Here is a 72,089-nt window from a genome sequence, read left to right on the forward strand (position 1 = left end):
AAAAATCAATATCCAAGTGTCAATCAATTTATATCAACAAACAAAGGTTGGATTATCTAATTGATTGAACTTACGCACAACCTGTAATATTTCAATTATATAACCAAATATAATGTAGAAAAGAAATAACACAGATAACAGAAAATTTGTTAACGAGGAAACCGGAAATTGCAAAAAAACCCTGGGACCTAGTCCAGATTTGAACACCACACTGTATTAAGCCGCTACAGACACTACCCTACTACCAGTTAACTTCGGACTGGAATGTAGTTGAGACCTAACCAATCTCACACTGATCAAGGTACAGTTGCGTTCCTTACGCCTCTTGAACCACGCCGGATTCTGCGCATTTGATTCCCTTAGTTGATCTTACCCACAACTAAGAGTTGCTACGACCCAAAGTTGAAGACTTGATAAACAAATCTGTATCACACAGAAAAGTCCATTGAATAGATAAATCTGTCTTCCACAGATATACCTACGAGTTTTGTTCAGTCTTTTGATAAATCAAGGTGAACAGGAACCAATTGATAAACCAGACTTATATTCCCGAAGAACAGCCTAGTATTATCAATCACCTCACAATAATCTTAATCGATTAACGAAACAAGATATTGTGGAATCACAAACGATGAAACGAAGATTTTTGTGCCTATCAGAGAATAAATCTCGAGCAAATTTTAAAGAAGATAGTACTCAATCACAATAGAAAACAACAAGATAAGAACATGCAACTACAGAGAAAATAATTGGGTCTGGCTTCACAATCCCAATGAAGTCTTCAAGTCGTTAACCTACAAGCTTTTGGAAAAACCTAAGGTTAAAGGAGAATCGACTCTAGTCGCAACTAGTATCACACATGAGGTATGGGGATTAGGTTTCCCAGTTGCTAGAATTCTCCTTTATATAGTCTCCAAATCAGGGGTTGCAATCAATGTTACCTTGGTAACAAAGCATTCAATATTCACCGTTAAATAAAAACCTGATTAGATTCAAGATAATATCTTTCAACCGTTAGATCGATTTTAGCTTGTTATACACAAATGAAATGTACGATCATTTAGATAAAGGTAACCGTACCTAAACGTGTACACTTAGTTGGTTCAACAATAGTTAACCAATGGTTATCCATATGAGCACTTTCATATCAACCGTATTCATCTTCATCACAACCAGTTCAAATGACTCAAATGAAACTAGTTAGAGAGTTGTTCAATTGTTTATATTCTCATAGAAGTATACAAGACACAATTAAAGCAAAATCGATTTTGATTCACTCGAATCATTTCATGAACATTATATCCATGGTTTGCAAAAGATTGCATTCCTTATTATATAAATGTATTAGTTCATGAACAAACCGATTATAGAACATAACATACTTAAGTATGCAAACGGGTACGCATACCTAAGTAACCGGACTGAGTTTGGTTACGCCAACCTCCATATAAGAGTAAACGCTATATAAGAATATTTGTATACGTCCCCATTGATATTCCAAAACAACGTTTTTACTGTAATATGCACCACTATTTGGAAAATTTTAAAGTACAGTCCTCAGCTGATTTTATACTTGATACTACCATATATTTCTTTCAATAGTTTGTCACGGAGCTATCATTTTCAGTTTGATTTTCATTTTCTAGTGTATTTTTTGGGTGAGGGTAGTAAGTGTTAGAGCACTGCTCAGTCGAACTCGTAAGCGTTTCTATCTCAAGCTTGTTTGTCAAGTTTAGGTGATCAAATCTATAAGTCTTGATTTCCAGTCTACTTATAGCTATGTCTCAGACTAGGATAGAATGTGTAGTCGAGCTTTAGACTTCACGGCGTTCATCGATTGAATACGAAGATCTACTAAGGAGAGCTTGGAGGAACTTCATCAACAAAAGGTATGTGAATACTAAAACTTATCTATCACTAAGAAGTTTATTTTATTCTATCTCCTATTGAGACCAAGTCGTATAACTATATAGACTTTTACATTATACACATTTGATATTTCGAGCTGAGTTTAACTCGCTTATATCTTTCTCAAAATATATGTTGGAAGATTTTTTCTTTACCTATGTTCATCATTATTCTTGACGAGTTTAGTTAGAAACAATTTATTTGTTGGAAACTAAATAATGAGTCAAAAGATGATCATGTGAAAATTACCTTAAAACATCTTACATGATTTGGGTGAGATAGTCATTTGATGTAAACTCGGAATGTTTCGTATTGATCATTCGATCACTTGAAAATTACTTATAAGCTAATAGATTGTGTGAGACAGCTATTGTCGTCTTCTAAGGATGTTTCAATGATTGAATTGGGAGTTTAGAACAATTAACTATTGTCTAGATATAGCACATTATGCATACCAGTATGCAAACTGTTGTGGTATGATTCAGGTCCGGAAACCAAGTTTGCATACTAGTATGCGAACGGTTTTAACTGTTAAAGTCCGGGAACCAAGTATGCATACCAGTATGCGAACGGTTCTACCTGAGTTAGGTTCGGGACGACAATATGCATGCCGGTTTGCGAACTGTCGGACAAGACCAAAGTACGGAACTTAAGTTTGCGTACCCGTTTGCAAACTAAGTTGGTTTAAGTTATAAAATAGGTTAAGTATGATTTCATACTCATGAAAAAATACATATATAAATTAAGGAATGCAATCTTTGCAACCGTGGCTTAGTGTTCATGAATTGATTCTGTTGAATCAATCCGATTTTGTTTCAATTATGTCTTGTATACTTCTATGATAATATAAACAATTGAACAACTCTATGAGTAACACAATTAGATTCATTTGATTATCATTTGATCTAGAAATGTTTGATGAATGTAATTAATAGAAAAATGTTTATATGGCTAACTTCGGTTAACTATTGTTGAGCCAACTTAATATACACGTTTAGGTACGGTTAACCATATCTAAATGAAAGTATATTTCATTTGTGTTTAACAAGATAAAACCATCTAACAGTGGAGAGATGTTGCTTTAGTTTTAAGCAAACTTAGCTTGAATCTTAAATCGGGTTTTCATCTAACAGTGAATATTGGATGCTTTGTTTCAAAGCTATCAAACTCTGATTTGAAGACTATATAAGGGGAACTTTAGCAACTGGGAAACCTAATCCCCACGCCTCCTTTGTGATACTAGTTGCGTACTAGTTTTGATTCTCCTTCAACCTAGATTTTTCCTAAAACCATTGTAGGTTAACGACTTAATGACTTCATTGGGATTCTGAAGCCAGGCCCAACTATTTTCTCTGTAGTTTCCTGTTCTGATCTTACTTGTTCTATCGTATTGAGTACTATCTTTTCAATGATTGGCTCGAGATTTATCTCCGATAGGTAAGATATAAAAAGTAATCACAAAGCTCTTCGTATTATTATTTGTGAATCCATATTAACTTGTTCTACTACCATATAGTTAAGTTATTGTGAGGTGATTTATATTTTTAGGTTATTCTTCAGGAATATAAGACCGGATTATCAATTAGTTTCATGTTCACCTTGATTTATCAAAAGACGGAACAAAAACTTCGTAGGTATTTCTGTGGGAGACAGATTTGTCTATCAGAATAGACTTTTCTGCGGGAGACAAATTTGTTTATAAAGTCTTAGACTTTGGGTCGTAGCAACTCTTAGTTTTGGGTGAAATCAGCTAAGGTAATCAAGTGTGTAGATTCCTGCTGGGATTCAGAGGCGTAAGTAACGCGACTTTACCTTAATCAGTGTGAGACTTGGTTAGGGCTCAACTACATTCCAGTACGAAGTTAATTTGTAGTAGCTAGTGTCTGTAGTGGCTTAATACAATGTGGTGTTCAAATATGTACTAGGTCCCGGGGTTTTTCTGCATTTGCGGTTTCCTCGTTAACAAAATTTCTGGTGTCTGTGTTATTTCTTTTCCGTATTATATTTGTTTATATAATTGAAATATCACAGGTTGTGCGTAGTTCAATCAATTGGTAAAATCCGATCTTTGGTTGTTGATTGAAATTGATTGACCCTTGAACATTGGTTTTTGATACCGTTCAAGTTATTTCTCATATCAATCATGCTCACAAATTTCTATATGTTCGATTGCAGATTGTATTGAGATATAACTCTTGGATATATTCAATTACAAGTAAATCGCGAAGAGGAAGAGCCATATACCGTAAACATACCCAATTTTTGTAAATGTAGTAGGGAAGGATGATGGTATAATCCGGAATCAATTCCGTCCATTTAATCTGATTTTCTTTTTCTTCAATAAGAGATACTCCTATAAGAAAGGAGTTATTTGCCCAAAATTTTGTAAATCCAAACGAACGCGGATGCGCTAAATCCTTTGGATTTAATATGGATTCTAAGAAATACCATGTTAGATTTTCGATGTTCTTGAATCGAGAATAGCAAGTCACGAACCAGCGATCAAGGTTTGAATAAATCGCCCTCAAAACGAAGAAAAAAATCGCCCCAAATGGCGAATAAAAATCGTTCCAAATAGCGAAAAAATATGTCAAATGACATCAAAAAACAAAAAAAAAAACTATTTTTATCCGATTAAAACTTAAAAAGAAAAGGAAATCTTGCTCAGATCTGGTCCAAAAAGGACCAAATCTGAGCAAAAGATTCATGGAGGCTAAGGGTTTTTTTAGAGAGAAGAGGAAAGGAGATGAGAGAGAGAGAAGAGGAGAAAAAAAATCTTTTTGGTTTTATATATTGCAAAAAATATTATGGGATATGTGTGTTTATGTCCGTGAACTATGATTATCTCATATATGTCAAAAGTTAAGTCTATTATGTCTTTCTGCAAATATTGATAAAGGATAGAATGAACTTTTGAATATTCAGCACTATTGATCTTTCCCTAATCCACTTCTATGTGAAAGTACTGTAGGGCTCCGTAAGTTTTCTTATGTTGAGCATTTCCAATTAAATTAATCATTAAGGTTCTCTTATGGTTAATTTATTTGAGTTTTCTGGATACAAATTCATGTTTCATGTGATTTGTTAATGTCCAAAGAAATTCTTATTTTCTCGTAAAAGTAAGGCCGCTCTTGTTGTTCTTTTGGGAATGACATTTTACGGGGGAGAGTTCTTAATTGAACTTGTGCTTAATTTCCAAATCTTTGTGGGGAATGCGGCTGTGGAATGTTGTAGTAGTTTTCTTATATCTTTATAAACTCCTTGATGAATACACTAAGTTTCAACTATGTGAAATCATCGAAACCAATTTGATATGTTCTCTTTTAGTCATGAAGTGTCTCTATGAGAATTTCATTATGATCCCGCTAGTTTTCGTACCTTAGACAATTTATATTGACAAAAAGGGGAGAATTATTTTGTAGTTCACACTACATACATATGGTTTATATATCATTATGTAAGGGGGACTGGTTTTCATTATGAGATGAAATATTGACTAAGGGGGAGTGATACATATCACCGTAGTATTATTGTCAAAGTTGTGATAAAATTGAACTTTGATGTTGTGTAATAATACCATGACACTTTATAAAATATCCGAGAACAACTGTTTTCGTATTGTTATAGCTACGGATCTTCAACTACAATGATGTTGAGTTGAACACATTCAAAATTACTGGAGTACTCGGAGTGACGAAGAATTCAAGGAATGTTGAAGAACCAAGGAAATCAAGCATGTTGGATGAGAAGCTACAAAGTTTATTTTATTTTGTAATCCGTATGTATTGATAGTTTTGTCGCTAAAATTGACAAAGAGGGAGATTGTTAGATCATTGCTCGGTCGAACTCGCAAGCGTTGCTATCTCAAGCTTGTTTATCAAGTTTAGGTGATCAAAACTATAATTCTTGATTTCTAGTCTACTTATAGCTATGTCTCGGACTAGGATAAAATGTGTAGTTGAGATTTAGACTTCACGGCGTTCATCGATTGAAGACGAAGATCTACTGAGGAGAGCTTGGAGGAACTTCATCAACAAAAGATATGTGGAGACTAAAACTTATCTATCACTCAGAAGTCTATTATATTCTATCTCCTATTGAGACTAAGTCATATAGCTATATAGACTTTTACATTATGCACATTTGATATTTCGAGTTGTGTTTAACTCGCTTATGTATTTCTCGAAATATGTGTTGGAAATTTTTTTCTTTAGCTACGTTCATAATTATTCTTGACGAGTTTAGTTGGAAATAATTTATTTGTTGGAAACTAAATAATGAGTGAAAGGATGATCATGTGAAAATTGCCTTGAAACATCTTACATGATTTAGGTGAGACAGTCATTTGATGTAGACTCGGAATATTTTGTATTGATCATTCGATCACTTGAAAATTACTTATAAACTAATAGTTTGTGTGAGACAGCTATTGTCGTCTTCTAAGGATGTTTCAATGATTGAAGTGGGAGTTTAGAACAATTAACCATTGTCTAAATATAGCACAGTATGCATACCAGTATGCAAACTGTTGTGGTATGATTCAGGTCCGGAAACCAAGTTTTCATACCAGTATGCGAATATTTTAACTGTTAAAGTCCGGGAACCAAGTATGCATACCAGTATGCGAACGGTTCTACCCAAGTTAGGTCCGGGACGACAGTATGCATACCGATTTGCGAACTATCGGACAAGACCAAAGTCCGAAAATTAAGTTTGCGTACCCGTTTGCAAACTAAGTTGGTTTAAGTTCTAAAATCGGTCAATTATGATTTCATACTCATGAAAACATATATAAATTAAGGAATGCAATCTTTGCAAACCATGGCTTAATGTTCATGAATTGATTCTCTTGAATCAATCCGATTTTGTTTCAATTATGTCTTGTATACTTCTATGATAATGTAAGCAATTGAACAACTATATGAGTAACACAATTAGATTCATTTGATTATCATTTAATAGAAAAGTGCTCATATGGATAACTTCGGTTAACTGTTGTTGAGCCAACTTAATATACACGTTTAGGTACGGTTACCTATATCTAAATGAAAGTATATTTCATTTGTGTCTAACAATCTAAGACGATATAACGGTGGATAGATATTGCTTTGGTTTTAAGCAAACTTAGCTTTAATCTTAAATTTGGTTTTCATCTAACGACGAATATTGATTGCTTTGTTTAAAAGCTATCAAACCTCGATTTAAAGACTATATAAGGGATAATTCTAGCAACTGGGAAACCTAATCCACCCACCTCTCGTGTGATACTAGTTGCATACTATAGTCGATTCTCCTTTAACCTGGGTTTTTCCTAAAACCATTATAGGTTAACGACTTAAAGACTTCATTGGGATTCTGAAGCCAGACCCAACTATTTTCTCCGTAGTTACGTGTTCTGATCTTACTTATTCTATCGTATTGAGAAATATCTTCTCTAAGATTGGCTCGAGATTTATCTCTGATAGGTTAGATATAAAAAGTAATCACAAAGCTCTATGTCTCATTCTTTGTGATTCCACAATAACTTGTTCTACTACTATATAGTTAAGTTATTGTGAGGTGATGATATTTCTAAGTTGTTCTTCGGGAATATAAGAACGGATTATCAATTGGTTCCTGTTCACCTTGATTTATCAAAATACGGAACAAAAACTTCGTAGGTATTTATGTGGGAGACAGATTTATCTATCAGAATAGACTTTTCCGTGGGAGACATTTTTTTATAGAGTCTTCGACTTTGGGTTCTAGCAACTCTTAGTTGGGGTGAGATCAGCTGAGGGGATCAAGTGCGTAGAGTCCTGCTGGGATTCATAGGAGTAAGAAACGCGACTGTACTTTAATCAATGTGAGACTTGGTTAGGGCTCAACTACATTTCAGTCCGAAGTTAACTTGTAGTAGGATAGTGTCTGTAGCGGCTTAATACAGTGTGGTGTTCAAATATGGACTAGGTCCTGGGTTTTTATGCATTTGCGGTTTCCTCGTTAACAAAACTTCCGGTGTCTGTGTTATTTCTTTTCCGCATTATATTTGTTTATATAATTGAAATATCACATATTGTGCGTTTTTGGTTGTTGATTGAAATTAACTGACCCTTGAACATTGGTTTTTGATACCGTTCAAGTTGTTTCACATATCAATCAGGCTCACAGATTTCTATCTCTTCGATTGCAGATTGTATTGAGAAATTGAAATATAACTCTTGGATATATTTCCTTGATTGAGTCTGACTGTTTAGTTGATTCTCACGGAATTATATTGGAGTTAGTCCACCCAGATTACCGAACGAAATACTGGGTGTGGTTGTTAGACACCCGCTTTGTCAGTAAATACAAGATGACAGTTGAATATTTCATATGTACGAATATTTTTTCTTCGAAAAGAATAGAATAGATTATAAATCATTTTTTTTTGCTAGTCGTAAAAACAAGGAAATTAAGAAGAGAAATGTTTTGTTATATTTTTTCCAAACACCAACAAAAATCATGCTAACATGAAAAATACGAGAGGTTTCTAACAACCAATCTGAACAATGATCAGGGAAAGTGAGCTTAGCAAGAGTGTGAGCTAAAGAATTGGTATCTCTCGTTGCCAGAAATGTTTGCAGGTTCTTTCACCACCATCTATGCATCACTTCTAATTTTTAATTTTTTATATAGTATCTCAAAACCTGCCCTGTCTGCAAAGGAAAGACATGCACCGTTGCATTATTTACTCAAGTTTAATTGGGTTGCATGTTGTATGAACTTGAATGTTACAACCACTAACTGAGAATTGTGATTTCTGAAATCTTCTGATGCAGTTATAAGAGGCACCTCTGAATTGGGATTATACTTCAGAACTTGGTAATGACAATTGTTTGTACCCTCTATATAATTTTTGGTACAAACAACAAGTTAAACCAATACAGTCGATTTGATAATATGTTGACAGATAAATTCTCGTTGTTACAGACTTCGTCAGTCTTTGCCTTTTAGAAAGCCATAATAGCATTTACTTAACTAAAAGAGTATCACCTTTTAAGACCAAAACTATTGACATTTGAGTATTTTCAAAGAAAACTATTGACCAATTAACTTCTAAGATAGTATACCAACTAGTTGGGATGTTATACACCAAACCATTGACCATTGAGTATTTTGACTATTTTCCTACTAATGTTATTTGAGATTCAATCTATAAAAGACATTAACAACTGCGTCCATTGGCATATCTGAAGCATTAATTCAATGGGTGTATATATTATTCTCGAGGATCATAACTAACAAACTAACAAAGATAAATATCAGGTATAGACTAGATGAAATATCCTAAATTTCATAAACTGAAAAACGTCAAGAAATTGTTTAAACCAAACACTAAAGGGTCAGAATCATGGGACGTCTCCTTTCGACAAAGGATTTTAACAAAACAGAACAACCACAGATCATGTAACTCAACCTTAATTTACAAAAAAGATGTTCTCCTATTATAAAAAAAGGATCAACTTTCATCCAAGGGTTATTAATTCAGTGCCACGAGCAACCTTTATCTAGTCAACTTATGGAAACTAAAAGTACAGAAATTAATTAAATTATTTATGAAGCGAGCTTTTTTTCCTGGCTAAACTGAGCTATACCTAATAAGATAAAATATGGTCATTTGGAAGTAAAATCCAAAACCCCTTAGCCATATATTTTTTAAAATAACGAAAATATTCTTGTTTAATTAATATTAATCAAACTTTTTAGTTTAATTAATTTTGTTGGATTAATTAGTTGAACTTAAAATTTTTAAAAAAAAAATTTGGTTAGATTGAACTTTTAGATTTTGTTGGAAGATTATTGAAGAATTTTTTAATTTTTTTTTTGACGGAAATGAAACCATACTGGGCAAACACTTCTAATAAAGGGATTGCACAGCTGTTTATGGTTTCATTCTCCAAATTACAAAAGAAATCAACACTTTCAGAAATCACAGTATGAAAAGTTGGTATGCTCGACTGAGAAAAAGCATGCCGACTAAGTACTTTCAGAACTCAGTCCATGAATAGTCGGCATGCTCCACCGAAACAAAGCATGCCGACCAAACATTATTTTTTTCGGATTTTTAGTCGTCATGATCGAAAATGTAACTCATTGACGACTGTTTGTCAGTCGTCATGTTATTTTTACAAAACCATGACGACTAATAACAAAAATGGAACACATGGAAACTTGTTTTCTGGGAGTCATTAATCGGCATGCTCGACTAAAACTAAGCATGCCGACGAAACATCATTTTTCCGCATTTATAGTCGTCTCCAAAATTTTGCACACTGACGACTGCTTATTAGTTGTCATGTTATTTTTACAAAATAATGACGACCAATAACAAAATTGGACACAGGAAAAATTGTTTTCTGGGAGTTGTTAGTCGTTATGGTTAAGCTTCTCAAACCTTAATGACTATTCGTACTACATCACTAGTCGTCAAGGTTTATGGATGAAGACCATGACATCCCTGGGAATGTTACTTTCAGAAAAAAAACTCTTTCAAAAGTCGTCAAGCTATTCATCCTACAACCTTGACCACTAAAAATAAATAAGAAAAGTCGTCATACTCGACCAAAAAAATACCATGACGACTGTGTTACTGTGTTGATACATGAAAATAATTAATCCTAAAAGGGGTATCCCCTTAGCCTACTAAGGGTTCCTCTTAAGAAGAAGGAACTTAGGGACTAGGTCCATCCCATAGGATAACGGATGGACCTAGCCCAAAAAGGAGAATCTTGAAATAGTTGGGTCTCATCCCTAACAAGATGGGCCTTTTTCCTAGTTCCTTGATAACTTGGAAAAGAGGAAAGTGGTAGTTTTGTAATATGTTAGCCTTATGAGTGTTTATTCATAAGGAGGAGAGGAAGGATTATTATAAAAAGGGAAGAAAGGATATTTAGAAGATCATTCTGAGCTGATCCATTCTCTCTCTTCACCTTTAATGAGGTAGGCTTGTTGTGACTTGGAATAGCTTCTCTTTCCCACTTTTATCCTATCAACATACTGCAATTCAACAATTTCAAAATTTTCGATCTAATTTGTCATTCAAATAACAAAACAAAGTCTACAAAGAGTTTGAAAGAATTAATCGACAATAAAGAAAGTATAATTGATGAATTCTTTTCATTTGAAAACGATGAAATATTGAGAAGGAGAAAGGAATTGATCATTAGATTGATGATGAAGGAGAAGAAAAAGAATAAGGTTTTGATCTAAAACCAAAAAGGGGTAGTTTTAGTTATTATTAGGCATACTCCTATGCACATGCCAAACACCAGATTTTGTCATATATGCACCCACTATGGGTATGCCCAAGTGCTAAACATATATGCTTATATGTAAATTATAACATACAGGCATACACGACAGACTTTCCAGCGAGCGATAGAGTGTCAATCGCTAGATGGTCATTCCAGCGCCAGCGCTAGTCATTACATCGCTCGCTGACCTGATCATCGCTCATCAGTTCCTCATCCAACGACTAAAATTTCCCCCCTCTATAAATACCCAATTTCAAACTCATTTCAACTCACACCAGAATTTCTAAACCTCTGTAGAATTTCTAAATCTCTCAATCTTCTTCAAATCTAAAACAATCACACCTTCTCCACAATTATTAATTTCTTGTAATATGGATTCACAAACTCAAAGCCAAGTCAACGGTAAATGTAAAAAACGTCAAAGTCCGGAGTGCAAAATACACCATGACGGAAGGTGAATGCATTTGTCGTAATTATGTTTTTTTTACCCAAGATTGTATCGATGGTGCACAACAACATGGTAACACCATGTGGGAAAATGTAATTCGTAAATATGAAGAAGAAACCATGAACATCAATTCTCGTGATGCAAAAGGGTTGACAAAACACTTCATTGTAATTAACAGGGAAGTAACCGCTTATGTTGGATTGATAATGCAAGCCAAGAGAGGCCGAGAGAGTGGTCTTATGGATGTGGATGTTGAAAGAAAGGTTCGTATGGAATGGCAGCAAAACATGGCAAACAGTTCGTTTTGGAAAGTTGTTATCATATTTTGAAGGTGTTGAACAAATATAATCCAAATGTGTTAGCAGGTAATCAACAAGTACATGAAAGGTCACCATATAATTCTTCTCCCTCAACACCAAATTCTTCACCAGATACCCCTAGAAACCCAAATGTCAACTTAGTTCTCAATAATGATGATGGTAAGAGAAAACTTCCAGGGAGGAACAATGCAAGACTGGCTAGAAAATTAGCTCAAGAAGGAGGAAGTTCCAGTATTTAACATGGCTGAGTTTATGGAACATCAAAAGACCGTCGAGAAGCAAAGAGCAGTTGATAGGAAAAATAGGGAGAGTAAGAAAAGTCGTCTTTCTCAAGAAAAATTTGTGTTTAACTATGACAAGCATAACATTCTTCAAGCTAACACTTCAATTATGAACGCCCAACAAAAACATGTGTGGCAAGTCGAATTTGACAGGATTCAAGCACATATTGAACAACAAGCTGGATTTACTAACAACCAACCTAGTGGTGATGATGATGATGATGAGGATGAGTTCAATGATGAGTTCTATGTAGTAGTTCCTCTAGATGGTTGATGTATTAATTTAAATTTTAATTTGAAGTATTGCGTTTTAATTTGATATTGTTATTGCATTGTACTTAATATTAGTGTGAAATGAAAAGTTGATTAATTTGATCAGAGTACACACAATTGGGAAGAAAATAATCATGCATCAGCTTTTGATGGTAAAATTCCCTCCCTCGATATGTATACCTTCTTGAGAATACTTCTTGTGGCTCTGGAACTCTAGGTATTTGGCCCATATGTACAAGCATCAAAGTGTCGATTAGTTTATTATCTTCAGCTTCCTCATCATCAAGTTGTTGCAACCTCCGTTGATGCATTTCTTGCTGTAATCTAAACCGATTCTTAATAACATTCCTCTCTTTATTGGATCTCACCATTGATGATTGTGAAATTTAAAACTGATAATAAAGATAGAAAAATTGGTGAAATATATGTAGAAGTAGATGTGAGTAACTTGGAATGGGGAAGTAACTGTTGCAAAATAACTATTGGTCGAAAATCTTAATATCGTCAATGATACTATTTATATCACGCGATGGGATGTATGACGCCAGTTATACTCAGAATATCGCCAGCGTTCTGGATAATAACGGTCGATAGGAACTCTCTCGCTCCGTGGCTGTCCCATAGTGGCGCAACTCGTTTGCCATGCCACCTGGTATGCCATTTTTTTGGGGGGGGGGGGGGGCATGTGCATAGGAATAGCCCTTAGGGGAAGGGTAATTGAGTAACTTTACCCATATTAGACACCCCTTAGTCCACTATTTTGGTTGAGAACAAAATAAATATACCTCAATTAATCTGGGTATACCCCAATTTGACCAGGTTTTTTGTGCTTCTGATTTTTGACATTCACTTATGGTTTTAATATCTAAACACTAGCATATTATGAATGATTTCTCTCTCTTAACTGAGGAAATATATTCAACTATGTGCCACAACATCACTCCTTATAATTTGAATCAGAATGTACAAACAGATTATGGAAAGATCATTAAAATATGCACTCTGCAAGATCCCGAAAGCTTGACTTACTATACTGCTCTGACTATGATGGATTTTGCAGGAAACATCAATGATACCTGAGGACATCCAGGACACTCTGGAGCTTGGGGAGCAACAGGAGGTGCATACCTAACCTTCCAATGGGCCAAAGAAATGCAGCACACAAATAGATACAAGCTGAAACCATGGAGACTCTTGTTCGGGTTCAAGTTACTCTACCATAAAGCTATCAAAGGAAGATTCCATATAAGTTACTATGAAAGAAGTAATAGTAAAGAGGAGGACAGTAATATTGATATCAATCCAGGTACTTTTGTTTTATTAAGCTTTAAACTCATCCATCGACTTCAAAATATGGATTCGTTTAATATTGCTCTTTTATGTAAAAACAATGCTAGTAGGATGAGCAGTCCTTTCATTGAAAACTCTATGTATCAGTCTTAGGTGCTTCTCTGGAAGCTTAAGTTTTTCCAAAAACAAGAAAAAAAGAAAAAGAAGGTATCCAAACACTCTCTTAATGAACTCAATCTGGAAGCCTCAAAATGACTGAGCGCACCTGGGCCGCTGTTTGAAAGTTGAAAGGGAAGTAAATAAAAAAGTTCAATAATATTAGGGAGAGATCCATTTCCTACCAAACTATAAAATATTGGAGCACGGTACTGATTTCCGATAGATCACACTAATGTGTGCATGCGTGTTCCTTTTGACGGTCTAAGATGCTACAAGTACAACTAATTTGTTAGGTGTCAAAATCCTAAGGTGAGCTGACATTACGTGATGAGTACCAGAAAACTTACATGTGAGATTTGAGAACAACGGTTAGGTGAGGCGTCACTCACCACTCACCAGTCTTCTTTCATCTCTCGATTGAATATTGATCCAAAAATTAACAATTCCCGCGAAAATATTTATTTTTCATTATTAAATTAATTCTTCGGATCCATAAATAGAGACAACAACAAACACGGGACGTAGAGATCTAATTTTCTTTCTTTCTCTTCAACCGTAAGTTCTGGTTGTTCTTTCCTCTATCTTACAGTACCCAAAAACAAAGGTATGAATCTAGGATTAGGCAATTTTGTTTTCTAAGTTTCAAATCAATGTTTTTGTTCTTGAATCTCGAATCGCTTTTAGATCTATGCTTAGTTACATATTTGTATTAAGATCCGATAAATTTGATACTAAATTGAGTTTAAATTATCAGATTTGAGTTTGGAAATGAAAATTAGGTGTAGTTTGACGAACTTTTGTGTTAGATCTTTTGATTTGGCAGTGCAGATCTCTTTATTGATTTGATTTTTGTTTATCTTGAGTTGAATAGTTTGTAGTTTGTGAATGTAATTAAGAAATGGCAAGAAAGAAGATCAGAGAGTATGATTCGAAGAGGTTGTTGAAGGAACATTTTAAGAGATTGGCTGGTTCTGAATTAGCACTCAAATCAGCTCAGGTGCAAATCTAACTTCTATAGATCTGAAGATTTTATCATTACAGGTTTTGTAAAATTGTTAAATCATTTGGTAGCGATTTTCAGATCCTCTTGTTTTTGAATTGTAAATTCCAAGCGAGTGTTAATTGGATTAGGATGTGATAATTTGTGGTTTGAATCTGTAACACTACGTGATGTTTCTACTTTGAAATTGTGCTAGTCATTTGTACTTGGAGTCTGAAAACATAGACGAATCTTTGAGATTTTGAATTACTGATTGATATATGTTTATTTGTCTCTCTTAAGGTCACGGAATCAACTGATTTTAATGAGCTAGCGAACAAAGAACCATGGCTTTCATCCAGTAAACTGGTTTTGAAGCCTGATATGTTGTTTGGTAAGCGTGGGAAGAGTGGTTTAGTTGCCTTGAACCTCGATTTGGCTCAAGTTGCCAGCTTTGTGAAAGAGCGTCTTGGAAAAGAGGTAATCAAATTGAGCAATATGCAATTTTATAATATATATTGAACTACTGTAGAGATTTATTATATATGGACCATTCTTGATTTGCAGGTAGAGATGGGGGGTTGTAAAGGACCAATCACTACATTTATCGTGGAACCCTTCATCCCACATGATGAAGAATTTTATCTCAATATTGTTTCTGAGCGCCTAGGATGTAGCATCAGCTTTTCAGAATGCGGAGGAATTGATATCGAAGAAAACTGGGACAAGGTATGCCTGACTTGACATGCACATGCACATGACTGATTTCTTTCACATGCACCACGTGCACATGTAAGTCAGAATATGTGATACTCTTTGAAGTCTTGGATACACATGATATTTTGAGCATGAGATGAGAAAACAAAACTGGATCAAGGTACGCTTCACTTGACATGTGTACACATCACTGTTTCCCTTCTTATACAGAGCATGCACATGCAAACAAGAATATCTTACATTCCTTGAAATGTTTTTCACATTTATAGATTTTTCAAACATAAAATTGACCCTTCTTACCGTATGAAGAAAATTTGATTGAGATAATAGGAGAGTCATTATCGAAAGGGGTTAATCCCTTCTTTAAAAAGTGCTGCGCTTTTTATAGTTGCTTGGTTATATAGATATGCTAACCTTGGATTTCACTTAATCCAGGTCAAAACCGTATTCATCCCAACAGGAACAACTTTTTCTGCGGATTTATGTGCTCCTCTGGTTGCAACACTCCCATTGGAGGTAATTATAGTCAATGAACGCTAGCTTACTTGTTTTGGACACTATCTTGTAATTATATTGTATGACATAAGCATTAACCAGTGTTGCAGTACTAATTTTATGTAGTTTCCCTTTGTTAGGCATCGCATTTGGTGTTTAATTATAATCTTCCAATTATTTATTTGGAAGCTCATTGTGTATTCTGATCTGAAGTCTCAGTCTTGATATTTGTTCTCTTGGTTCAGATCAAGGAGAAGATCGAGGATTTTATTAAAGTGGTGTATTCTATATTTTTAGGTATGCTTGTTTCTGCAACATATATGTTACTGTTTCCCATTCGTCTGTAGTTTGTGCTCAAAGTTCTCAACTTCATAAATTGTATAGCCAGGAACTAATATTTTGACTCTGCTACATAATCAGATCTAGATTTCACCTTCCTAGAGATGAATCCCTTTGCTTTGGTCGATGGAAAGCCATACCCATTGGATATGAGAGGAGAGTTGGATGACACTGCCACTTTCAAGAACTTTAAGAAGTATGTTCCTTATTTTCATGTGAACTAAAGAATGCTACACAGAAAAGTGTTAACTGTAGTATAAATATTTTGTTCAATGAATTTCTTCTTATGCATTAACTACTCCTGCAGGTGGGGTAACCTTGAATTTCCAATGCCATTTGGAAGAGTAATGAGTCCTACTGAAAGCTTCATTCATGGGCTGGATGAAAAGGTATACACCGATTAGTTATGTTCTTTTTGGTCAAATACCAATGACCGTATCTTGAAATAAGTAGGTGCCAGATGATCTAACATATATAAGACATCCTTAATAGATTGAAAGAGTTCAAGGTTCACGACTTTAGTTCGTTTGGTGGTTAACGCACTCAAGAATTCCTAATCTATTCTTTACATGCAGACAAGTGCATCTTTGAAGTTCACAGTTTTGAACCCAAAGGGACGAATTTGGACTATGGTAGCAGGAGGAGGTGCTAGTGTCATCTATGCAGACACGGTATGGTCCGCGTTTCATACAATTAAGGTCCTTAAGTTTTCTTCTTTCCTGGATCTTTATGTTTACACAAAATTGCTTGATCAGGTTGGAGATCTTGGTTACGCTTCTGAGCTCGGAAATTATGCCGAATACAGTGGAGCACCAAATGAACAAGAGGTGTTGCAGTATGCCAGAGTTGCTATTGATGTAAGAACTTCCTTCCAACTCTAATCTCCTTGCATCAACCTTCCTTATTAGTTTTCTAGACCTGTTTTTTGTTTTTATATGAAATTGTGAACTTCAACTAATCACTTACAGTTACATGATAATGTTCCAAGATTCTAACACAAAATGCTCAGCATGCGCAAATTGCTGCGAATTTCATATTCTGACTCTGCAGACTTGAGACTTTCAATTCTATTTTAGTATAATGATCCAATGTATCACTGGTTGCAGTGTGCAACTGCTGAACCCGATGACAAGAAGAGAGCTCTTGTGATTGGAGGAGGAATTGCCAACTTTACTGATGTCGCCGCTACATTTAGTGGCATTATCCGAGCTTTAAGAGAAAAGGTAAGCTACTACGTGTTCTAGTTGCACTTCTCTCATGCGGTGCTTTCCTTTTCATCTCTCTGATAATCATTCTTGTTAAATGTATTGGATAAAAAAGGAGGAAAAGCTTAAAGCTGCAAAAATGCATATATATGTGAGGAGAGGGGGACCAAACTATCAGTTGGGTCTTGCCAAGATGAGGAGTCTCGGTGAGGAAATCGGTATTCCTCTTGAAGTAAGATAACAATTCCTCAAACCCTGTAACGATTTCTTTTATTTTGTTAGTTATGCATCTGTGATGACATTATAAAACTGTTAAATTCAAATTTACTAAATGCACCAATATAAATATTAATTGGGCTCGTGTTGTTTTCCACTTGAACAGGTTTTTGGTCCCGAAGCAACTATGACTGGCATATGCAAACAAGCAATAGACTGCATCACTGCATCAGCATAAACTTGTCATGACCAGGAAAATGATCTGTTCTTTTCTCGTTAGATTCAAATTTCTCATTTCTTATGTGTTTTTCTTCTTCAATGTAATAAGTAGCCGAGTATGTGATCAATTGTCATTAGCATTATTGTTTTCCGATTAGACTACTATTATTTTAGTTATTGTGAAACTCTTGCCTCCTAACTACGGAGTATTTAGCATTCATAGTAATGTAATTCGTTTTTGTTCAACATGAGTCAGTTAATGAAATACTTCTCTGTGCTGTTTTGAACACCAATCTTTTCGTAGTATGCTACATTCCCTCTGAGCAATCGGGAAGGAGATGGGACCAACCACTACCCACCACATGATGGCCAGGCTATGAAAAAAAAATGCTTATTTGCATATTTTAGTGAGTTAGAGAGAGGGCGAGGATTTTTGACGACAGTCATCCCGAAAATTTAGAGCCTGGGGTTTTGTACCAAAATGTTTTCAGTTTTCAAAAACCACGTAAACAACAGAAAACGCTAGGAAAACGTGTTTGGTAGCGGTTTTTTTGAAAACGTTTTCGACCCTTTTTGTTTTGGAAAACAGCAATAACGAAAATGACTTTTTATGTTTTCATTTTTTCGTTCTTTTTCCTTCAAAAACGAACGGAAAAGAAACCCAAAGGAGAGGGGATTTGTCATAGGATTCAGGTATAATTTTTCACCTTATTTATCATCTCAAATCGACAACATAATTTTTCTAATGACGGTCGTTCTGAGCCAGGATCGAACTCTGTTTTTGACAGAATTCCATCAACAGGCATATCGCCTGCAAAAAACACAAACATCAAAATATCCCGTCTCTGTTCATCACTTCATCTATCTAAGGTATTCCCTCTATCTTGATAGAAGTTTATAGGATGTGATTGTGTCCACATGGGGTTATCCCCGATTTATGTAGGTGAACTGTTTGATATATGTTGTCACTGAAAAATTTATCTTAACAATAGTTTTGTATCCTCTGTTCTTGGTGAAGATACTTGCTGATAGTGAAAAGTTCAAATTAGGTTAGTTTGTTGTTTGTAGCTAGTTTTTTTTCAAGTCATCACAAGGCCCCTCGAATAAAAACTATTCATATGATGTATTACGAGTGGCATTTTGATTCGGAGTTTTTCCTTCTATTAAATTTTTTATTTTATGTGTTCGAGTTCTCATACAGGTTGCCTTGCTCCTGAGGTGGTTCTATAAAACCTGACTTGTGCTCAGCCAAAAATAACTAAACAGCTAACTGCTCCTCTGAAAATATTGTTGACAGTGGGGATTCAAACCGACCCTCCATGCCCTTTCGATTAATAGATTAGATTCGGGCTGGAAAAACAATTGTACGAAGTAAAGCACCGATCTTGTGTGATTAAGTTTCTATCTTGGGCTGCAGTAGGGGATACAGTAATATTCCGTATATTAATAAATTTTATATATTAATATAAAATCCTAGCCCCAAGTGCCAGTTGTAAATAGTAATAATCTCCACCTGTCATGTTTACAAAAATATGTTTTTGAAAAACAATCATACCTAACAGTTTTTAGAAGATGAAAACAATGAAATAGAAAGTTATTTCTGAAAATGGTACCTCTTAGTTTCTATCGACCTTGTCCGAGTCTGCTCTTTCTTAACCATTTTCACCACCAAATTAAATTACAGAGAATCTTTTCTGGCGCGGAAATTCGAGATGATTATGGAAACAGAATTCGACCTTATTAGGGAGTAAGTATCCGTTGTTTTATAGCAAGTATGTCACGTGAAACCCCATTTTCACGGGGGTAAATAAATGGATACACGATCGTTATCTAATCTAATAAAACCCCACCTTCACCTACCCAAAAATTCAAACCATATTCATTTTCCTACTTTTCTTCTCCCCAAAATTCAACAAACCCTAGTTAGATGTTAGACTGATTTGAGGATCAACTCTGTAAAACTCTAAACCTTTAGTACTATTTGTTTCTCCAAATTAAGAGTGATTGTCAAAGTACAGTAAGAAAAATCAAATTTCAGGTAGCAATGAATTCCCCAGTCTATTCTTTATTATTATTTTTTTTCTATTTTTGGTTAATTAGAATTTTATCTGATTAATTTGATTAAGTGGTACTAATTTTATCAGGGTTTAATTGACCTGGGCATTTAATGGCAGCAGTGTACAAATGTTCTGTTCCTATTTCTTCTTCTCCTTGTGTTTCAAGACCATTGAAGAATAATGCTTTTCAGATTCGAAATTGCTTCATTAATTCTAGCAAAATTAGGCACAGAAGCTTAATTTGTAATGCCACAAAATTACCTAGTATTGTGAAGGAGAAATCAATTTCATCGGTAGCATCTTTCTCTGAGGTGAGTAAACGGGCAAAAAAACTTACATGGGTTTTTCTCATTTCATTTAAATTTGTGATTCTACAGAAAATTTTGGTTTTGTGTTGATTTTTGTGGGTTTTTCTGATGATCTGATTGCAGTTGATTGAATCTTTGATAAGAAGGGAGGACTTATCAGAAGAAGAAGCAGAAACTTCACTTGAATTTTTGTTGAATGAAGCTAATGAAACATTGATTAGTGCTTTTCTTGTTTTACTAAGAGCTAAAGGGGAGACTTTTGAAGAAGTAAATGTTTGATTTGATTTGATTCTTGCATTACCTATTTCTGATAATGAGAGTGGATGACTTTTTGTTGATATTGGATTTGGAGTTTCAGATTGTGGGTTTGGCAAGGGCTATGATAGCATGTTGTAAGAAAGTTGAAGGATTGGATGGTGTAGTTGATATTGTTGGAACCGGTGGTGATGGGGCAAATACTGTGAACATCTCAACAGGGGCTTCAATTCTCGCTGCAGCCGCCGGTGCAAAAGTTGCAAAGGTACTTGTTCATTCACCTAAGAAATAATGCTGCAATTTTTCATAAATGTAATGATTCTTGTTTCGGTGTTGCAGCAAGGAAACCGTTCAAGTTCTTCTGCTTGCGGAAGTGCTGATGTGTTAGAAAAATTAGGAGTTATTATTGACCTAGAACCTGAGGTAAGAAATTGATAATTTTTTCCCATTGACCACCTTATTTAATCAAATTAACTTGTGTTTTTCAGATCTCCTAACAGTATGGTATTTATTCTGCGGAAGTAGGGTATAAAGAGATGTGTTCAAGAAGCAGGCATAGGTTTCATGATGTCACCGATATATCATCCAGCGATGAAAATCGTTGGTCCCGTGAGGAAAAAACTTAAAGTGAGGACAGTGTTTAATATCCTAGGTCCTATGCTGAATCCTGCACGAGCATCATATGCGGTCGTTGGTGTATACAAGGAAGATTTGGTAGGTCTCATACTCTTTTTTGACATGGATACTTCAATATTGTGTCTCTACTTTTTCATTTCAATCATGACATGATTGTTCTTTCCGAACAGGTTGAGAAAATGGCTAAAGCGTTGCAAAGATTTGGTATGAAAAGAGCGCTGGTTGTGCATTCAGAAGGTTTAGATGAAATGAGTCCCCTTGGTAAGAATCAACTATGTTTACCAAAAATCTCATTTCTTTGATCTTATATTTTTATCTTCACTTTCATTTAGTAAGTTGCAATCATACTTGTTTACCAAATATCTCAATTTTATTTTCTTGCACAGGACCTGGTCTCGTCCTTGATGTTACTCCTGAAAGGATTGAGAAGTTTGTTTTTGATCCATGTATGTAGCTCCTTGTTTTTCTTTTGCTGCTCTAACTATTTTAGATTAGTGAAACGATAAACAAGCATGTTGTCCCTCTCTAAGCTAATTTTGTTAATTTCTTGTTCGTTCAAGTGGATTTTGGAATGCCTCGATGTACTCTTGAAGGCTTGCGAGGGGGAGACCCAGAGCTCAATGCAAATGCACTAAGGAACATATTGTCTGGTGAGAAAGGACATGCGTCAAATGCATTTGTAAGTCTATTCCTCTCATACAGTCTCAATATGTAGCCTTTTAAAAATGCTCACCTTCTGTTGATTCCTTGGAGATGCTTCAATGTAGCTTGTTGTACTTTATGTTTGATAACTACATAATAGGGCATAAAAACTGCAAAGGAAGCCCCTTCCCATTTACCAATGATTGTACATGCTACTAGTCTAGTACATCATTCTTAGGTGTTCACATGATTAAATGAAGCTCCCATCAAGCATGGTTTCATGATGGCATATAGCAACAGAAGTTCGCCAACTCTAGCAACGTACTCCAAGAGCTCTGTCAGCACAGCTGGGCAACTCTCTTTCAAGTATTCAAACCCATCTGTTTGCATTACAGCTGCAGGATTAAAAAAAGAACATAGCACATTTTAGTTCATACCTCCAATCATTAGGTTCACTGGTAAAATCGCAAATAAGGAAGTGATGCCAGAAAGTGCAGTTAAAGAGGAACTTGAAAATTTATGATTGAAATAATTAACCAACACAATACACAAAGGAAGAGCAATGTTACCTCTCAAATTTTCAGGCATCGCCACGAATTTGAGATAAACCGACTTTAGTGGGAAGCAATGGTGCTGCTCAGCCAAAGCCAACGTAGTAGCGACTGTGTTTATTGCAACATCATCACAGAGCTTAGACTCACATAGCAACCTTATCCTCTCAAGACCATATCTGTCTGCTGCAGCGAGCAGATGTTGAGCCATCAGGGTTGATGCCCACTTTGTAGTCAAACGAGTCAACTCCTGCATGTCGGGTAGAGCATCCCAGTATATTAATGGAGTAGCACCTGTAAAAATCACAGCATAAGTAGGAGATAGATACAAGTCAGGCAAAGATTTAAATTTAAGGTTTTGCAGGAATCTACCAGGATTCTGGCCAAAAGCATGACTGCTAGTGCTACACCTGAAAGAAGAACAAAACCAACAGGCTAGCACTACAATCCATACACAACCATTAACAAAACAAACAAATAAGAAAAAAAACTATACTAATATTTAAACGTGTTGTACAGAGAATATCATCGACTTATTTAAATGTGTTGTACGGAGAACATTTAAACTGTAGTTGTATCTCCCCACAGACGTGCAGTGTATTGTATCAGGTTAAACACACGCATGTGCATCTCGTACATCCAATCTACAGTTTTATGTAATCTTGACCTAAGTAGCTGGGACTTGTTTGCAAACTTGTAATAAACATAAAACATATAGACATGCAAAATTGTGCTGCTTAATTGTTAATAATATGGAAGTACTTTACACACCTTAAAAACTGGAGCCTCCATGTCCTCAATCTTTATACACTGCGTGTTTTGATCTTTCATTGGACCAAAAAGTTGTGCATGGAACACAGGTGACCTAGCTGCGAGCACTAATTTATGCGCAGCAAATGTCTCCTCATCTACTACAAAATTCACATATGTTCCTTTGCCACTTTCCAAGAGCTTCCAAAGTGCTGGCCAATATCAGAAGGAGAACATAAGCAATTTCCCCCTTTTAGTACATCGATTTATATACGTATGGTCTTTACTCTTTAGCCATAGAATTTACTTCATTCCTTCTAATATTTTAAACTTAAACAGGTCCTAAATGCAGCAGCGGCACTCTTAGTGAGTGGGCATGTGAGCACTCTAGGTGAAGGAGTATCTCTGGCTCGCGAAACCCAAGAATCAGGCAAAGCTATCCAAACGCTTGAATCTTGGATCAGCATCTCCAAGGTAATTAAAACGTCTCAAGCTTATCTATTTCCCTCTTTGCCCTTTTATAAAACATCAAATGTTGTGTTTTTCATCTGTTAAGAGGTATTATGAAGAAGAATGGATGAGTGGATTAAAACTGTCTGTTTTCTTTGTTTTGATTAAAGATCTTCAATTGTCATCACAGAAAATAAAACATGGAGCCACACCTGTAGCTGTCTGAATTTCAACTGGATCTGTCTTGGTGTTTGAACAAGTTTCCTCATCAATTTTACCAAGGAAGTCGCACTTTATTTTTCTTATTCCTTTACTCTCTCTTCGTCTGCAAATTTTGTACACAGCCCTTTTCATTTTATGCCGACATGCATACCAAGCATTTGTATTACCTGCCCAAATATGCAGTGAAAACATTTGTGTTACATGCCAAATAATTAGTAGTTCCCCGAGTGGATAATTATCTAAAATAAATATAGAAAAGTCTATGCAGCAAAGAATTGAAAACACACACAAGGATCTCTACTACGTGCATGTTCCTTTGCACCTTTCACTTTGCTAATGCTGGGTTACTCAGGTTACTTCTACGTGCACTGCTCTTTTCCCTTTTAATTACCTGGCTAGTTTGGGCCTGGAAGGATTATTTGAGGCGTGTTATTTTCTTCCCCCAACCTAGAGAAGGGGATATGGAAGGTATATGAAAATACTGAATTACTCTCTACCTTAACTTCAGTAATTCTAAAACAAATACAAAAACCTAAATCATTTAACAATCTTTAATTAAATTATTTATTTTTTCTTTTAAATTTCCATGATAATTAAAAATTAAAACCTAATCTCGAAAATAATGCACTTTTTTCTTTTCTTTTTGGTTTTTCAAATAATATTTTCGGCGACAAACAATTCGAGTGATTGAGTTAGATTCCTTTAAGAGGGATTCATAAATGATTTAACTACGAAATTCTAAAATTTTCTCATCGAATTTTTCTGAACTCGACCATAATCGCTTGATGTGGGTATACCAAATATCCTGATTGTTATTGATAACATGAAGAACATCGGATAAGGCACACACATCATCCGATTACGGGTTGATGTTCATTGTATTTGATGAACATCAACAACAATCGGCATACGTTAATGCCTATATCAACTGATTAATTAACATTGTTTGAATTGTTAAACAGAATAAGAATAAGTGATTGTAGTTTCATCCAATAATCCGATTAGTTCCATTTAAAGTGTTCACTTTTCTGGGTGGTTTTAAGTCACAATCGGTCTTTACGTGACTCTCATATAGACCGATTACGCCCAATTTTTCTTGATTTAAGAGCATGGTATGCAAAGATGGAATCCTTGGATCCAATACCAATTAGAACTTGTCTAAATTCGTAAATTTTTATCTCCATATTATAGAGAATGAAAATATGAGTTCAATGCAAAATGAATGAGGTCACTCTGACATCCGACGAAGAAGTTATGATCAAAACAGTCGAAGAAATGCCCAGATTTGCAATCGGTTGATAAGAGCATTTATGTACTGATTCTGGCAAAAGTGGTTTAGATAAACTCTTGAATTTTAGTTTGCTATAATCTGGTACACGGGGGAACTATATTTACCGATTATGGACGCATTTATATAAAAAAGGTTATCATTTTTGAGATTTTTTATAATCGTCACTTGTCGAGGAATGTATTAACCGATTAAGATCAATCGGCCATAAAAAATTTGCTCATATGTCGATTCTTAGTTGATGTTCTTCACGGATCAAGAAAAAAAAATCAAAATTTTCTTGTTTTGATGATCAATCAATACTAGTTAATTTCACAAACGGTCTATGTATCAAATCTTATACACCGATTCCTAGTTTTGTTCGTAAATGAAGAACATCTATTCAGAATCGGTTTATAAGTGCATGAACACCCGATTTTGGGTTGATGTTTATTCATAAAAATCAATCTTTTTTTATGTTTTGATGATGAAATAACATAGTTGATTTCCAGGTTAAAAAGATTAAACATCAACTAATCACCCGAATTAACACTACCTAATCAAGAATAAATTAGCCATTAAAAAAATAGTTGGATAAAGGATTTTTGAATTTACTCCATAATGACCCATATGATAGGCCTAAGATAATCCTTAAATGCCCAAAACTAGCCAGGTTCCTATTATATTGGATTACTCTTTTTCATTCCATTTATGTTGGAATTAGTATTTTTGATCCATAGAAAATAATAAACCCATGTAAATTGACACCCAGTTTATACTCCATACGTGCTCGCAATACACTTGTCACCGGGTAAATTAGATATTTAACCTATTGGAAGCATGGGTTGGTCGGTTCTGGTTTTACCAAAAATTGTCGATCGACCCGCTAGTTTTTAGTTTTAAAATTTCAAACTAACCCCGCCAACCTCTTCGGCTCAGGTTTTAACCGCTATGTATCTGGTCGTTTGGGTTCGAGTTAAAATGTTGGTTTACCCGAATTTTTTGTAGTACTTCCTGTACAAACAAATTTACTAATCGGTTGATTCAATTCATATAATGAATGCATACTATTAGATCAATTGATTCAATTCAGAGAACGACCGATTCAATTAATGGTAATGGATTGAACCTTCGATGAAGTAGTGAGACTTTGAGATTGAAAACTGAGATGAGACTCATAGTGAAAGAAGAGAAGAATTAGAGAACTGAAGTTAGAGAGAATGACATGGGTCTTTTAGGTTTTAGGGTATTGAAGTATGGATGGTAAGGACTAACTTCCATCAACGTCTATAGCTATCAGGTTATTACGAAAAGGCTCGGTCGGGTTTTACATCTAACCAATAGCGGTTTTCAAAATTAAAACCGCATATCAAACTGTTGCGGACAGGTTTGGGTTAAAAACACACGAATAGGCCGGGTTCGGGAGGGTTTGGGTAAAAGGATCGGTTCTTGTGCAACTCTACCAATCAGGGTAACAATAGTTTGCCGCTACCTAGATAATGATAGTCATGTGGAGGTTTCTGATAAACTAAAACATTGTATTGATGAAAGGTAAAGTCTTACAGAGACTGAATAGAAAAGAGAGTTTTATACGGAAATATAAAAGGAAAATTCACACGTAACAGATGCGTGTGTTACAATAAGATTCAAGTCAATAGAATCGACTTGACTATTCCTAACATCCCCCTCAAGCTAATACCGACAGAGAGTAAAGCTTGTCACTAAGAACAGAAAAACACTAAACTCTATGGGAAAATAATAATATAAGCAACTATAAAAGACTGCAAGAACTAAGTTACAGAAGCACTAGCTGCACTAGAGGAGCTAGGACTAAGCAGCTGAGACGGCAACCTGGAGAAAACTGGATAATAGAGACCCTTTGTGAAGAGATCAGATGACTTATCCTCACTAATAATATGCTAAATGTGTAAGAAGCAATTCTCCACCGGTTCACGTACTGTATGAAAATCAATCTCTACATTCTTCGTCCTACCATGAAAATCCGGATTAGATGCCAAAGCTATAGTACTAGTATTATCACAATACAAGTAGACTGTATGGTTAACAAATATATGTAAGTCAGACAACACATAGGATAACCATTGTAATTCTGCAACAACAACAGTCAAGCATTTACATTCGACTTCAACAGAAGATTTAGAGACAGCGGGTTGTTTCTTCGAAGACCAATAAAGTGATGAATCCATAAAAACTTCTTAACCAGAGATGGGCCTCCGTGTATCAGGGCATCCATCCCAATCAAAATAATATCATTTTGACTGGTAGTTCATCTAATCTTCTGTCAAGATTGGGATGGATGCCCTGATACACGGAGGCCCGCTCAACACGCAGAGACTTATCATGTCATGGAATGACTAAAGCAAACTCAACACTCAGAGACTTAACTAAATTGTCAAGAAGATTAGATGAACTACCAGTCAAAATGATATCGTCAACATATAGTGAGATCACCATCATGTAATAGAGTTATCACTAACAGACTTCTGAAATCTATATGATAATAAAAATGAACCGAGTATGTCATTCAATGCACATGGAGCCTTCTTAAGACCATAAAGACTTTTCTGTTGCATATAAACATCTTTATTCAAATAACAATGAAAGAAAGCATTCGAAACATCCAATTGAAGAACATGCCAATGATGTGTAACAACAAGAGTAAACATTACTCGTATAGTTGAAAGTTTAACCACTGGACTAAACATTTCAGTATAATCAATACCCTCTTGTTGGTTATAATCGCGCAAAAGTAATCTGGATTTAAATCTATTTACAGTTGAAAAAGCGGGGGTCTAACAACCACACCCAATATTTCGTTCGAAAATCTGAATGGACTAACTCCAATATACTTTCAAGAGAATCAACTAGACTGTCAGACTCAATCTTTAGAAAAGTATATCAAAGAGTTATATCTCAATTTCTCAATTCAATCCGCAACCAAACAAATAGGAATTTGCAAGCCCGATTGAATAAAACAAATGACTTGGACGGTATCACAAACCAATATCCAAGTGTCAATAAATTCAATCAACAACCCAAAGGCCGGATTCAAGAACTGATTGAACTTAATGCACAACCTGTGATATTTATATTATATAACAAAATATAATGCGGAAAAGAAATAACACAGTCACCAGAAATTGTGTTAACGAGGAAACCACAAATGCAGAAAAACCCCGGGACCTAGTCCAGCTTTGAATACCACAATGTATTAAGCCGCTACAGACACGCCTACTACCAATGAACTTCGGACTGGAATGTAGTTGAGCCCTAACCAATCTCACACTGATCAAGGTACAGTTGCGCTCCTTACTTCTCTGAACCCCAACACGATTCTACACACTTGATTACCTTAGATGATTTCACCCACAACTAAGAGTTTCTACGACCCAAAGTCGAAGAATTGATAAACAACTCTGTCTCACACAAAAAAGTCTATTGATATAGATAAATCTGTCTCCCACATAAATACCTATGAGTTTTGTTCCGTCTTATGATAAATCAAGGTGCACAAGAACCAATTGATAAGCCAGACTTATTTTCCCGAAGAACAGCCAAGTATCATAAATCACCTCACAATAATCTTAATCGTATCGAAGCGAAACAAGATATTGTGGAATCACAAACGATGAGACGAAGATGTTTGTGATTTCTTTTAATCTTACCTATCGGAGATAAATCTCAAGAAAATCTTAGAAAAGATAGTACTCAATCACGATAGTATAAGTAAGATCAGAACACACAACTACAAAGAAAATAGTTGGGTCTGGCTTCACAATCCCAATGAAGTCTTCAAGTGGTTGACCTATAGGGTTTTGGAATAAACCTAAGGTTAAAGGAGAATCGACTCTAGTCGCAACTAGTATCACAAAAGAGGTGTGGGGATTGGGTTTCCCAATTGCTAGAGTTCTACCTTATATAGTCTTCAAATCAAAGTGTGATAGCTTTGGAACAAAGCAATCATTAATCACCGTTAGATGAAACCTGATTTAAGAGCCAAACTAAGTTTGCTTGAAACCAAAGCAATATCTCTCCACCGTTAGATGGTCTTAGCTTGTTGCACAAAAATGAAATGTACCTTCATTTAGATATGAGTAACCGTACCTAAGCGTCTACACTAGGTTGGCTCAACAATAGTTAACCGAAGTTAGCCATATGAAGACTTTTATATCAACCTTATTCATCTTAACCACAACTAGTTCAGATGACTCAAATGAAATTAGTTATAGAGTTTTTCAATTGCTATGTTATCATAGAAATATACAAGAACACAATTGAAACAAAATTGGTTTGATTCACTCGAATCAGTTCATGAACATTATTGCCACGGTTTGCAAAAGCTTGCATCCCTTATTATATAAATATATTTGTTCATGGCACAACCGGTTCCAGAATATAACCCACTCTAGTATGGAAACGGATACGCATACATAAAGTAGCCGGACTTGGACTGTGTCCGATAGTATGCAAATGGATACGCATACTACCGCACATTCAAAACATCAGTTGAATTAGTACGCGTATGGGTACGCATACAATAGTTCCCGGACTTCAACCGAGTTCGCCAGTACGCGTACGGGTACGCATACCAAGGCTCCCGTACTTTACCTGACCTCGCCAGTACGCATAAGGATATGCATATTATACCGGTCTGGGATCAACATATATGAAAGTACACATACTATGTCTATAATCCAATATGTTTAAGTGTTTTAAACTCTATTTCAATTATTGAAACATTCTTAGAGGATGACAATAGTTGTTTTCAAGTTATTGAAATAATCAATACAAAATATTTCAGGTCTACATCAAATGATTGTCTCACACAAATCATGTAAGATGTTACCAGGCGATTTTCACATGATCATCTTTTTACTTTCGTCAAGAATATAAGATGAACTTGGTTAAAGCGGAATCTTACCAACAAATATTTCGAGAAATATGTAAGCGAGTTAAACTCAACTCGAAATATCAAATATGTATAATCGAATACTATATAGGTATACGACTTTTGTCTCAATATAAGAGATAAAGTATAAATAGACTTTCCGAGTAATAGATGAGTTTCAGTCTCCACATACCTTTTGTTGATGAAGTTCCACAAGTTCTCCTTATTAGTTCTTCGTCTTCAATTGGTGAACGCCGTGAAGTCTAAATCTCAACTACACAATATATCCTAGTCCGAGACATAGCTATAAGTAGATTAGAAATCAAGACTTATAGTTTTGATCACTAAACTTGACAAACAAGCTTGAGATAACAACACTTGCAAGTTTGACCGAGCAGTGCTCTAACAACAGTCCCATCAGAGTTCAACTTCACCTTATAGACCCATTTACAACCTAGGATGTTCATATGAGGTTCAGGTAACACATACTCCAATCGATCAAAAAAAAAACACATACTTCCATGTGTCATTATCCATTAATGCGGTATTTTCTTCTTTCATTGAAGCCATCTACTTAGGACACTTAGATGCAGATTTAAAACTCTTTGGCTCAGAAATATCAGTTAACAAAGAAGAAGTAAAAGCACATGACACGGTATGAGGAGAAGAATAGTTAACAACAAAATCAATAAACTGTTTAAGCTTAGAGATACCTCTCTGAGATCTAAAATAAGAAATTGATTCAGAGGGTAAAACAGAAGAAGAGTATATGAAAACTGATTCAGAAGGTAAATAAGAAGAAGATTCGATTAGGATTGACTCAGAAGATGAATCAGAAGTGGAAGTGATATGAGATTTAAAGTAAAAATGAGACTCATCAAATTTATCATGTCTCGAAATATAGAATTTCCTAATAAGAGGAAAACATTTATATCCTTTATGTAAATAATTATACCCAAGAAATATGCATTTAACTGATTTCAGAGACAACTTATCAAGGTTAAAATGACCAAGATATGGAAAACAAAAAGTACCAAACACTTTAAGAGTAGATAAATCAGGATCACTGTTAAACAGAACTTGATACGGAGATTTAAAAGATAAAACATAAAATGGGGCACAATTAATCAAGTAGGTAGTTGTAAGAAAAACATCATATCAATAAGACTTAGGACAAGAAGTTGTTATCAAAATTATATTACCCATTTCGATTGTGTGACGATGTTTTCGCTCAACTAAACCATGTTTGCTCAGGTGTTCAAGGATAGGAAATCCTTAAAATAATACCAGCAGACTCAAGAAAACTTTTGAATGGTCCTTTAACTAGTTAAGAGGAACCATCAGTTTGAAACTGAAGAACTTTTGTTGAAAACAGATTCTTAATGAGAGTCTTAAAATGTGAGAAGCATTGCATTGCATCAGACTTTAACTTCATTGGATAAATCCAATGAAATCTACTGTAGTCATCAACAAATACAATATAATAGAGAAAACCAATCAATGAATCAATTGGTGCATATTGACCCCAAACATCGCAATGAATGAGGAATAAAGGTGATAAACCATGAGACTCAAAAGAAGAAAAAGGCAATTTTGTGCTTTTTGCTAGCTGACAAGGATGACACAAATTATAAAATCTACCATTTGAAAAAACAATCTCATTGGTGGACTGTAAATATATAATGTTGTTAGAAGGATGACCAAGACGACTATTCCACAGATTATGAGAATCAGATACAAATGTGACAAAAGCACAAGAGCTATGAAACATTAAAGTAGGCAAATGAGTAGTAAGATAGAGGTTATTAACTATATTTCCATGAGCTAAAAGAGCATCATCATGCATATTTCTAATATTATAGCCAAAAGGATCTAATACAAAATAACACCAATAATCTTTGGTAAACTGACCAACTGGCAATAAGTTCTGTTTCAGTTCAAATACTAATAAAACATTGTTTAATGTAAACCTAATATCAGAGGTTTGTAAGTTTGTATTACCAATATAAGAGAGCAAGGACTCACCATTGCCCATAAAAAAAATTCTCCTTGCCATTATACAAAGAAGTACTTTGTATAGTAGAAGAATCCCAAGTCATATGAGTTGTAGCCCTGAATCAGATAACCAATGTGTAGAAGTAATTGGATCAACACAAATGGAAGCAACATTTACTTGAAATCCAGAAAAATCTTGTTGTAGTTGATCAACTGAGGTATCTGATAGTTGAGTAGCAACATTAGTAGTAGGAGAAGCTGTTTTTGATGGTGCATATCGAAAAAAGCATCTGCTTGCATAGTGACCACTTTTTCCTACAAATATGGCATTTAACCTGAGACAAATCCACAGTTGTTCTTCTATTCCCATCTCCAGAGTTATCACCAGAAGTATGTGAATGTAATCTAGACCCAACATGAGAAGTACTATTCTTGAATTGAACTGGTGGCTTAGGTCCTTTATTCTTGTTCTTATTGTTGATACATGAAAAATATTACCCCCTTAGCCGGGCTAGTATGCCCCTAAAAGGGAGACAAGCCCAATGTGAAGACGTGGGGACTAAAGCCCAAGTCCAATAAGAGAGTATCCATTAGATAAAAAGGATAAGGAAGGAATTAACAGGAAAGAAGGAGGTTTTATTAGAGAAGGAATGGCATCAGCAGTAATTAAAGAATTTTAGGACACATGGCATGATGTCATAAAAGGAAGGGGATTTTGGAAAGTCTATATAAAGAAGGACAAGGTACAATTAAAATACAACTCTCTCTCTTACTATTTTTAGCAAAGGTGAGGTCACTTGATTAGCTAGGACGGGTAGAACCTAACGAGAATTTAGGTATTAACATTTGGCGACCACACCGGAGGCTCGTGCCTAGATCACCATGACACACCTACAAGGCGCTATCTCGGGCGCGACAGAAAACCAAGCGACCAATCAACCTCCTAACCCTGATGAAGTAACGATGGAGGATGACGACAGCGAGGAAGAAACGCCAATCCTAGGCGTTATCAAGCAATCGGTAAACCGGGGATCCCAAAATAAAGAGGTGACAACGTCACAGAAAAATAACGAACAAACAACCCGGCTAGCAAAAACCGTATCATACACTCTACAAAACATGCAGGAAGAACTGGACGAGCGCGCACAAAGGAGGCGAGAGCTCGAAAACTGGATATCACAGGCAGTAGTGGCAGGACACTTACGTCTGAAGAAGCAATAGAGAGCGCACAACACACGGGTGACAAGACGACAGTAACGCCGCATAAATAAATATCCAAGTACATGGAGCAAAATTATCACGTGGTAAAACAATTGTCGCGTGAATATCCCGTATCCCGCGCACATCCGGGAATATGCATATCCCAAAGATTACACATCTCCGAAGTTCAAAATGTACGAAGGCCAAGGAAATGCGCGAGAGCACCTCAGCCGATTCCTATCAGCAATGAATGACAAGGCCACTGATGGGAAACCGTGCCTAAAAGAATTTCCTAAATCGGTCACGGGTACAACGTTTACTTGGTATAACAACTTAAAGGAGGAGAGCGTGGACTCCTGGCAAACCCTGTCAGCGCTCTTTCTTGGGAAGTTTTACTCAGCTAAGAGGAAGATCACGGCCATAGATCTGAGCAAGAGCGGGCAACGAATAGGTGAGGAAGTAGGAAAATACATTTCACAGTTTCGACGCTTGACATTGGACTGCCATGAATAAATCAACGAGGAGGCGCCTGTTGAAATATGCATACAAGGAATGACCCCAGCTTTAGAGGGAGTTTAATCAATTTCAGGTTCCAGACATTCGTAGAGTTAGAAGAAGAAGCTGCGAGGATCGCTGACTGTATAGAAGAGGCACCCACAGATTCTGTTTGGCGCACCACAGTCAGTACCGCGTCAGGAGCCCCACGCAATGTAAGACCTAATATTATCAAGGAAGATAAAGACCAATCCCAGGTCAATGACAGAAGCCAAGGAAGAAGCCAAGGAAGTATACACGATTATGAGACACCACCTCCTCTTCCTTGCGGCAAAGAACGCGCAATTGGATTCTTGAATCAATGGATCGCGGAAGGAGAAATTCAGCTACCCCGACCACAGTGGGTATCAACAAAATGGATAAAAACTCAGCCAAATATTGCCATTATCACCGAAGAATGGGGCACCCAACGGAAGGATAGTTTGCCATTCGGAGCATATTTGAACGCAAGCAGGCAGCGGGAGAACTCGAGAAAACAAGACAAACGATCCGTTCCCTCGCCACTAACCCTAAAAAAAAAGAGAGAAGATGCGGAATATAAGCCCGCAAGTTTTAAACAATTCCGTTTGGTAAGAAAAATTTCTCAAATTCCGACGATCAAATGTATCGAAAGGTCATGGGAACGCCAAAGGCGCATGGTTGACTGACAAAAGGTCTAGGGAAGCCAAAGGCACCTGATCGACTGATAAATTCACAAAAGTTCCTTGGAATGCCAAAGGCGCCTGGTTGACTGGCAAAAGGTGTCGGACAGCTAAAGGTGCCCGATCGATTGACAAATTCACAAAAGGTCTCAGGAACGCCAAAGGCGCCTGGTTGACTGACCAAAGGTCTCGGGAAGCCAAAGGATCCCGATCGACTGACAAATTCACAAAAGATCCCCGCCAAAGGCGTCTGGTTGACTGACAAAAGGTCTCGGGAAGCCAAAGGCACCTGATCGACTGACAAATTCACAAAACGTCCTGGAAATGCCAAATCCACCTAGTTGACTGACAAAAAGTCTCGGAAATCCAAAGACGCCCGATCGACTGACAAATTCACGAAAAGTCCCAGGAACGCCAAAGGCGCCTGGTTGACTGACAAACTCACAAAAGGTCTTAGGAAGCCGAAGGCGCCCGATCGACCGAAAAATTCATAAAAGGTCTCAGGCAACCAAAGGCGCCTGATCGACTGACAAACTCACAAAAGGCCCTAGGAGTGCCAAAGGCGCCTAGTTGACTGACAAGGCCTCGGAAAGCCAAAAGCACCTGATCGACTGACGAACTCATAAAAATACCCAAGAGTGCCACGAGCGCCTAGCTGACTTACAAAGGTCACAAGAATGCCAAAGGCGTTTAATCGACTGACAAATCTATAAAAGACGTTGAGAATTCCAAAGGCACCAGATGGAAAATCTAAAAAAACAAAGATCGCCGAAGACACTCAATCGATTAACAATCCTACAGAAAGTCACGAAAATAAGAAGAATCAGAAAGCGGAAGAAGGAACATTCGCCTAACTCCTAACATCCCATCGTTCCCTTTTGATAAAACAGAAGGGGGAGTAAGCACGTTCCACAAACGCTCGCCTACCCAACCGCATGATTCTAAAAAAAAAGGAGGGGTGGGGGGAATAAGCGCTCGCCTACCCAACCGCATGATTCTAAAAAAAAGGAGGGGGTGGGGGAATAAGCGCGTCACAAAAATGCTCACCCATACATCTATCAACAAGAGAAGAAGAATATGAATAGTTAATGCAACATGAAACCAGGAATAACGAAAAACGCTAACAGGTTAACAATTAACCAGTCACCACAATATCCCACGTTTAATAAAAAATAAAAAAACAACAAAAAAATAAACACACACACAAGTCCAACATAACCAACGAAAAAACAAAGGGAAGACAACACAAAGAGGAAGTGCTCAGACTAGAGTTTAGCCAACTCCTGCCGCTTCTCTCCAAGCGCGGCTCGAACAGTTGCTTCAGATGCTTCTGCTCGCAATACCTTATCAGTAGCCACTCCAACATTATCAAGCAATAAATCCAACGCCTCCTTCTTGCTAGAAGTCGTCCCCGAGCGGTTTTTCAATTCCTCCTTCAACTGAGAGATTTGACTCGTGAGCGACTACGAGGATCATTCCGGACCTTCACCTTTATCAGCAACTCCTCTAACCACTGCACCGGTAATTTAACGTTAAGCGCGGATTGAACAACATCCTCCCATCTACGTAACGTCGCTGCATCAATAGGATCATCTCCCACATGAGTAAGGAAGTCCGCGACCTCCAAGAGGTTTCTAGTCATATAGCACAAAAAGGGAACTTCCAAGAGACCCTCTTTCGCCATATGACCACCACCACGCTCAACAATGTCCTTATAAGTGGTAGCATAAATTGTCGGCACCCAGAAGCCATGAACCATAGTATGGGTAGCAGGGTCTACCCCAGCCTCGACGACGCTCACTACCAAAGGGAAACGAAATCGTACATCCTCGGAATCTTCTGTTACAGCAGGGGCGGTTGGTATATCAACCGTATGAGCATTGACCTGATTCTCCAAATGAATGGACGAGTCGCCGCCATCCACTTTAGTCTGCTTAGAGGATCCCTCACCGCTTGGGACCACGCACCTGACACCATCCATATCGGGCCTCATGGTTTCTTTTCGCTTCTTACCCATATCCTAATATCAACAACAACTTGTCAAAAAAAGAGGGGGGGAAGGAAGAGAGAACGAAAAAAAAAATAGGGAAAGGAAAACCAACCTCGGGAATCGACGAACCCAGCGGAGTATCAGCAGTCGTAGGGCGAGATGCAGAAGAACTAGAAGACGACTCATAGCTACCAGCGGAACCTGACAAACGAGAAATGAGCACCATTGCAAAGATAACTTAAATTTATAAGAAAGAAAAGGAGAGAAAGGAAAATAGAGAGGAATAACGACACGTATTAAATAAGAAATTACCTGCAGGATCATTAACAATTAGCGCCACGTGGGATGAGGACCCACCAAAAAATGACCGGCTAGACCCAGAAGGGCTCATCGATTGCAACACGTCACTAGGAGATACTGGAGGCTGGCCCCTCCCACAGACGGTTTCAACCCTAAGGGGGTGAACTGATGTCACACGAAGGCGCGACGACACCCAACCAGACCCCGAGGGAAGACTAACCCCTAGACTCCTCAACTGATCCACGAACGAAGGGGTCGGGCTGGCACTCGTATCCCCGGGAGGTTGCGATGCACCCCTCCGACGACTTTGACGAGGCTGCAAAGGCGCGGTGTTAGCAGAGGAACAAGGACGTGGGGCAGGCGATTGGTTTGCCTCCCGCCTAGCTTTCTTCTTTAGACTACTTTCAGTCCAATCACACTCAGGCATGTTCAAGTATTCCTCTATCACATAAGAGAAGGGGGAGTCTCCTGAGGAAACGATTGCTGCCGCCCATCTCATCAAAATAAAATAAAGGAATGAAGTGATAAATAACAAAAATACAAGGAAAAGGAAATGGAAAATACCTGAGACGCTAAGGGACCTGCGGGCGGCTTCACATTTAGCCGCGGAGGCTTGCGCTCAGAAAACTACCCCTTCTTCGCCTTCACGGGCTCATGACCCTCGGGCAGGGTCCAAGAAATCACCAGCAGATCCGAGAGACCTTTGTTCGCTGGAACTAGGTGATGCTCAGCAGCTACAGCATCGTCGAGTTTGATTCGGCCATAAGTGTGGAGGTCCCAAAGGTCTTGAACAGTCAAATCAAGAGGAGGAGATGATTCGCATATGAAGAAGTTCAAAGCGCGGGGCCGAATGAAGTCATGGTACTTGTGGGCTCCTTCAATAACCGTTAAATTCCGCGCGGAAATAGGTTGTTTGAACGAAAAATTGACTCCACGATCAGAGAGACGGGTCGCCTCCTTGAAGATGTAACGATTGAATCTAGTGACAATGTCTTCGATTCTATAATTTTCCGGAGGGGGGGTACCTATGAGGAACCCCTTGGTCGAACCCCACTCGCCGAGCCGCGCGATCGGTATTATAAGATACGACGACGAACTTACCAGCATAGAAACCAGGAAGATAACGAGGCAGCACTGCCATCACTGAATCAAAGTCCGTCTCTGACAAGAGCTTTGTCGAATCCAATTCCACGTCAAATGGAGCAACGAAATCATAATGTGCCGGACCTGATCGACCGTCTTGATAGGGGAATGGCTCGAAATCCTTGGCCACATCTAAATGTTTACCAAGATCGCCCTGGAGTACTTTACCCTTCAAATTCCAAAGGGACATCCGCTGGTAGCCATAAGCGACAGGTAGCTTCTTGACCGAACCACCATCCTGCTCTACATCTTCTTCACGGTGAACTGCGAGTTCGTTAGGCTCGGGCGCGCACGGAGGAACATGTTCCCAATACCAAGCCTGCATAAAGGAAGATGGGATATATGTCTCAATTTTGTGTGATGAGCCCACCGTCTGAAGATCCTGAAAAAACAAATCGAGATGGCGGTACAGACCATCCAAGAACATCGGCGCCAATGGAAAAGAGACGCCGCGAGACAATAACACTGCCAGTGGCACGAGCTCACCCTTGATGGTATCCTGGGGAAATATGTCATGGCAAAGCCAAAAAAAGATAAAGGAGGCTAGCTCCACACGAAGATTCTTCTCTTTTCGCTTAGGAAGGAGCACTTTCCCATCTACTATCTGGGGAGCCCAATATTTCAACTAAAGAGAAAAAGAAGCACGATGGTTAACTTTAATGAACCATTCCGGACCAGCCTCCGATGGATTCGACGGACCTTGAATCTTCTCATAAGCACGGATGGAGCTAGATAGCAGGCGCTCATCAGAGGGGAGCTCAGGAGGAGCCTTCCTCTCCACCCACTTGTCTTTTCCTTTCAAGGCGGATGAAGATCCCCTCTTCTTACCTGTGCTTGTGGTCGCTTTGTTTTCGCTTTGTCCCAATGGCGCTCAGCTCTTCTGCACTAATTCGCGATGGGAGTTATCTTTGCATTTTAGCAAATAAGTACACAGTTCTTTATCCTCGTCGTTCAGCGCTCCGAAGACAGCCGCCTCCTTGTACGAATGACTGTCGTGAACGGGTAACCCTGTAAGAGCGACTACGTCTTCTAAAACGATAGTGGCTTCCCCCCACGCTGTGAAGAGAGTATGCATGGGAGAAGACCAACGACAGAAAAGCCGTGTTATATCACGAAGGCACCTATATACCTCCCGCTTAAGAGACGAATCTATAGGTTTTTTTTTGTTAAGTAAAATTTTTGTGGCCGCTGGAATTCGAGCCCATGCCCCCACGGCTGACACGAATCTATGGCTTCGTTAATACCTGCCTGGCGGAGAGTAATCACGTGACCGGGATAAGAGCGTATGTGGGAAGCCCAATGCGGCCACACCGGGTGAGTTTTCGATTTAGATTGAATGTCGATGGCATGAAGATCGTAGTCGCCCCGATGGATGGACATCCGCGGAACGGTTTTAAATGCAAAGGCGTCCATGGTCTCCGACTCGGGTCGCAAAAGCCATCCGGGAGCGGAAGGGTAAGGAAGTACTGGCGGGTTCAGAAGGCGGGAGGCTAGGATGTCATCTAGAGGGAAAACGTGCTTACCATCACGAAACTCTCTTAACCTTAGGGCGCGCTTTAAGGCATGACCACTCGTAAATTCAGAAATAATGTATGACTTACCGTCCGCCGGGGCGGGTAAGGTGATCTCGTCTCGATCGGAATACTCGTTCTCGTCAGGGTTCTCATTCCTGGGCTGGTCGGATTCACTAGACTCCTCGGATGAAGAACTACTGGAAGAGATGTTATAGACATGGCGATTGTATGGGCATGTTGGAAGAAGAGAAGAAGGGACAAGACTGAAAAGAAAACAAATTGGCAGTCCTATATATAGAGGGCCTTGGGGTTTGGACGTGGCAGTTATGCATGGGGAATGGTAACTATCATGAAGTGGAAATAGAAAGCTAGCACGATGGATGAGTTGGAACGTCTCCCACGACCGCCAACCTGACAAAAGGGAAAGACCCACCACGACTATGGATCGCGGGGAAGGGCGCTCAAAAGGGGTTCTTTGACTATCGGGCCATTTGACAATTGACCCAATAGTCAAGGGACTAATGTTGATACATGAAAAATATTACTCCCTTAGCCGGGCTAGTATGCCTCTAAAAGGGAGACGAGCCCAATGTGAAGACGTGGGGACTAAATCCCAAGTCCATTAAGAGAGTATCCATTAGATATAAATGATAAGGAAGGAATTAACATGAAAGAAGGAGGTTTTACTAGAGAAGAAATGTCATTAGCAGTAATTAAAGAAGTTTAGGACACATGGCATGATGTCATAAAAGAAAGGGGCTTTTGGAAAGTCTATATAAAGAAGGACAAGGTACAATGGAAAGACAACTCTCTCTCTGATTATTATTAGCAAAGGTGAGGTCACTTGATTAGGTAGGACGGGTAGAACCTAACGAGAATTTGAGTATTAACACGTATTACCACCAAAACCATTTTCATTCTGCATATTTCTACCATAAAAAGCTGATGCATTCTGAGAATCAAATTGACTTGACTGATCATGTTGTTGTTGAGTAATCCATTGTCCATGATTCAAGAATCTAGCCTTAATTTCAACATATGTATATATAGGGGACTTTTCTATTATATGCAGTAATGACGAAATTTTCTTTATCTCTTATTAATCCATTCAAGATACTCATCAGATCAGACTCACTTACTCTTTCTCCTATAACATCTAGTGAGTCAGCAATTGACTTGATTGAATGAAGATAAACAAGAATAGATTGATTACCTCGTTTCAGATTATGTAATTGATTCCGTAACAAGATTTTCCTAGCAACACACTGACTTCTGAAACTTGTTTCAAGAAAATTTCAGATCTCCCAAGCAAATGAAAGACCAAGAACATCATCTAAAATAGTCGAAGTAAGAGTAGCAGTTAGACAACTTACTAAAAAGCGATCAATCTTCCTCCATAACAACCACCTAGGGTTAGGAATCATTGCTCCATCAAAGATAATTGTGGTATATGGTTCTTGCACTTCTCCTGTAACATAGCCATATAAATCATTCGATACCAAGATCGACTCGAACTGATCTCTCCAAAGCAAGAAATTTGTAGAATCTGATTTGTGAGAAACGAAATTAGATATATTGGTAAAAGGTAAAGCAAAAGAGAGAGAGAGAGAGAGAGAGAGAGAGAGAGAGAGAGAGAGAGAGATTCAACAGCAGCGAAAGAATAAGGTAAATTTTGATGTTGATTTGACATTTTTCTGGTTTGTGTAGGCATAGACGATGAAGAAATGATAAGAATCGATCAAACAATCAATCAACAAGGAAGAAAAAAAAGATGTAAAGAATGATCAAGACACAAATCGAAAATTGATACAAAACCAGATGAAATTATCGTATTGAAAAATATTGAAAATGGGTGATTAAGATCTGATTGATATTGAAAAGATAATGAGAAAACGGATCAGAAAAATTTTTGATTAATTTTGAGATGGATCATAACCGAATGATATCATGCGAAGAATTCAATAAACTAAAACATGTATAGGTGAAAGGTAAAGACTTAAAAAGACCGAATAGAAAAGCGAGTTTTATACAGAGAGAGGGGGGGGGGGAACACACGTAACAGATGGTATGTTACAATAAGACTCAAGTCAATATAATTGACTTGACTATTCCTTACAAGTCCCATAATCATAGACTCTAAATTCTACGTACCCAAAACTAGATATTTCCTTTATCTAGTCTTTTAGTCTTCTGGGGTAGTGGTAAAAGCAATCAGTTTTAGTCTCACATCAGTTTTCCAAATGTTTAACTGTTTTCTTTTCCCGACACACCATAACAAAGCACAAGCACAACACACCAGAAAGTGCATTTATAAGGGTACAATCTCGATACCCAAACTCCATTTCGACCATAAGCTATTTAGTGTTTTCCGTACCATCTCCGTCTATCGTTCTTCTCTGCACAGACACTCACACGAGGCCTTTGATAAACCAAAACCAAAGTTTTTTCACAGCCTAGTTGCATGATTTTTGACATCCCTTGGATACATATTACATATACACCCATCTTGAGGTCGATTTGTTTGTTTTTTCCGTAACATGTCATATTGATGTGTGCATGAACCCTCCTGGTCAGGGAACGTGCCTACAGGTAAATCTACTAGCAATACCAGAACCTGATAAGTAGTAAGTAGTAAGTAGTAACTATCGCTATTATTAAGTGTAAAGTTGAAAGGGCACGAGTTAAAAAGACAACTTCCTAAGTTTTGTTTTTATCGTACCTAGGAAAACCACCTACTTCGTTCGCTTCTTGGATCCCTAAATAAGTGAGAACTCTCTCACTACTCCCTCCCTACGCATTCCTGCTGCTGCTACCTTCTCCTTCCTTCAACTTCAGTGAGTCTCTCTCTCTCTATATATATATATATCTCTCGGAACGACGCATACCCATATGTTCTGTTTCGTTGAAGGGTTTTAGACCTTATACCTCTTGTAGCTAGCTGTGTAGTCTGTGGAGTTTTCAAGTATTTCTATTTTAAGTAAGAAAATGAGGGTTTGTCTTTCTTCAACTTAGACCTAGATGAGTCTTTACTCAAAATGCTGTCTCTCACTTGGGGTTTGAGTGAGTCCATCTATTGGTAGAGCCTTAGAGGGTGAGGGTCGATCTAACTGACTTTTGCTCTGCTCGAGTTCCCCAATTTCGTAGAGACCCTAGTTTTAGTTTTAGCATTATACAATCAATGGATGCACAAGCTAATTTCTGGAAGAAGAAGTATATAGAGGCACAAAATCGGTTTGCGATTCAGAAAGGGGAAGATGAGTTTGAACTAAATGAGTTGAAAGCTAAAGTGAAACTTCAAGAGAAGCAAAAGGCTGAGTTTATTCGTGTTGCTGAGGAGGCTAAGGAAAGGGTTTCTACAGCTGAAACTGAGTCTACTAGGTACAAGAAAATGTGGGAAGAATCGAGCAAGCGGATTGAGGAATCCAACAGAAGGTTTGCGGATTTAGAGAAACAAGCAAACGCTAGGCTGAAATATGAGCTTGATTTGGAGAAAGAGTTGAGAGTTTGTAAGACTAAGTATGAGCAGAAGTTAGCAAGAGGGATTTCTCTTGAAAAGGAACTCAGTCAGTACAGAAGCAACTTCATTCATCTTAACAAGCGGATTCAGAGCTTAAAAGAGGATAGTAAGTTCAACAGGAAGATTGGGGATTTGGAGTGTGAGAATAGAAGGGGGGAGGATATGCTTAAGGTTTCAAATGCAAGGGTTGGGCAATTGGAAAGTCAAGCAGCAGCTTTGCTAAAAGAATTAGACGTCTATAAAGGGAAGTGTAATGCTTTGTCTGCGGAGCTTAAACAGAAGGAAATGGAACGTGCTTGGTATGAAAGTAAATTAACGAACCTAACATCTATCAAAGATGCTTTCGAGGATCAGCCTGAAGGCTATAAAACAGCATTTAGCAGACTGAGAGAGGAAATTATAGGTCTAGCTGATGAGCGAAAGGCTATCTGTGAAAGAGAAAAGGAAACAGAAGAAAGAGTTGCCTACTTGAAGGATGTGATTAAGAAGATGGAAAACGATAATAGAGAGATGAGGATGCAGGACTTGGGTTTGGAACAAGATTCAACTATGAGATGTTCAGATGCTCATGGCGAAGCAGAAGGTGGGCAAAGAGGTCTGCAAAATAATGTTTCTTACACCGATAATGGGAAGGAAGCTATAAACAGACAACTTGACAGTGAAATGGATGGTGGGACGAACAATGCTCTCGTGGTACCATTGATAATGAACAAAAGTAATTTGAGTAACACTGAGAACATTCTTACTTCTGACATTCCAGCTAGTAGCAGCTACTTTCCTCATGGAAAAGGGAATGAGCTTGTCCCAGGTATGGTTAAATTATCAGATACTTGACTTTCACTCACTCTTTTTTATTTGTGTCCATGATAGCTTTGGTGGGTTTTAACCTTCTTTAGTGAGTAACCAATTTCGTTTTGACTGTTTCATTCCTGCTATATCTGTTAGTTGGAGTAATAGGAACTAGGTTCCAGAAGGTTAACCAATAAAGAGATGGGCAGCTTGGTAAAATTTTGAGCGAATAACACTACTTTCTTGCATATAACGTGGCCCTATATGAGTCAATACTTTCATAGGTTTTATGTGTTTGTTGAATGGCTCTCTCTAGTCTCATATACTTATATCTACTGAGATCAGTTTACTTTTCGATCAACAGACTAAAGAGTAGTAGAGAATCTGTGTATATAGTGAGGACTAGCTGACTACCTTTTTTTTCCCTCAGACTCTTGGGTTGTTGTCTTGTTAATGTTTCTTTTACAGTACAGCCTTTCTTCGGTATGGAATGAGTTGCCAGTGATAGGCATAAACTAAATTACCTGTTTACAATGTCTATCTAGTTCTAGTAATTTTGTGCTTTGCAACCTGGTAATTCATACCTTTTTGCCGTTATTTCACATGCCTACTGGCGAAACTTTAGTTCTGAAGTTGCTCTCTGGGTTAGGGAGATTGTATTCTGCAATATTTGCTGGATTGACTGTCTTCTGCCCTCTTTTGCGTTGTTGTATTCTTTCAATTTTTTGATTCATCAATAGGCAATCCCATTTCATAGCGGTTGAACTTTATTTCTCATCTTACCCAGTTCTGCTTTACCGGCGTAGCAAAACCCATATCGTACCTTCTTCCGTTATTGCATTCTAAACTTGATTCATGTTTGGCGAAGCCTGTAATCTTCTTTAAGAGCCATAACTTTCGGTCTATGAATCTGTTTGCACTAAAAATGGATCCATAAGAAAGCTGTTAATAATAGTTTCCATTATTTCCCCTAAAAATGCAATTCAGAAGACATTAAATCCTTGTTAGCCATAATTGTTGGTTAGGCTGACCATCTGGTTCCTTCTACTGGTCGTTATAAAATAGTGGACCGCAAAACCTATGCCAACAAAATACTTGATTTGTATTTGTACTTCAATATCTTTTTTTATTGGTACTTGTAGGCCCTTTATCTATTGTTGTGGAGCAAGTTGAGCCTTTGAATGTGGAGTCTGGAAATGGAACAAGAAAGAGGATTCATATTAAATTAGAAGAGAGAACTGTACCTCTGTTTGAGCAAGGTTGTTCAGATAATGAAGATCTGGTGCCATCTTTTAAAAGACAATTTTCCAACCAGAAAGGTTGTGACATTAAATGTTCAGCGGATGAAACTACATTATCTTCAGCGCCAAAAAGAAGGATGTTAGTTAAAATTGAACCGAGGGATAGTGAAAGTGAGGAGGATGATACAACTCTGAATGGTAAACATAAGGTGAAATGTTTTGAAGAGCTTGCAGCTAGTCCGAAGCGCCTAACCTATTCAGTGAACCCATGTGCTGGAGATGTTACTTTCTCTTCTGAAGTTCATAATTTCAAAGAATATATAACCAGTTCAAGGCAAAGTTTTTTTTCACTCAGGAAGTGCATAGAAAAGAAGAGCCAACAGGTTGATGGAACTTCACAAGAGACAACAAAACCCAAACTAACAGCTGCAGAGGATGAAAAGAAAGTGGTAGAAAAGACTGATTCTTATAAAGTGGTAGAAAAGACTGATTCTTATAATGAAGATTGTTCAAGAAACTCGGAAAATGCAGTGGATGAGGGGGAGATTGATTTTGATGCAGTTGTAGCGATGATTAGAAGGAATAGAAATGAAGAATTGAAAAATCTTCGCCAAGAATAGATTAGTCCAGAAGTTATATGCGTCCAAGGGAAGAATAGATCAGTAGAAGTTGCTGAGATACTACATGGCTGCTTCTCCAGCTCATATAGACTCTCATCTCTCACTTGTCTCGAACAAATATACTTCCTCTCGCTCTCTTTTTGTTCCCCCTTTTAGTCCTTGGATCAATATACGAAGGCTTTGACTTGTCTCAGTAGTAGATACAACCAGTTTTTTTATTATCTTCGTTAGGGAAATTACTTTAGTAACCAATGGTGGTAACTTCAGGGAAGTTGATGTTTTGTCTAGTACCTGTGGCTTATAATGATTTTTAACTTGATCATGTTACGAGTAGGTTAAACTAATATAATCATGATGTCAATGGGGATCATGTTGGCGCAACACTACAAGATTCTTAACAAAGTTCGTATACCTGAGAATTGAGATACACGCAAGCCTCATTAACTAATAGACCTAAGATTCTTAACAAACTATAATCTCGACCTATGCCAAGAATCAAGATGTACCGAATACAGACTAAATGAAACTCCATCTTTAAGCAAAACTCTAAATTGAGGAACCTGCATTGATTTTAAGAAATACAAAGTGAAACCAATTGTAAAAATTCCACAAGCACAAATTTAATGAAAAATAGTTATTCAATTTTATTTTCTCTTGACAAGAAAACAAAGTGTGTATCACAAACTCTCTAAGAATCTAGGACGGTAACCGAATGCATAAATCAGACATGTGCTCATCTGGATGCTTATTATTGCTACTTAAGACTCGATATTCTATGAGGAGCTGCTTGAGTTAATTGCTCCAGCTTCAGTAAGCAACGGCACGAGCTTCCCTGCCTTGTGCAACCCTGTTGTCGCTGTTTTCCAAACAATTACAAAGCATAAGAAACACAATATAGTACTATATCACAAGTTAAAAACTAGAGATAAATATAAAACAGGAAGGTTAAAAGACATTACAGTCGCAACCACCGATATGGTTTCCACCAATAAACACGTTAGGGACCGTTCGCTGTCCAGTCCACTGAGCTAATGCAGATTGTGTTTCATTTCCATCACCTTCAAACAAACTATATAATATCAGCACTCTCTCTACAAAGTTTGTACTTGTTCACTATAGAAAGACAATCCAATGCAAAGGAAAATAGATTCTCAAATCAGTCTTATTGAAGGGCAGGGTATATATGGCTGATTTGCCACCTACTAAATCATGCATGCAACAGACAGGGAAGCCTTATATTCATGGAAGGGCAACCCCTTTAGGGTTAATGCCTTGCCCTTTTGCCCTTATATCCATGTACAAATCAAGGGTTTATACATAAAAAAGCACATGCAGCTATACACTTTTCACCGTAACATTAGTTCTATGAATACCAGTACATACTTCTTTGCCTAACTCAGCATATTTATTAGTTTTACCACATCATGTATATGATATGATGAAATCCCTACAACAAAATGCAAATAATTTTCAACATGGGTATTATTCCGAATTTGTTTTCTGACTCAATCTTGAAAAGGCATACAAACTTTCATCAACAATACCTAATCTTGTCTCTTACATAGGAGTATTTAATTGACAATGAATTTTTTATTTTAAGAAATTGGGGGAAAACTCTTACTTTCTTTGTCGAGTTCGACGGCCTTAAAACTCGCACCCAATTCTGAAAGCAATTTTTTCACTTGCACGCAGAATGGACAGTAAGATTTGCTGTCAATATAAAAAGAACACAGAAACAAAATAATCCATTAATAAACAAAATCACACATTAAAAATAAAGAAAAACAAAGAAAAATTGACAAAACTAGGGTTTTCTCATTGTATATTGAATTGAACCTGTAAACTACAACTGGGTTTGAAGAAACAATCTCTTTTGCCTTTGCCAACGCCATTAACACCTTTGATTATGAGCCCTAAAACCTTGATTGATTCTTATTCGTCAGAGAGAAAACAAATATTCCTAGAGAGATTTCGATTACGGGATTCGTAGCGAGTTTTATAAGTTCAACAAACAAAAAGAACGATATTATGTTATGGTCACAATGTAAACGAGTACTACCGAGGAACCGTCACCGTACACATGTATTATTGAGGAATCACGTGTTCATCAACGGTACGTTTCCTACACATACCCGTATGGCCGGCCAGACTTGGGTATGAACGGACCAGGAAAGAACCGATATTCTGGTAGCGAAAAGGGACCAAGTATTTGTTGGTAGGTCATTTAGCATAGGGTCGAAACTTGAAAGTTGTCTATTTTTAGCGGATGGATAAAGCTGTCATGGAAGTCAACACTACTGAGATCGTGATTCGGTCGGCATGAGATTTCAACTGTGCAGACTCAAGTTTCTATTATTCCCATTTAATGGACGAGAGTGGTCCAAATTGGCTGCGGTTCGAATTTAAAGGCTAGTGTAGTGGACGAGGGAAGGTAGGGCCGTAGGGGTTGTACAGTGACGCCATGTCATCTTGGAGTAAGATTTTAGGGCAATTTCTATGACAATGGTCAGATGTAAAATTTTGTTGAGCTAGGTGGATGGTCAAATTGGTTTTTCCATTATGGTAAAGCACTGGGTGTTAGATAACTAAGCGCGCGACCGAGGGAAAAACGCTGGAGTCTGCGAGAAAAGCGTCGGCATTGGTAGGCCAAGCGCCGGCGATCGAAGCTTCGACGCGGCGTCCTAACATATGACGCTGGCGTTTGTAGCAAAAACGCCAACGTTTTTTTTTTTAAAATCCAAAATTCACTTTTTACCTCTATAAATTACCATCGAATTCAAACAATTCACTCACACCAAAATTCACTTCTCTTGAATTTTCTCTTCTAAAATCTATATTTCAATGGCTGAAAAGGCGATCACACTTTTATGCGATGCAAAACTTGAAGCTGTTGTTTCTAAGATATGTGGGAGTTTTAAAAAGATTGAAAATTGTAAGAGGGAAGTGCAAGTTCTTGAAGTTGCTCCAAGAAAATGTTCCGCTAAAAGGCAAAGAAAAGCTCCAGTTTTGAAAGTTAACAACAAAAAATTCAAAAACAATGGTGAAACTGTCAAAGAGCGCGTTGAATGGAAAATACGTCAAATGAAGATAAACATGAGGCCAAAACTTGTACTTGATTTTTATTGAAGTTTTTATTATTGTCTTATAAGTTTATATCATGTAAAAGAATTGGCAGTAATACCAATGAATGAAAATGTTTATATTTTAAAATAGATTTCCACTTCAGATTAAGTGAAATTTATTACAATTTATTAAACTTGCAAATAACATCAAAATACATTTTAATAAACGACAACAAAAACATCAAACTTCATCAAATCCAGCGACATTCTCTCTGTAAAGTTCATAGCATTCAAAATGCCTAAACTCTCTCCCGCTTTCTTCGGTAAACTTGGTCTGAGGGATGGTTTCCAATTCTTCGTTGGATAATCCAGAATTGCTACGATGAACCATCCACAATACTTCCGTATAATGTTTGACTTCATTAGTGATGAATGCAATTCTTAGTTCTAGGCTCTTACTGTTTCTTATGGCTTCGTCCCGCGATGCTACAAAATGTCCCAATACTTTTTCCCAGGAATTGTCATTGTTCATTGGTCTCACCATACGATGTAACCAACATCGAACAAGAGAAACATCTTCTTCCATTATAAATTCCCAGAAATGTCCCAATACTATGAAAGAAATATGCTTCGCATAGAGTTATATCCTCTTCTTGAGTATACTTGGGACCACGATTTCTAACAGACATTTCTGCAAAGGAGGAGAGATGTAGGAAAAAATAAGAAGAAGAAGATGTGATTTTGGAGATAGGAGGAATGGAATTTATAGGTTGAGAAAGAAAATTTTGTCGTTGGAAATGGAAATTTAGACGTTGGCGTTCAAAGTAAAATCGCCCGCGACTTTCCTTTGAACGCTCGTTTGAATTACCAATGCCTATTTTCTATTATAAATACATCACTAGGTTTTATTATAAACCAAACCAACCGATTTCTTTCTCATCATCCACCATGTTTTCTAAAGGCAAATTGAAGCAAATATTATGTGTCGAAGCAAAAGAGGTTTTCCCATCATGTTTCATGGATAACCACAGTCTTATACGATGTCCTTGGATTATTCAAAGTGTCCGTGGGAAGGTTGTTCACGCATCAGAATGGTGATTGAATCACAACCGGAAAAGCTCAAGTATTTGCAATGTCAAGATCCCAATTGTCCATAGGAACCACATATGCTAGATGATGCTATGAAGATTAAAAAAGAAGAAGAAGAAAAGATTGCAACACTCTGCAAAAACTTCAAACTTAAAGCCAAATTGAAGAAGGAGTTATTACACTGCAAGCATTGTGGATATGGAGATCACGAATACAAACACCGTCCAAAGAGAATCAGTTCATGCTCAAAGCCCGGTTGTAGGACTTTTATGCATTTGAGGACTTCTTCTGAAGAAGACACATATGGAAGCCATTTCTGGGAATGTCTCAGGTGTTTTTTGGTGGAGTGGGATGATTGAAGTTGTAGGACAAATCGATTCACTATGGTATTATGTTATTACGATTATCTTCACATTTGCACGTCAGTAATTTAAAATTTTTCTGGATTAAAAATTGCACCATCAATATTAACATCATAAATAAAAACGTACTGCATTGAACAACCACATCATACATGAAAATAAAAGAAATACATTAGATTAAAACAACTACTACATAGGCGTCCTAATTCTCGGTGGGTGGTGAAATTCCTAGAGTAGGGGATCGTATCTGTTGAGCACCCTAAAAATGTAGAAACAAGCATGGAAGTCGAAAGGACGACCTCTGTGAAATACTGGCAACATCGCTAGAGTTCTGGGTTCCACTTCATGTTCGGCTTCACCGTTGAGCTTATTTTTGTGATTCTCCATTAGTAAATCCATGAACTCCAATACATGACTACTAATTGAACTAAAACGATGCGACAATCCGTAAGAATCACGCCCATAAATGTTCCTTGTTTCAGCGGTGAACATTCTGAAAACTTTCTCCCAGAAAGTCAACGTCGATACGGCTACATTACGAAAGACAACATCTTGTGTGTGAAAAACGAAGGCTCTACAAATAGCTAAATCCTCTTGTTGAGTGAATCTAACAGAACGAACTCTGGGAGGAATTTTTGTAGATGCTTTGAGAGTGAAGAATGTGTAGAATGTGTAAATTTGGAGTTGAAATGAGGAGTATTTATAGAATTCAAAAAATTGTAACCATTGGATCAGTAGAGTTTTCAGTCGTTCAGATGGAGCAGTTGGCGTTTTTGGGTCTGATGCTGGCGTTTTTAATAAGGACGTGGGCGCTATACCTAATTGTGCACGTACAACATTCAAACGCTGGCGTTTTCTTTTCTTACGCCAGCGTTGGTATGAATGACGCCCGTCATTCTCACAGACGCGCGCTGGTTGTTCCGACTCGATGTTCAAACCAACAAATCTGATGGTTTGAACATCCATTTTTCATGTTTGCTCATTCCATAGTGGGAGCAAAATGAACAAACTCCAGGTTTGTTCATTCTATAGGAATTGATCTTAGTGTAGTGGTGAGGGAGGAAATTAGGATATGGGCGAGGAAGCAATTCTTGCCCAAGAGAGTTTTATTTATATAAAACACTAAATGTGGGACCTAAATTTGATATTAATATATTTAATTATTTTTTTATTATAATAAAAGAGTAAGAGAGGATTTAATTCTCGTTTTTCTCCTTTTTCTGGCGAGGATTCAATCCTCTCCTATTTTGAAATTCCCACTCACCTTCCCTACTTCCGAGCAGAGAGAACAGGGATTCATATTTTAAAAACTTTACACCACGGTTTTCTTTCTCTATCATTCCCTCTAATTCATCCACTATATTCAGCCTAAGTATGTAACTGCAGGGAATCCCAGGTACACCAAATAAAGATTTTTACTTGTTATTCAAGATATAATGAACATGAACACACTGTTTTATTATGAAGGTCATCATATTAAGGAGTAAGTTTTACTCAAACCCCTTTTCTCCAAGAAATTACTTAGAATACAAAATAATTCAACCCCCTTTGCCATACTCTCTTATCTCTTATATATGCATTTACATAATGGATGACACGTAAATTACTTAATGGTATACAGCTAATAAAGCCTACTATTTTGCCTACAATTTCGGTTATCTTTACGTGACGTTGTTTCCTATCATCGCACTAGTATTGATAAGTCAAACTTCTCCTCGCTAATACCGTTCATATTTTTCACGTGAATCCTATCCTTCTTGCGGGGAAATGGGTATTCAACCAACATTATCTTCGCCAATTGTATCATCTTCGCAATTCAATCCATTTTCGCAAGCTACTTACCTCTTAAGTGAACTTGTCGTATTCATCATTAATTGACGCCATCGCTGCCCTCAATTGTGATTAACTCGCGTTATCAACTCCTCTCAAATCTATTAGGTGCTCTTAAATCATTCCACGTGGCAAGGTGATATTTTGTATCTGAATTTTGCATCTTCTCGCACCATTCTGATGAAGGAGGTACGGGAAGAGAATTTAACTGTTGATATACTTCGCATTAATTTTTTATACTCCTTGTAACCGTCGCTACGTTTCCACGATTTCCGGATTACCGCTTCCAAATGTTTTTTTCTTCGCTTTTTGACCAACACGTCTCTATTAACCTTCCCCTTTTGACTGGTAACTTCCCGGTTCACTTACCATAAAAAATATCTTATGGAGAGAGATTATTCTCAACTAATTCTTTTTTACTTTCTGTCTTTTCATCTTCTCTTCTTCTCTGCAACTTCTCTTCTCCCTAATTTATGTAAAATCTTCAACTAGATCTTCATGTCAGACCAGCGAAACGCTTCTCCCATAAATGAATCATCATCAAGGTAAGTTTATTTTTCTTGGTCTGATTAAATTTTCCTCTTCCTGCTAATTACTTGATTTACTTATTTTTGCAAAAATCATCTCATGTTGTTCTTTTTGTTACTGTCCTTGATATTGTTGTTGGTATGTTTTTCTGCTGCTGTTGTTTTTAATATTTTTTTAACTTTCTAATATTTTCGTAACGTTGTTTATTCCTTTTCAGTCAAATGCCGCATGCACCCAAAAAAAACCTTAGCGGAATTTACAAAAGAGTTTAAGAGAAAAGGAATTAAACTTTCAATTCCTGAAGGTTTTGCTCCCGCTGTCGCCTTAGACTACAAATGACTTATGAAGGAAATTTGGAGCGCGAATAGAGTCATTGTCACTCTGGGATATCTACGTGTAGGCTTATTCGTTTCTTTATATGATCCAGACAACCCTTTATTCTGCTAAGTTCTTTCTCTCATGGGAAAGCATCGATGAATCTTTCAACTATGCGGTAATGTCATTCGCATTTTCCGCGAGTTTTCTGCTCGCGCATAAGGTGTAGGTTGTTTCATCCTTATTGATTTAGCTATTTCATACAATCCTGAGGACTACACCGTCGAATCCTTTTTTGAGAAATACACTACACATTTTGTCAAACGCGGAGAGTTTCTCTGGAGTATTCTCCTTACTCGATCGACAAAAGGCTCATGACTAATGTGTATTTTCATAGCAACACCAACTTCAATCTTCGCTTCTCAAGTGATGAAGCTTGGATGAAGTTCCCTTTAATCCTCGAGGGTCCCTTCAAATGGGAAAGCATACTGATAGATCTGCTCACTTGGGTCCTAATGAACGTCATCAATTTCTTGTCTACCAGCCTTGTGGTCTGAAATGCCTGCTGGGGTCTTTTCTTTCTCTTCACAATTCTATCATATCTTCGCAAGTCTCATTTTTTGAAATTCTAATTTCATTAATTTCAGTACCTTGACCGTGAGATTATCACGAAGAAGAAGGATTCTCGCAAAAGGTCATCTTCGAAAACCAAGGAAGTGAGAAATACTAACTCGCATTATTTTTATTTAAACAATATTGTTGCCTCTGTTTCTTATCTGTCTTGGTTAACGAAGGGGGAAGCTGGTAATGAGACCTCTACCCACACCAAAACCAAAAGACCACATCGCATCCCTAAACTAATCTAAATGTAAAGTTAAAGGGTGTTGAGGTTGTGGATGCGAGATAATAAAATGCTTCCTACGATGAAGAAATATACCGCTTCAATTGCTCTCTCGCAACCTTTTGAGGTAGTCCCAATGTTGCAGCTCCTGCCACTAAATCTCCCACAATTAAAACTCTTCCAATATGAAACCCCTATCAATGAGACTTCTACCGTTGAAAAGTTCTTTGTTGAGACTTCTACTGTGAAGGAATATTTGATGGGAGGACCTTCCACGAGGAATGAGGATTTCTCCCAGACTTAACAGGGTATCTTCAATATTGGTGACTCGCTAATTAAGCTCACCAACGAAGTGTCGCACTTAAGCGAGAAAATGCCTTCGTTAAAGGATAAGCAAATATCTGACTCAGATGCTTTCACCTTTGATGATACTTGTGATGATACTGATTTCGTGGCAGAGATTTTTAACCTTGCTCAATTATCTAGCACCAATCCTGCCATCACTAAAGCTTGTGGTGTGATTACGAAGTTTTGCTCTAAATCTTCTCCAAATAGGCAAACGAGACGAGAAATTGCCTCTTCTTTGGACTACAAGAAAGACTGTGGCTTTGAGTATATATGGTATGATATTATTCTTATCGCACTGGTTTGATTTACTTCTCATACCACTGTTATTAATTGTTAGAGCATTGATCGATCAAACTTGCATGCGTTGCTATCTCAAGCATGTTTGTCAATGTTAGTGATCAAAACTATAAGTCTTGATTTCTAGCCTATTTGTAGATGTCTAGGACTAGGACATAGATAGTGTAGTTGAGCTTAAATATCTCGGCGTTCATCTCTTGAAGACGAAGAACTACTAAGGGGAGCTTGTGGAATTTCTTCGACAAAAGGTATGTGGAGACATGAACTTATCTATCACTTGGAAAGTCTATTTCTACTATCTCCTATATTGAGACATAAGTCGTGTTATGATATAGTTTTCTCTATACACATTTGAGATTTCGAGCTGAGTATATCTCGCTTACATATTTCTCGAAATATGTGTTGGTAAGCTTTCTCTCCGACCAAGTTCATATTATATCATGAGAAATTTACCGAGTAACATCTTACAGGGTTCGTGTGATACAATTATTTGGTGTAAGACTTGGAAGGTTTCAATAATGATTATTTCAATATCTTGAAAATTGCTTTTATGTTGATAGTGTGTGAAGATAGCTATTAACATTATAGAAGAATGTTTAAATAATTGAAATAAAGAGTTGATGATGTAACCATCTTTGTATATAAGCATATACAGTGTGTTCGCACATTAGTGTATAAGTCCATAAACCGGAAGCCAAGAGTATGCATATGTGTGTATACGGATTTGGTGAAGGAGACAGGTTAAGTATGCGTACCCGTACGCATACCGGAGAAAGTTCTCAAACCGAGAATTTCCGCTGAGTTTGGTTTTGGCAAAACTCACAAACCAGTCACTTTAAGTATGCGTACCCGTACGCATACTGGCGGAAGTTTTTGAACCGAATTTTTTTGCTGAGTTTGGAAACTTCACAAACTCAAAACCGGTTGCTTAAGTACGCATACTTAAGCTGGTTACTTTGTCAAATCGGTCAAGTCCATGAACTTAAACATTTAAATCATAAGGAATGCAATCTTTGCAAGCCGTGGCTATGATGTTCATGATTTATTCAAGTGAATCAAACCGATTTTGATTTCAATTGTGTTTTCTAAACAATTGAACAACTCTTAACTAGTTTCATTTGAGTCATTTGAACTAGTTATGGTTAAGATGAATAAGGTTGATATGAGAGTAATCATATGGCTACCTCGGTTAACTATTTGTGAACCAACATGGTGTACACGTTTAGGTACGGCTACATAAACCTAAATGAGGTTACATTTCATTTGTGTGTAACAAGCTAAGTTCGATCTACCGGTTGAAATATATGAGCTTGGTTGGATCAGGTTTTTCATCTAACGGTGAATATTGAATGCTTTGTTGCCAAGGTAACTTGGATTGCAAACCCTGATTTGAAAACTATGTAAAGGAGAACTCTAGCAACTGGGAAACCTAATCCCCACACCTCCTGTGTGTTACTAGTTGCATAACTAGAGTCGATTCTCCTTTAACCTTGGGTTTCTTCTCGAGACCTTGTAGGTTAACGACTTGAAGACTTCATTGGGATTGTGAAGCCAGACCCAACTATTATCTTTGTAGTTGCATGATCTGATCTTGTTGTTTCTATCGTGTTGAGTGCAATTGAAATAATTGGCTCGAGATTTTATATCTCCGATAGGCAAGATAGAAAAGTAATCACAAACAAACTTCGTCTCATCGTTTCTGATTCCACAATAACTTGTTTCGCTAGTCGATTAAGTTTAATGTGAGGTGATTGATAATACTAGGCTGTTCTTTGGGAATATAAGTCTGGTTTCTCAATTGGTTCCTTTTCACCTTGATTTATCAAAAGACGGAACAAAAACTCTTGGGTATTTCTATGGGAGACAGATTTATTCAATCCTATAGACTTTTCTGTGTGAGACAGAGTTGTCTATCAAGCCTTCGACTTTGGGTCGTAGCAACTCTTAGTTGTGGGTGAGATCAGCTAAGGGAATCAAGTGTGTAGTATCCTGTTGGGATCAGAGATGTAAGGAGCGCAACTGTACCTTGAATCAGTGTGAGATTGATTAGGGTTCAACTATAGTCCAGTCCGAAGTTAATTGGTAGTAGGCTAGTGTCTGTAGCGGCTTAATACAATGCAGTGCTCAATCTGGACTAGGTCCCAAGGTTTTTCTGCATTTGCGGTTTCCTCGTTAACAAAATTCTGGTGTCTGTGTTATTTCTTTTCCGCATTATATTTTGTTATATAATTGAAATATCACAGATTGTGCGTTAAGATCAATCAATTAGAATATCCTACCTTGGGTTGTTGATTTACATTGATTGACACTTGAACTTTGGTCTTTGGTATCGTTCAATTACTTCCTCTTATATTCAATCGGGCTCGCAGATTTCTATTTGCTGATTGCGGATTGAATTAAGAGTTAGAGATATTAAACTCTTTGATATACTTTATTCTAGATTGAGTCTGACTGTCTAGTTGATTCTCTAGAAAGTGTATTGGAGTAAGTCCTCTCAGATTGCCAAACGAATTGTTGGGTGTGGTTGTTAGACCCCCGCATGTTCATTAATATTTTATCGCAAACTTTTAGGGGTATCATCGTCGCCTAGTGCAATTAGAGGAATATCGTCAAATTGAAATTCAACTAGAAGAACAAAACAATAAAATCTCTAAACTTCAAGGTAAATTACCTAAGATTCAAGGGGAGTTTACCGCAGCAACCAACATTGCTACTTCTCTTTGCACGAAGTATCGACAGCGTAAAGATGAGGTTATCGCGTTCTTCGCATGCATTTACTTTCTTTAATGTTTCAGTCTTTGATTTTAGGTGAATCGTATATAAAGATCTCTGCGTGAAACGCGTGAATGAAAACTACGAGATCAATTTTGTTGTTGAAGATGTTAATGCTGAGCATGTGAATTTAAGAAGTCGAGTGGGTCAGTTAAACGCTGCCCATTCATATTTTAGAGACTATATTGATAACTTGAAAGTCGACAATATTGACTTAAGTGGCCACGTTGATAAGCTTAATTCTCAAGTGAACTACCTCACAAGATTATTGCATAATTATGATGTGCTGAATCGAACTCTGACAGATGAGAATCACACTTTAACGAAAGAAGAACGTGCGCTGATAAATGATAAGGCTGCATTTGGTATTGAATATGTAAAGTTGTAGCAAACTTTCCAGATTCTTAGAAAATCAGTTCGTGACCAGAAGACCATAGTTATGATCTTGGAAAAATCTAATAAAACTTTGATTCGTGCCAAAGAAAAGATTGTCAAAAGTAAGGAAAACAAATTGTTAATGAACTAATAAAAGTCCAAGAGGAGCACTATCAGTTAGGTGTTTCGCATAACTGTTTAGTGGAAGATAATAAGGCTCTTGTGATTCGCGAAGACAAACTCCTTGCTCAGATTAAAGGTAAAGCTGGAGATAAATTCGAAAAAGCGATGGATGAACTTGAGAATGCCAGAACTGAGTTAGCTAGCCATATTAGTCTGAAGCAAGAAACTGAAGAGACCCTCAAATTATTCATCACGCAGAAGGAAGGTAATCATAACAGGCTTCCTCAGCTTCTACCTCAACTTTGACTTTACTTATATAACATTCTATCTCGCTCGGTGATTAACATTTCTTTTGATGTTACTTCGCAGAGTCTAAGAAATTGCACATGGGAGAAATGAAAAAGTTAAAGGATGAGCTCGCTGAAGTGAGGAAGGAGTTAGCTAAAGTTCAAGAAGACAAAAATGCTTCTGTGCAACAAATAACCAACTTTCCCATGAACACGAGGAAATATTGAAGATGAAGAATGAATTGGTGAAAACTAGGGATAGTTCTTTGCAATAAGTGAAAGACCTTTTTGATTAACTAGCTAAGCTTAATAAGGAGCATTCCACTTTCAAGGAGGATGCCGGAAAGTATGGAGATGAAATAAAATTAAAATATTTCAACCTCAAAAGGGATATGGACATTTCAATTGCCAAGGTCAAGAAGAATTCTCAGCGAGCTCTCAATTCTGAATCTCAAAAGCTTGTTTATATGATTTGCAAGAAGAACAATCTTCCTCATGTTATTTTTAATCTTGCTCCAATTAGCGATGATGATGAGGAGGAAGAAGAATAATATGTCGATTATGAGTACTCTAATTATGATGACGAAGGGAATGAAAGTGATATCGGTGATCAAGATGCTGGGAGTTCTCTTAACAAGGATAAACATTCAAAGTATATCTATTTGGAGGTAACTGAATCGAGTGCCAGTGATGAAGCCGATAATATTCTTCGCACCAATCAGTCCTGCGGGGATGATGTGCTGCCCAATGATCAACCTAGCGAGAATGGTGATACTTCGCATCCTAACCAACCTCGCAGCGATGCTAACGTCGTGGATGCTTCTATCTCCGGTTTCTAATGTTTGGTTTTTCCTTTGGTGAATCTTTCAGTTTGTGAATATCTGGGCGCTTCCAAGTTTTGGGGGCATATCTTTTGTGAAGCTTTCTTTTTTTTACTAGATCACTCCCTTTTTGTTTTTATTTAATGTTTATATCCTACATTAATCAATAATAAAATACCACTGCAACCTAATATAGTCATTTGCTATCATCCAAACAAACAAAATTTCATCTAGCCTGATATGTTATATTATTTTTTAACTAGTACGTATCTGCATACTATTTCCAACTAAGAAAGTGAAGAACATGAAACTTGGTTTTTGTATTCCCATACTTACCTCTATTCTTGTCTTTCGAAGGAGGACTTACCTATCATATACTACTTACCTTTATTCTTGTCTTTCGAAGGAGTACTTACCTACCATATACTACGTGAATGATAATTTTGGTGCAAGTTTAAAAGAGTAATAGACTCCACGATACCATGTTATGCGAATGAATACCAAACTTTAAAAAGTATGCGAATGAGGATTTACTCACCAGAAATTATGCGAATGATAATTTTAATGTGAATTATATTCTTTGAGCTTTTGCGAAGGGATTACTCAGAACAATACTAAACTTTGAAAGTATATAATTGCCTCTATTCTTTTGTGGAATTCCGAAGCTTAAACTGAACATTTCCCTCCTCCGTTGTTTTAAAGCTTGTTCTTGTATTCTTAGTATAAGTAGCATGATAATATTATAGTAAGAATCAATTCTATAATACTTATCTTAGCGAGAACAAGTCTATTTACTGTTTTCCCCTGACGAGGTCTTATTGTGCCTCCTAGTTAAGGTCTTATTTTGCCTCATTGTTATTCTTACCCTTTTTAGGTCTTATTTGTAGGCCTTTTTTTAGGGTTTATATTGGGCGACGAAGTCGCCAAGCGCCTAGTACTATGGCGAGTCTAGTTCATTGACCTCGCCTTATCTTTTGTGACTCGTGAGATCTTTTTTGGCGACTATATTGTTGGTCTAAACAGTCTCGTGAGTAATAGCTAGCCCCTCGACATTGCCTTATATGATCACTCAACTCCCTAATGGAAGGTGTTGTTCCTTTATATTCTCCCTGACTGCCTCTTCAAGGAAGCTTACCCCTAACTGTTACAGTTGCGATCCTCCCATCCAGATTTGCCAACTATGTGTTTGTTTTCGCGATCTATTATCCCTTCGCCGATAGGGTGATAGACGCATTTATGTGTTTACTTTTTCTCAATTTTGTATATTGTTAGTATTCATTTTTTTACATATTTTACTATTTTGTGTATTTGTAGGTGTTTTTGGGAAATAAGAAAAAGGGGAGGCGGGGAGTCTGAGCAAAAAAGTAGAGTTTTTATTTCATTCTTTTAATTTCTCTTTTGTAATAATGGAGTAATTTCTCCGCCAGAGTGGAGGAGGAAACTACTTTTATCATGTAAGTTTTGGTATTTAATTTTCTTTAAATTATAACTCTCCAACTAAGTTTTAATTGCTTGAAATTTTTCTCTTCTTATATGCTTCATTTTAATTGTCTTGGATAGTTATAAGCTATCGGTATTTTATAAGCGAAGGAAAATTAGGTTTTAGATTATCGACTTGAGTCGAATTTAAATGATAAATATTCCAAGGCATGAGATTGGGTTCAATATTGTCTTGTGTAGTTTTGAGAGTAATTTAGAGAAATTAATTATTGAGTTTACAACCGTTGGAAGTAGTGGAATCTAAAAACCTAGATCTCTTTCTCTTTGGTCAATAAAATTAGTTTTCTTTAGTATTTTATTTTTTTAATCTTAACACCGAATCTTCAAATAGTCGGAGCGAACGATCCTTTCCTTACCACTGTAAAACTACATTAGTTTTTGGCGCCGCCGACGCGGACTTGTATATAAGTTAGGTTTTAGATTTATTTTTATAAATATTTTGCTAGTTTCTTTTATTTATTATTTTATTTTATTTTACTTTGGGTATAGTCTTGTCTTTGTTGTGCAGGTTATATTTAGCATTTATTGTGGATTTGCCTACCAAAGATTGTAAGTAGCGTACTCAAGATTTTGATTTTGTAAATAAGGTAGTATTATTATTTTAGTTTTTTTTAGTTTTTTTTTATTTGTAAATAATTATTTTATTTCTTTCTTCGTAAATACTTGAAGAAAAAATACACGTGCACACACCAATTACATCTTCCGGCATCGATTTTATGAATCCTCGTGGTTTAGTACGGTGAACCCTCTGGGCGTTATCATCCGAAACACTACAAACCTCAGCCTTGTACCTGTGACCAGTCTTTGACTGTAGGTATATTTTGTTGTAGGTAACCTGATCCTACCAATTTCAGTCGACCCTGCATTTGCGTGTGCATAGAATATGTCGAGTTGGTATTATAAAGACCAATATAATGATTACCGGACTAAGTATCTAAATGGACAATATCTGTACTATGCCCGTAGTGTGGATAGTACTTGGGACCACCATCAACCTTCTGAAGGTTATGGTTCATACCATGGTGATCCCAATTACTATTCGCACGTCCACCAATTATACGAACGGGTAAGTGAGCAATATTATAATGACCAAAATGTAAGTTCTCCGTCTTTGGAGGATTTAATGAAACAGTTGAAACAAAATAATTCTAATGATCCTAGTCTTTATTTAGAAAATTCACTCAAGAAGTTGGCTGAAAATTCAAATAGGAATGACATACTAAGGGAACAATTTATGAAGAGTCACTCAGGCATGACTTAGATACGAAGGAAAGAATTGCAACTTTAAGTATTGATCTAAATGAACTTAATTGCAAACTAAATAAGGTTCAACCATCTTCATGTTGTGATGATGATGAGGATAGTAATGATGAATATTATGAAAAATGTAGTCATGATGACGAGGAAATTGTTACACCAATTGAGCCTTATGATGATAATGTTGTTTCTAGTTTAAATCCTAATAATATTAATGATTATTCACCTATTCCAAATGATGAGGATTTGTCTAGGGATACAATTGTTTTAGATGGTGTAGTATATTATTGTGATTATGAAGTTGATGATGGTTTAGAGGAAAGAGTTTATCCCGAGACTAGTATTTTAGAGTCTAGCAATTCAGAAACAATAATCTCTGCTGAGGATTATAAAAATGTAGAACCACATGATTACAACCTATAAGAAATAAAACACCATTTTCCTAAATCTGATAATTTAGAAATTAAGGAAATTGTGACTAGTTTATCCAAGGACATTGAGAACTCTAAGTTTGGGGGTGAATATCATTCTCCCCGTGGTTTACCTTTGAATCTTACAAATGTCCCTAATTTGGGACTTAATGTATGTGCCTCTACCATCTTAAGAGACTATCTTCATGCACGTTTTCCTGAACCTAGTTATGTCCAAAAAGAAACTCATTTGATAGAAACCCATCCTCTGGTTGATGAGGTTAATCTGGTCCATGATACCACAACTGATTATTTTGTCCCACCAAAATTTTGTTTACCAAATGTGGAAGTATACCAATCTGAAATGTGTCATTATATTGTTTTTAAAACTAAACCTAATTATTTTAGGAAATTAGAATCGTCGACACATTTATTTAAGAATGACCACCATTATGGTCAACTGTGTGAGTCAAATCTAATTGACTTAGAGGATCCCCAATTATTCAGGTTATTATTATGTGCTTCTAAGTTCTTATTTGAGTTTTTCCAGACTCTGCAGCCTGATCCTCCGGATCCTACCAATGAAGAAACCTGGCACATGAAAATATTTTATTCAGACCCTTTCGTAGAACCTGAGCCCGAACCACAGTTAGATGTAGTTGTCTTGAAAAGGAAACTAGATAAGGGTGTGCATTATTTGTCAATTTTCTTGGCATTCCTTTTATTTGTGGTAGCTTTATTCAGTTTTAATGACCCACATAGGTTCCCCCTATTGATATATGATTTTATGTGGTGACTAATTCTACCAACGTCTGGCTGAAGACACTAAACTTAGCGCTTTACGGGAGGCAATCCATACATGGTGAAATTCAGGTCCCTCTGGAGGACCCTGTTGTTGGTGTACATTAGTTTTGTTTTTATTTTCTTTCTTTCTTGCTCCCCATGGAAGGATTGCTATGCTTCATCCATGTACTATCTTTCTGACTTACCTCTTTATTCCTCTTGTTACTTATATTTTTAGTATTGTACTTTAATTAGAAACATTGAGAACAATGTTAGATTTAACTTTGGGGGTGAAGGAAAAACTTTTAGTTGGTTTTATATAAAATAAAAAAATATAATATAATATAAAAAATTAAACTCCAGAGCCTAGAAATTTGTGCCAACTTAGGATGACACTAACCAGTCTAAGTGGATGGAAACATCTTGGTTGTATGAGTTAAGGAACCCAATAACAGAGTCTATTCATAAAAAGACAGAGTTCAGGTGTTAGAATGGAAGCATCACACTACGTTCTATTTTTATTTTATTTTATTTGAAAAAATTATATGTTTCTCTAAGTGATTTGGTGGGGCACAAAACAACGAATTGTTACCACTGCCGGGATGAAATAGAGTGATTGGGTTACTAAAATAATAAAGAGACCAGACCAATCAGACCATACGGAATAAATAAATAATCAAAAAAAAAGTTAACACTTGGATAACAATATGTGTGTGTTTTCCCTGTCTCCGTCGCCTAAACAAGCGTGGAACGCAAGATCCATGGGAACTATCGTGTAATCTGCTGACAATAAGCATGCGCTTGAATCCAAAAGATCAAATCATGTAGTTAAAAAAAAATGAATGAAAATGAAAAATTAAAAGTTTATTGTTCAATAAAATCGACCGATGGTTCCCTTGTATATGCCAGTTGAGTTGATCCACAATTAAGATTATCGATCGTTGGTTCCCTTGTATATGCCAAGCAGTGTTGATATTAGTGCATACCAGTATCTAAATCCATTAGGATTCATAGGTTCATCTCGGCGGAGGCGATATGGGAAACACCATTGATCTTAGACAACATGGTTTTGAACTATCTATCTCTATAATCCATCTTCTACTCATTTGTGTGATTCCGTTATTGATATCCATAGTGCGATTATCTGAGTAGAACTCTTCATTTTTGTGATTCCGATTATATAGTGTGATTATCCGAGTAGAACTCTGTCACTTATATATATATATATGAATATGATTCACATCAGGGTACTTTCTCTTGTGATCAATGACAGTATGCCAACCAAGGATATTATTTAGTGTCATTCTTGAATTCGGCACAGATAGCTAGGGTTTGGAGTAAAGGTTTTGTGGGTACACCTATGGTAAACCCTCCCGAGACTATAACTCGGCCATTAGGGCCACCTAGGGGTTTAAAGGCTTGTTTCACACGCTAAGTGCAATCGCGATGCCTTCGACAGTGAGTTAGGATTTCATTTTCTAGATTAGATTTGCGCGGGACTAGAAAACAATAAGTTTGGGGGTATTTGATAGACGCATTTATGTGTCTACTTTGTCTCAATTTTCTATACTGTTAGTGCTCATTTTTGTACTTATTTTAATATTTTGTGTATTTGTAGGTGTTTTTGGGAAAGAAAGCTCAATGGACTAAAATGTGGAATTCCGCTCGTAAAATGGAGGAAATAGAGTGATTTATAATTTAATGGGCTAGGCCCAAAAGGAAGAAGATGGAGAATTATTTCATTTGTCCAATTATTTGTATATGGGAGCGTGGAAAATGTGGAGCCCATTATGTCGACATCATTTACAAGATATATGGAGATATTTATTTTAATGAAAAAAATAAAAGTGTTAAGTAAGAAATATGCATGGAGTAATTGATGAGAATTAAATATATAAAGAGTATGGAAAGAATATTATTCTTTATAGTTGGAGTTAATAAAGAATAAATAATTCCCAAATAAGGGAAATTGTAAATGCATGAGAATTATATTATTTGACGCGTGGCACATTCTTATTGGAGGATTTTTCATTGTCTTGACATATGGCATATTCTCGTTCGGTGATGATGTGGTAGTGGTGAATAAAAAAGGAAAGTGGATTGCTTTGAAAGCTATAAATACGCTGTGGATACAAGAAAAAGGTGAGGCGGGGAGTCTGAGCAAAAAAGTAGAGTTTTTATTTCATTTTTTCAATTTCTCTTTTGTAATAATGGAGTAATATCTCCGCTAGGGTGTAGGAGGAAACTACTTTTAGCATGTAAGTTTTGGTATTTAATTTTCTTTAATTATTACTCTCCAACTAAGTTTTAATTTCTTAAAAATTTTCTCTTCTTATATGCTTCATTTTAATTCTCATGGATAGTTTTTAAGTTATCGGTATTTTATAAGCGAAGGAAAACTAGGCTTTAGATTATCGACTTGAGTCGAATTTTTAGTTCATTAATGATAAATATTCCAAGGCATGAGATTGTGTTCAATATTGTCTTGTGTAGTTTATAGAAATTAATTATTGAGTTTACAACCGTTAGAAGTAGTGGAATCTAAAACCCTAGACCTCTTTCTCTTTGGTCAACAAAATTAGTTTTCTTTAGTATTTTATTTTATTAATCTTAAAACCGAATCTTCAAATAGTCCGAGTGAACGATTCTTTTCTTACCACTGTAAAACTACATCATAGGGCTACGGTTACGAGATCACACCCTATGGGGTTTCTTTGGGACCGGAAGTATCATAACAAGGACTTGCCAACTGGTAATGGACGGTGACGCTCTAGATGCCCCGGGAACCCATAACTCAACCGTGTTCCTCGACTCCCTTGTCTATTTCTACACCCCTTTCCAGATGTCTTCCGCTAGGTGTTTAGCCCGACGGTATCTGACGACTAGGATTTACTCAGTATGCCTCGTGCTAATATCTCTAGGATTTTCTCAATATGACGTGCGTTAGGGATTACGTAGTTATGCCTCTTGCGTAATGTGCGAACTAGGATGCACGCCTAATATTGGTCACCTAGCCTCCTATTAGATTTTAATTGATTTTGGGGTCTTATCAGCCTCCTAATGAGGTCTTACTTGCCTGTTGAAAATGTCTTATTTTGCCCTTTTAGGTCTTATTGTGCCCGTTGAAGGGGTCTTATTTTGCATTTTTATTTTGCTTATTTTGCTTATATGGGGTCTTATCAGCCTGTTGTAAAGGTCTTATTGAGCTCTTTTTGTTTGTATTAGGTCTTAGTGTGCATGTTGTATATGTTTTATTTTGCCTTATTGCTTGTTCATGTAAAGAAAAGATATGTCATTTTCCATTAAACTTCTATATCAGTACATTATTTATATCTTTTGCTACTTTATTTGGCGATACTTCGTTCAAGGGTAATACTTTTTGATGAATACTGGATTCCATGGATGATCAAGCTTGCGATCCAGTTTTCGTCCTTCGCTATTGACAAGCTCATATGCGCCATTTCCCACGATTATCCTGATGATATAAGGGCCTTACCAAGTTGGTTCTAGCTTTCCCCCATGGTCCCTTTTGGTATGGAGGGATTTCTTGTAATACCAACTTATCTGGTTGGAAACATCGCTTTTTAACGCGCTTGTTGTATTCATGCGACAATCTTTGATGGTAATTTACCATATACTGCAGTGCATTCTCTCTATTCTTCTCCAAATCGTCCAACTTTACTAGAATCAGATTTGTGTTTAAATTTCTATCCCAGGCTTCGCGTTTAGTGGTTGGTATGATTACCTCAGTTGGTAAAACTGCCCCTACTCCATATATTAAGCAAAAATGTGACATCACAGTTGAATCTCGTTGATAGACACATTTATGTGTCTATTTTCATCTCTTTTGTGTATTTTGTTAGTACCCATTTGTTCTTATTACGGTGTTTTTATGTTTGTTTAGGTGTTTTTGGAGAAAATACCCTTCTGTGGAAAGAGTTGCTCAAAAAGTGATGATTTACACCCCGGAGAAAAGTACTAAAGGCACCCCAGAAATGCACCGGAAACGTCCCAGAAATGTCCCGGAGGAACCCAGAAAAATTACTATTTCCACCCAAGAATTATTATTTCAGCCCAAATTGCTAAAGGGACACCCGTACAGGATTAGGGGGAGGCCAGTTTTCTTCCCAAATTCAAATTCCAAAATTGGCGGGAAACTTAATTATCGTCTGCATGATTTGGAGTTGAATTTTTGGACGTGTTTTTGCGAGATTCAACACCTGAAATCAATTGGGCTGGGCTTGAATTCACATGACAGAGTTAGTACAAGCATTTTGATCGAGCAAAATGGGCCAAGTAAGCCGTGGGAGGAAATCAAAATTAAACAGGGGAAGATATTATCGGGTGCACTGTGAGCTAAATTTGGAAAGTTTGTGGACAAACAGTGGAAGATATCTTCTCTTATAAAGTTTGTATGTGGCTTATGGAAGTATTACAACTCATTTGCGCAGGCAGAAGAGGTGGAAAAGATCGTATCTTGGCTGACAGTGAAGAAAATAAAAAAAATATTTTCCCGAGTAAATGAGAATTATATGGAGTTATTGCGAGGGATTAAATGCTGTTGTTGGGTATAAATTAACTCCTTGGGTCGAGTAGAAGGGCGGTCGAGAGTCTGGGGGGCTGAGGAGAGCCAGAGAAGAAGAAATTCGAGTTTTCCCAAACTCGGTTTCTGCTGCTGCTGCTGATGAACACGAAGAACACGAAGAACGGACTCGCAGCAGCAGTCGTTTATCAACAGTGAAAGAGACTCACAATCGTGGGTCGTAGATGTGGGTCTTAGGAATTCAGTAACAATAGCACCTCTTCTGTGTCGTTGTTTCTGGACGCCTCCTGTGGGTCGCAGAATCCTGTTTTATAACATTTCCTTATCTTTCTCTTCATTGTAAACACTTGTGAGCATCAATGAAATATTTTGAGAGTTTTTCCAACATGATGAGCGGCTAAAATTCCCTCGTAACCAAGGCAATGGAGGAAGCTATTCACACAACATAAATGGGTAACTATTTCATTTAATTATATAATTCACCTAATCGCTGCTTTTGCAGAGTTTTAAATTATTTGAATGATTGTCTTAATTATTTGTTATTCAGTTTGATAGGTTATACTTGGTTAAATCTCTTGATAATCTATGCTTAAAGTTTACAAATAAAATTTGAGAATTTGTATGATTGATAGTGAATTAAAGATAAAAGAAGACTTAAGAATAGAATAGAGTTTTGAAATATTTATCAATCAATTTTGCGTAATAGTGGAATCTAGTGTCTTGGTTACCTCTCGCACCCATTGTTAATATTTTTGTATATATATTTTTAAATCTAAAAATCCATTACCTTCACAAGTTCGAGTTTGAACGATACCCCTTACCACTACAACTACTACAACCACAGAAAAATCTTAAATCACTCGTCTCGTTGTCATGTAACCCCATAATACATTGCAACTCATGTTATAATCAACCAAAATGTATTAAGCCGCTACAGACACTAGCCTACTACCTATTAACTTCGATCTGTAATGTAGTTGATCTCGAACTCACTCTCCTACTGATTCAGGTATAGTCGTGCTCCTTATGCTTCTTGAATCCCAGCAGGACTCCGCGCAATTGGTTCCCTTAGATGACGTCATACTAACTAAGAGTTGCTTCAACTCAATTGAAGACTTGAAACCAAATATGCCTCCCACAACTTAAGCATATATAATTGATTTCCTAATTTACGATCAAAACAGATAAACAGATAAACGTAGGATCCAGGTGATGGAAATCGATAGCAACTTGACAGAAGTATGGTTATCCTCAAGATACGGACTTATGCAACCCTAAGTGAAGCCTGGATTAGTATTCACGTCACAGGTATAAAACTGGCGGAATCACAAAATTGAGACGAATAGAACTTTGTGTTGGAGCACTGCTCGGTCAAACTCGCATGCGTTGCTATCTCAAGCATGTTTGTCAATGTTAGTGATCAAAACTATAAGTCTTGATTTCTAGTCTACTATAGCTAAGTCTCGGACTAGGATAGAAAGTGTAATTGAGCTCAAGAACTCCATGGCGATCATCATACAAGACGAAGAACTACTCAATGAACTGGTGGAACTTTATCGACTAAAAGTATGTGGAGACTTGAACTTATCTATCACTCAAAAGTCTATCTACTCTATCTCCTATCTTGAGTCAAAAGTCGTATAGACTTTGATTATACACAATTGCTATTTCGAGCCGAGATTATCTCGCTTATCTATTTCTCGAAATATGTGTTGTTAAGATTTCGCTTTGGCCAAGTTCATCTTTACCTAGTGACGAAAGTTATGTTAAGTTTCAATCACTTGAAAATGGCTTTGACGAAAAATGGTTTGTGAATAACAACTATATAATGTCCTCTAAGAATGTTTCAATGATTGAAATGAGAGTTTAGATTATATAACCAATGTTGGATATAAGCATTGTGTGGCAACACATATATGTATAAGTCCTTATTCCATGAACCAAAGTATGCGTACTTGTTGATCAGGAAAACCGGAACAAGAGTCCCCAAACTTTCGGAGGTTCTCATCCCGAGAAATCTGCTGGAGTTTGTAAACTCCTTCCGGGTACTTAAGCCCGCGAACTTAGTCCGCGTACTTGAGTTGGTTATTTCTAAAGACGATTATTTGTGAACTTATACTTATATAAACTAAGGAATGCAATTTGCAAACCGTGGCTATAAAGTTCATGAATTGATTCGAGTGAATCAAATCGTTTTTGCTTCGATTGTGTCTTGTATACTTATAAAATATCTAAGCAATTAAACAACTCTCTAACTAGTTCATTTGAGTCATTTGAACTAGTTATGGTGAAGAAGAATATGGTTGATATGAAAGTGCTCATATGGATAACCATTTGGTTAACTACTGTTGAACCAACAAATGTACATGTTTGGGTACGGTTATACAAATCTAAAATCGTGCATTTCATTTGTGTGTAACAAGCTAAGTTTTCGATCTAACGGTTGAAAGATATTAGCTTGAATCTAATCAGGTTTTCATCTAACGGTGAATGTTGAATGCTTTGTTACTAAGCTAACATTGATTGCAAACCCTTATTTGAAAGATTATATAAGGGAGAACTCGAGGAACTGGGAAACCTAATCCCCACACATCCTGTATGATACTAGTTGTATAAGATAGAGTCGATTCTCCTTTAACCTTAGGTTTCTTCGAGACCCTGTAGGTTAACGACTTGAAGACTTCATTGTGATTGTGAAGCCAGACCAATACTACTTTCTCGTAGTTGTGTGATCTGATCTTGATGTTTCTATCGTACGAGTACAATCGTAAAGATTGGCTTGAAATTGATATCTCTGATAGGCAAGATATAAAAGTAATCACAAACATCTTCGTCTCATCGTTTGTGATCCCACAATATCTTCTTTCGCCGCGTCGATTAAGATTATTGTGGGGTGATTGATAATACTGAGCTGTTCTTCGGGAATATAAGTGTGGTTTATCAATTGGTTCCTGTTCACATTGATTTATCAAAAGACGGAACAAAACTCGTAGGTATTTCTGTGGGAGATAGATTTATCTATTACCGTAGACTTTTTCGTGTGATACATATTTGTTTATTAAAGTCTTCGACTTTGGGGCGTAGCAACTCTTAGTTGTGGGTGAGGTCAGCTAAGGGAATCAAGTATGTAGCATCCTGCTGGGATCAGAGACGTAGGAGCATAACTGTACCTTGGATCAGTGTGAGATTGATTGGGGTTCAGCTATAGTCCAGACCGAAGTTAGTTTCTAGTAGGCTAATGTATGTAGCGGCTTAATACAGTGTGTGTTCAATCTGGACTAGGTCCTGGGGTTTTTATGTATTTGCGGTTTCCTTATTAACAAAACTTCTGATTTCTATGTTATTTCGTTTCCGCATTATATTTTGTTATATAATTGAAATATCACAGGTCGTGCATTTGAATCAATCAATTAGAATATCCAACCTTTGGTTGTTGATTTACATTGATTGATACTTGAACATTGGTCTTTGGTACCGTTAAAGTGATTTATCTTGTATTCAATTAGACTCACATATTTCTATTTGCTTGAGTAATAATTGAATCGAGAAAGAGAGATATAACTCTTTGATATACTTTATAAAGATTGAGTCTAGTTGATTCTCTTGAAAGTATATTGGAGTTAGTCCATACAAATTGCTAATCGAAATATTCGGTGTGGTTGTTGTACCTCCGCTTTTTCATTTTGTGATTTCTATTTATCTTATTCAAGTGATAAATTAACAATCAAACAAGATTAAGATACTCAAGTTATCAAGATAAAAGATAACTGGCCCTGGCTTCACGCATCCCAATGAAGTCTTTGATAGTCGCTAAACCCTAAAAAGGTTTATGGGGAGGAAGACTCTAGATATAACTAGGACACACCAAAAAGTAGTGTCAGGATTCAAAGATCCCAATTGCCAAGAGCTCCCCTTATATAGACTTCAAAGCATAGGTTAGGTTTAAGCTAAGATATAGATTTGGAACCAAGAGAACAATATTCATAGTTAGATGAAAACTTTGAATCTTATTCACACAAAAAAGATATATACTCTGGTTAGGTAAACCGTAATCGAACCGTGTACAAAGACTATGTTCAACATGGTTAGTCGAAACTAGACGGTTTGAACTTAAAAGCTTAACACTCATTCCATAAAAACAAAGACATTAATCTTTAGTCACAATCATGTGATCACATAAGTCTAGTGTTAATTAGAGAATTGATCAAATGCAAATCATCTCGTAGAAATAATATAAACACATTTGAACACAGTCGGCGTAGCTTGTAAGTAAACAAAGTACAAATACATGAGTCGTTTGTGGATCGGCTGAGTCATGGTACACTGATCGGTTTACAAACTTATGAGAAAAAACGAGTTCCGGAGTTGACAAAAAAAATTCAGTTCACGTACTGGTTTGCAAACTTAGGTGCAAAACCGAGTTCCGGAGCTTACATAACTTTTTCAGGTTGCGAACCGGTTTGGAACCTTAAGACTTTACTGGTTCTGGAGTTCACAAAACCTTTTTAGTTTGCGTACCAGTTTGGGTACTAAACTGGTTTAAGAACATAGAACTGTATTGGTTCGCATACCGTTTCGATATTAAAACTCGTTCCCTTACCACATTTACAAAATGGTTTGTATATGGATATACATACCTATCCGGATCATGAAACAAACAGACTTTCCCATGATATGCATACGAGTATGCGTCTCACACAAATCTTTAAGTCGATATATAGCTACTCCGCTACGTGTACGAGTACATGTAATATGGTTTCAGACATATAACAATTATCTCAGTTTATAAGACTGATAACACTGTCTTCAATTCCGAATGTAGTAGTTTTATATTTCTCTAAATCAATTCGAAACATTATCGAATAACATC

The 72,089-nt window shown here is 36.9% G+C and overlaps 4 protein-coding genes across 6 annotated transcripts; 3 read left to right on the top strand and 1 right to left on the bottom strand.

The window, feature by feature from the left end:
• The first annotated feature begins 14,349 nt into the window (after positions 1-14,349).
• LOC113276478 (ATP-citrate synthase alpha chain protein 2) lies at positions 14,350-18,417 on the top strand. Of its 2 annotated transcripts, XM_026526080.1 has the most exons (13): positions 14,350-14,558; positions 14,826-14,951; positions 15,237-15,413; positions 15,501-15,662; positions 16,086-16,166; positions 16,391-16,442; positions 16,566-16,680; positions 16,792-16,873; positions 17,060-17,155; positions 17,240-17,341; positions 17,591-17,707; positions 17,805-17,921; positions 18,072-18,417. In XM_026526080.1, the coding sequence occupies exons 2-13, from the start codon at positions 14,853-14,855 to the stop codon at positions 18,141-18,143; spliced, it is 1,272 nt and encodes a 423-aa protein (XP_026381865.1). In that variant the 5' UTR covers positions 14,350-14,558; positions 14,826-14,852; the 3' UTR covers positions 18,144-18,417. The 2 variants fall into 2 exon arrangements, with proteins under 2 accessions (XP_026381865.1, XP_026381866.1); XM_026526081.1 differs by lacking the exon at positions 14,826-14,951 and having other exon boundaries at positions 14,359-14,558.
• Positions 18,418-18,912: 495 nt separating this feature from the next.
• LOC113276479 (anthranilate phosphoribosyltransferase, chloroplastic-like) lies at positions 18,913-24,279 on the top strand. 2 transcript variants are annotated; one of them, XM_026526083.1, is made up of 11 exons: positions 18,913-18,994; positions 20,269-20,492; positions 20,613-20,756; positions 20,848-21,009; positions 21,084-21,167; positions 21,270-21,458; positions 21,551-21,641; positions 21,767-21,826; positions 21,941-22,059; positions 23,663-23,797; positions 23,964-24,279. In XM_026526083.1, exons 2-11 carry the CDS (start codon positions 20,292-20,294, stop codon positions 23,997-23,999), a joined length of 1,221 nt encoding a protein of 406 aa, XP_026381868.1. In that variant the 5' UTR covers positions 18,913-18,994; positions 20,269-20,291; the 3' UTR covers positions 24,000-24,279. The 2 variants fall into 2 exon arrangements, with proteins under 2 accessions (XP_026381868.1, XP_026381867.1); XM_026526082.1 differs by lacking the exon at positions 18,913-18,994 and adding an exon at positions 19,960-20,162.
• A 17,803-nt stretch (positions 24,280-42,082) lies between these two features.
• On the top strand, positions 42,083-45,924 carry LOC113276480. Its single transcript, XM_026526084.1, has 2 exons — positions 42,083-43,834; positions 44,958-45,924. Exons 1-2 carry the CDS (start codon positions 42,688-42,690, stop codon positions 45,674-45,676), a joined length of 1,866 nt encoding a protein of 621 aa, XP_026381869.1. The 5' UTR covers positions 42,083-42,687; the 3' UTR covers positions 45,677-45,924.
• Positions 45,925-46,209: 285 nt separating this feature from the next.
• LOC113276481 (glutaredoxin-like) lies at positions 46,210-47,671 on the bottom strand. Its single transcript, XM_026526085.1, has 4 exons — positions 47,513-47,671; positions 47,298-47,386; positions 46,636-46,734; positions 46,210-46,532 (listed from the first exon to the last, which is right to left on the bottom strand). The coding sequence occupies exons 1-4, from the start codon at positions 47,566-47,568 to the stop codon at positions 46,450-46,452; spliced, it is 327 nt and encodes a 108-aa protein (XP_026381870.1). The 5' UTR covers positions 47,569-47,671; the 3' UTR covers positions 46,210-46,449.
• Positions 47,672-72,089: the final 24,418 nt, after the last annotated feature.

This window comes from Papaver somniferum, chromosome 4, assembly GCF_003573695.1.
Source record: "Papaver somniferum cultivar HN1 chromosome 4, ASM357369v1, whole genome shotgun sequence".
Lineage (NCBI taxonomy): Eukaryota > Viridiplantae > Streptophyta > Magnoliopsida > Ranunculales > Papaveraceae > Papaver > Papaver somniferum.

What these genes read in the sequence shown, in the direction of transcription:
- LOC113276481 (XM_026526085.1), bottom strand. Translation starts at nt 47,568, where the DNA reads ATGGCGTTGGCAAAGGCAAAAGAGATTGTTTCTTCAAACCCAGTTGTA. An exon ending in AACCCAGTTGTAGTTTACAG is followed by an intron (nt 47,387 to 47,512) that starts GTTCAATTCAAT and finishes TTATATTGACAG; the next exon opens with CAAATCTTACTGTCCATTCT. An exon ending in CGTCGAACTCGACAAAGAAA is followed by an intron (nt 46,735 to 47,297) that starts GTAAGAGTTTTC and finishes GTTTGTTTGAAG; the next exon opens with GTGATGGAAATGAAACACAA.
- LOC113276479 (XM_026526083.1), top strand. Translation starts at nt 20,292, where the DNA reads ATGGCAGCAGTGTACAAATGTTCTGTTCCTATTTCTTCTTCTCCTTGT. An exon ending in CGGTAGCATCTTTCTCTGAG is followed by an intron (nt 20,493 to 20,612) that starts GTGAGTAAACGG and finishes ATCTGATTGCAG; the next exon opens with TTGATTGAATCTTTGATAAG. An exon ending in CTTGGATCAGCATCTCCAAG is followed by an intron (nt 23,798 to 23,963) that starts GTAATTAAAACG and finishes TTGTCATCACAG; the next exon opens with AAAATAAAACATGGAGCCAC.
- LOC113276478 (XM_026526080.1), top strand. Translation starts at nt 14,853, where the DNA reads ATGGCAAGAAAGAAGATCAGAGAGTATGATTCGAAGAGGTTGTTGAAG. An exon ending in AAGAGCGTCTTGGAAAAGAG is followed by an intron (nt 15,414 to 15,500) that starts GTAATCAAATTG and finishes CTTGATTTGCAG; the next exon opens with GTAGAGATGGGGGGTTGTAA. An exon ending in ATGCCAGAGTTGCTATTGAT is followed by an intron (nt 17,342 to 17,590) that starts GTAAGAACTTCC and finishes CACTGGTTGCAG; the next exon opens with TGTGCAACTGCTGAACCCGA.
- LOC113276480 (XM_026526084.1), top strand. Translation starts at nt 42,688, where the DNA reads ATGGATGCACAAGCTAATTTCTGGAAGAAGAAGTATATAGAGGCACAA. An exon ending in AGGGAATGAGCTTGTCCCAG is followed by an intron (nt 43,835 to 44,957) that starts GTATGGTTAAAT and finishes TGGTACTTGTAG; the next exon opens with GCCCTTTATCTATTGTTGTG.